The sequence below is a fragment of the Electrona antarctica genome (assembly GCF_951216825.1).
Source record: "Electrona antarctica genome assembly, chromosome: 14".
Taxonomy (NCBI): Eukaryota; Metazoa; Chordata; class Actinopteri; order Myctophiformes; family Myctophidae; genus Electrona; species Electrona antarctica.
Window position 1 is genome coordinate 30,214,734 of NC_136795.1, and position 71,830 is coordinate 30,286,563.

Sequence of the window (71,830 nt, forward strand, 5' to 3'; positions counted from 1 at the left end):
AACCCTGAAGCGAAAAGCCAAAAGGAAAAGAAGAAGACATGCAATGGCACAACTGAGTCATTCATCACATTTAGGAAGATTACAGAGATGGCTGGAGAGAGAGAGAGAGAGAGAGAGAGAGAGAGAGAGAGAGAGAGAGAGAGAGGGGGGGGGGGGGGGGGGGAGGGGGTGGAAAGACAGGTGAGCTGTAACATAAACCTTTCTGTCTTAGTTTGTTTGGCTACGTTAAACGTGGAAAGACCTGGCGTCAACAAATTGTCATTCTCCTACAGTGTGTTTGCGTGCGTGCGTGCGTGCGTGCGTACGTACGAGTGTGCGTCTGAAGACATTGTATGATGTTTGACTACATTCTATCTCCCTCTCTCTTTTCTCTTTTACAATCCATCCTGTTGTGTGTTGTTCTTTCCCTTCCTTTTGTTATATTCCTTTCTCTTATATTCTATCCCCCTCTTTCCCTTGCACGCTTTCTCCCTCTCTCTCCTCTCTCTCTCTCTCTCTCTCTCTCTCTCTCTCTCTCTCTCTCTCTCTCTCTCTCTCTCTCAACATCTTTAACATTCAGCCCCTCGGCTCATAAAATACGACATGGTTTTTATTACAAATTGGAGAGAAAAGTGCAAAGAGAAAAGTGACCCTTAATTAATTCTCTCAAAGTTATATGGTGACTCAGATTAACACATATCGATTTCCGTTTTCAAATATCTTTTGTCTTTGACAAAATGTAATTACTTTCACAGACTGGATCCTTTATCTCTAAAACCTTGAAAAACAGAGATAATTTGATGATAGAAAAAAAACTACAATAGACATAAAAAACAAAACTTAATAAATCATCAAAGGTTCTTCACTCTGTCAGACTGATGAAGGCTTCCCTTCATTCATTCACATCACAGAAGGACAGAATGTGACAGATGATTAACAGATTTTCTTTTGACACTTTCAGCCCCTCTGAAAGTGTTTTATCGTAGGTTAAAAATAACAGCCACCTTGAAGCTGGGAGGTTTGCAACAATGATCCCTGGTTGAGTCATAGAACGTAAAGCTTGTTTTTTAGGTGTTTTATGGTTGTGGAAGATTCTCTCTTTTTATTTTTTACTGTTCTCATAATTGTCCACAGCCAGGTGTTATGATGATGCTTAAAAGCAAGACCCTCTCCCCTCTTGCATATACTACTGACTGAGAGCATAACTGCTAATGAACATTAATGTTTGCACAGGTCAGAGCTCTGCACTCTGACCTGTTGCAATAGTAATAGAAGCTTTTCCATGCTGCACTCACTGTAAAGGCTCACTTTGTCTAATGACAGTAATGCCATAAAGATTAAGTATAAATTAGCTTGAAGTAACTCTGGAGAACACTAAAGAAACCATATCCCCACATCGCTGTAGTCTGTCTTTCTAATGATAATAATAATAACACAATAATAGTCATATCTTTCCTGATAAAATCACATCTCCATAATTACATTTACCTATTTGGATTTCACACAAAGCAGCAGAAATTACAGCTACAGTGGATGTTTCATGATAACATGATATGTATCAATGTCCCTTTGAGAAATGTGTGTGAGTGAGTGCACAACATGCACATGTTTGTGCGTGCGTGCGTGGGTGCGTCTGTGCGAGTGAGTACACAGCTAACACATGTGTTTATGTCTTTCTCCTTTCTTCCTTCATTTCTTCCTTCCTCGGCTGACGAATAAGAAATCAGTTCATTTACATGCTATTTGACCAATGCCATATCAAACACAATACCACATGATCGATCGGAGCATATAATATAGGCCCCAAAAAAAAGGGGAAAAAAAGGGTGGGGGGTTTGCCAACCTTGCCATGCCTCCCTTGGGAGCCTGTCTATATGCTCCCTCTGAATGATCAACATGCTAGGGGAGCCTGTCTTGTCTATATGCTCCCTCTGAATGATCAAGAATCAAACGTATTGTCACATCACAGGTTTGCAGAAGCGGGATTCTTTTTCTAACTTTGTTTATTGCATTTTTCACTGAAGCATTCATTGCGTACAAACAGACACAATGCAACCATTGAATAGCTTGGTGGTGAAATGTGTTTTTGTGCGAGCTCCATCATCATTGTTGTCGTTTTCAGAAAGGCAGTAGAAGAAAAAGGGACAGAGAGAGAGCGAGCAAGGTAACAGTAAAGAAACATGTCAAAGAGAACAAGAAAATATATATCTATACACATAAAACCAGCAGGTTAAACATAAGATGCAAAAGTGGCAACACATCAGTAGGTCCACATAGCAGCAGGTTTGTATGAGATTAGACATTGGCAGGTTCACATAGAATGGTAATCTCCATAAGGACGAAGTTTCACATCCGCAAGGAGACGCCTTTTGTTCAATAGTCTGACGTTAGCCAGCTGGAAGCTGTTTAGAACAGTGGTTCCCAAACGTGTCCATGTCAAGGACCCCCAAATTGACACTAATTAGCCCTTGGACCCCCTTTTGAAGAGATATGCAGGTTACCAGGGACCCCCATAAGAGAAGATTTCTTTACGGCTCTAGCAGAGATTCTCAACCCGTTTAATTCCAAGGACCCCCCAAGTTTGACACGCATTAGTCTACGGACCCCCATTTAATGATATTTCTATCTCTGGGACTCCCAATTTATATTGTAAAATGTTAATTTAACTCTGTACACTCTCAGAGTTACAGACTATCACTAAGGATTTCACTGTGTACATGCACTGTGAAACGGTGAAAGACACAAGGATGACATAGAAGGGCTTCATATGTAGCCTATAGAATAGAATAGAATAGAATAGAATATGGAATAGCTGCTTCCCTGAAAAGATATGCTGTGAGATGAGGAGTCAAACTAATGGTTGTACAGATGAACAAATGGGTGGAAAAAACACTTATAACATTACAGAAAAAGGAGGAATATCAAATGGAGTGAATTGCAAAGGCATTTGGAGTGGGAAGGGAGGGAGGGAGGGGGCACATTGTGCGTAAAAGGCACAACACGTCTGCCTACGTCACAGATGCTGTCTCGCCAACCAGGACCCCACCTATAGTGGCAGTTTGCACTTTGCACTCAGACCCCCCACCCCCCACCCCCCCCTCTCTCTCCCCCAACACACTCAGCGTGGTGTTAGAAGGTCATAAACTGACATGACCACCATACTCTAATTTAATCAAATCTAATATTTCTAATTTAAGACAGAGGTCATCTATACATTACATTTCTTTGGTGTGTAGGTAGACGTGTTGGTCAATTTGAACTGACCACACTCACATAAACATGATAACCTGCGAGCGACCGCAGGGTTGACAAACTTGACACACTCTACCGGAATAATGTCACTTCATTAAAGCACTGTCATAGGAGTTTCATTTTAAATTGGCTCATATAAGCATTGTGGTCCAAAAATATGACGTCTGTTAAGTGAAATAATGAAGGACCTTTTAGGACAGGTATAAATGGTAAATGGTGCATTTATATAGCGCATTTATCCAAGGCGCTTTACAGAGATTGTGCATTACATTCACCCATTCACACACACATTAATTCACACACCGATGCCGGAGGAAACCATACAAGGCACCAACCTGCACATTGGGAGCAATTAGGGGTTCAGTCTTGCTCAAGGACAATTCGACACTAACTCTGGGGGAGCCCGGGATCGAACTGGGAACCTTGCGTTTCCCATCCAGTCACTACAGTTTTTTTTGTTTTTCATTATCATCTGCGTCTGACGTAGGCCTATTCAGCCTCTCCTCCCACTTCTTTTGTTACACACGCGCGCACGCACGCACGCACACACGCACGCACGCGCACACACACACGCACGCACACACACACACACACACACACACACACACACACACACCACCCGCACACAGGCACACACACTTCCTCGTTCCTCCCTCCTCTCAAGCGGGTGGTGCAGGGTGGCGACAGCATATATAAATCACCACGTTCGGTGGTTTTGACAGCAGAACAGCGGAGGTCTGGAGATCGAGAAGAACCAGCATTAAGTTCCCTTTGACAGAACAGCGGACCACAAGCACCAGCTTCAAAGACCTGTTGCTGCACCATCATCTACCTGTGGATCTCCAACCAACTCCTCTCAAAGTAAGCGCATTTATTCGACATGAACTTCTGGGAAAATTCAACTTCATGTGAGGCTTTTAAAGGACGGGAGAAAAATGTTGTCTAATTGCAGCGGAAAACTTGACGCGACTAAAATGTTTAAATGTTTGGTGACTGAAATATATAAGCGTGCGTAATAGACGCGGCACGAAGTGACCAGCTTATGGCAGCCTGGTCTGACCTGACTGTGTTTTTATTTTATTTTGCATTAGATAATAATTAACAATGTGAAACTTTAAATGAGTGCAGTTTACGAAAATCCTGGTTGTTGGAAACGCAATTTGTAATTACCATATCCAACACTGTTTAATTAAAAGAGCGCCATTTCAGCACCAAGGCTAGCGCGCACATGGGTCCAATGAGGCTACAGTACATGTATAATACCTATTCCAGCGGTAAAATAGGAGTGCTCAGACTTATTTTATTTCAATAAGTAGCCTACAAATGTTTGAGGCATGCATTTTTTTTAAATAGGGTCCAGGAGGACTGTGAATTATTTTTCAAATGCATACAAGGTGCATGCATTGTTTTGTTTATTGCCTACAGTATAGTCTAAATCAATTAATTGAAATAGCGACATCGTTTATAAACGAGTATCATGATTAGCCTATTGCATGTGATTATGTTACGGGCAGTATTAAAAAAAGAAAGAAAGAAAAACCACATTCTCTAAAGGAACTGCATGGTTAATGCTGTAACGACCCTTCCTCACTTAAAGTGCTGTTGCTTCTTATAGAGTTGTATTGCAGTTTTATACAATAGCCTATTAGAGGGACTAATAAAAGCACTTAGAAATACAGATAAAGCCGTGCGTAATAGGCGCAACTGCGTCAAATACTAAATGTTTTGCGCTCCACAGTTGTTCCATGAATGAATGTTCCTCACTCCAATCAGTTGAAAATAAATTAACGATATATATCAGAACAAGTAACAAGATATATTTTATCAATTTATTAGCGATGCATTATCCCCGGTGGGCAATTTGCCTTTCAAGCAATCACCTGCTATTTTCATTGATCAGTTGGAGCTGAAATGACATTGTCTGCTGCTTGGACAAGTGACATTTCGATTGGTTATGAAACGGCTGTCGCTATAAAAACCCTAATTTGAAAATGTTTAACCACGTCCCTTTTTGTGTTGTGAAAACGAGGTTGGCTGGAAATTTGAATATATTCCCTCTGCTGCATGCAGACCTTGCACATAGCCCAGGGTTATGAGTATCATTTAGCCTAATTCATAACAGCTTGGCGACATCTCCTTGATGATGTGTGAAATCAGGGCTGTGTTCTTCTATCGATTTCCATCTAGACTGGATTCTTCCTCAGTCATCCCCAGGCACTCGGCAGTATAGCCTAATCGGCCAAGAGACACAAACAGTAGCAATAAGTCACTGCACTAGAGTAAAAGCCTCAGGTTCAGCCTCTGTGGATTGACTTAACACAGACCCACTGAACTGAAAAAAGTATTTTCCCTTGAAAAAAAGATACTGTAGTTCTTGGAGGAGAGGTTTGAAACCTGCCAGACGCTTTTTGGGCACATGCAAAAACTTTAGATCTGACTTATCACGTCTTTTCTTTTCGTTTAATAGTCTTTTCTTTTATAGAGTATTCCTCAATTCTCCTTCTTTCTCTCTCTTTCTCTTCCACCCCACCCTGGAACATGACAAGGTCACTTAATTGTTGAGTGTGCTACTATAAGATTCAACATTTAAGACTGTATATCATTTGTGATTTCCCTATAGATGTCTGTGATGAAGCCGTGGACAGTGTTGCTGGTGGTGGTGCTCTGTGTGCTGGTGTGCCTGAGCACGCTGACGGACGCCTACCCCCCCAAACCTGAGAACCCCGGGGAAGATGCCCCGCCCGAGGAACTGGCCAAGTACTACACCGCCCTGAGACACTACATCAACCTTATCACCAGGCAGAGGTACACGCACGCACGCACGCACGCACGCACGCACGCACGCACGCACGCACGCACGCACGACATGACCGCGGCACAATAGCAATCCACCCAAAATGCTCCCCATGTTCTAATCAATACCCCTCAATCAACTCTCCGGGCACCAATCACAACCAATCACATGTGATTGGTGCCTGAACTTTGTTGCACAAACTACAGAGCTATAGCTTCAACAGGCTGGTCCCCAATAAGCATCTTCCAGTGCAGACAAAGAAAAGGATATTAGGGATTCCACAACATAATGAGCACCTGGCTTCTGTGGGACTGGGAATACATGTTATGATTTATGAGCATAGCAAGCAATACATTTCAATATGCATGTATACTGCTGAACATAGAGAAAACTAAGAGGCCTTTAGACTTCATCTTTTCCCCTTTGCGTTTGAGGTCCCATGTGTTCTACCACCATCAATCACCTGTCACAAAGCTGTTATCTAAAGTTGGATTCACAATGGCAGAGGCAACCTTGCAAGGCACCAACCTGTTCGTCAGGACCAGAGGTTCAGTGTCTTGCTCATGGACACTTTGACACAAAGCCAGGATAAGTAGCCTATAGGGATCGAACTGGGAAAATGTTCTACCTTTGATCCACTGCCATTCAGTATAGATGCGTTATTATAACAAACAACCACTCTCTGAATATCCAGCTCATGCAGTATGTCACCCTGACTAATGCCTATAATTTAATCCACACATTGTATGACGGTGTCACTTTCCGAGAACAAATTAACGTAAAAGCTAACAAAGAGCCATGGATGCCATGCGCTGTGAGCTTGTAAATCTGCTATTTTCGGTGCATGGCACCAACGTATGACCAACTATAAATCAGGCTTCATAGTACTACGCAGTGCATGATGCATCCCTTCTGCCCCCATGCAACGGTAGCTTTGGATGATTAGATTACCAGCCATTCTCCAAAAGCTCCAGGCCTTCACATCAACGGGACCAGAGCAATAAATACGCCACAGATGGACCCGAGGAAGATTCCCAAATTGGGTTAGTGGAGGTCTGAGCCAACGTCTGCAGCTCCCAGGTATAACAAATCTGGGGCACTTACTTGACTGATGGCATATATTTTTTATTTATCAAAAGTGTGTTGCCTCATAGGGCAGAAGTGGTTGCTATTCATGATATTCAAATAGGTCATTGATATTTTGATAAAAGGAAGAACTCCTTGTGCTGTGGAAAGTATAGGGGGGGGTTAACCCAGGGGATCGACACATTTGACCATACATAAAACCATATCCATAAAATGATTATGGTCAAGAGCCATAGATCAGGAAAAATATAGCCTACATTTGTTTATGTTGATGTTGTGAGGGGGGAAAAAGGCAATTGTGTTAAAGAAAAAGAAAACACATTCAAAGATCTGAGTGAGAGCAGAGAGGCCATAGATTTGACTTCTTAGCTACATTCAACTTCGTATAGGACACAAGTAAGTACAGGGTTTAAGTGTTAACCCAGTCTGAGACAGGCTGCACTAGCAGATAACAGTCAGCAAAACAGACAATGAAAGCAAACAGGCAAAGAGAGAAAGAAAGATACAAGCCAAAGCAAATGGGGAAAATCTGTAAAGCAAAAAAAAACAAAAAACATGCAAGAGTACGACAACTGGACAGACGGACAGATAGACAGACAGACAGACAGACAGACAGGCAGACAGACAGACCTAAAAGATGAGACATGTCATTGTGGATTGGAACCATTTTGCATGTTGCTCTGTGCGACAGGTGTGACACATGTCACAGATGCGACAGGTGTGACAGAGCTGTGTGATTGCTTTTGTCCAGGGCTGGAGCACACACTTCAATAAGGAGATTGCGTGCACATATCTTGTACCTGTATTTAGGCTCCACACCGAGTTATGGCCCCCAAACAAATTTATTCCATGGTCACAGGTCTTCATCAGGTGAAATGGATTCATTTTGGCTGATGAAAAAGACCCATGGTCCAATTGTTGCCCTTGTAATACATTTGTTTGGGAGCTATAACTCAGTGTGCAGATATTTTACCTCTCTCTAGAGAGAGAGAGAGACACACACACAAGCTCACACAGACAAGCAAACACAGGTAGACACGCGTTATAGCATGCATAGCATGTGTGTGTGTGTGTGTGTGTGTGTGTGTGTGTGTGTGTGTGTGTGTGTAATGAGGCATCAGATTGGATGTCATATGGAGCAGTGGAACAGGTGGCTCATGGGAAGGCAAAGGAAGAACAGTTCACACAGGGTTCTCATCGAATCACACACACACACACACACACACACACACACACACACACACACACACACACACACACACACACACACACACACACACACACACACACACACACACACACACACACACACACACACACACACACACACACACACACACACACACACACACACCTTTGAGAAATGGTTCAGTGACTTAACGGTCCCTAACTCTGCATCCCTGGTTTGCCTATGAGTGGAATGATTACATACAATCACACTGGGGAATGAGATACACTGTCTGTATCGGACTGTGAGATGAACACATTATAAGCACGGTGGGGAAGTGACCGGATCAGGCAGACAGACACAGGTGGGGAAGAGACCGGATCAGGCAGACAGACACAGGGGCATTGTGGGTCGCCGCTGATAGAGTCTCAGTCTACAACATCTACATGGGACATGAGACACCAACCTGATGGAGTCTCAGTCCACAACATCTACATGGGACATGAGACACCAACCTGATGGAGTCTCAGTCCACAACATCTACATGGGACATGAGACACCAACCTGATGGAGTCTCAGTCCACAACATCTACATGGGACATGAGACACCAACCTGATGGAGTCTCAGTCTACAACATCTACATGGGACATGAGACACCAACCTGATGGAGTGTCAGTCCACAACATCTACATGGGACATGAGACACCAACCTCTACTTAGTGTCACACAAAAGCATCAAAAGCAGAAGATCCACAAGCTCGAAACGTGGCACAAAGCGCCACGTTTCAATTTTGTAGATCAGCTACTTTTGATACTTTTGAATTTGAATCCTGAAAAGTAACATTTTTGGACATATGAGGTTTTCACGATATTGTCACTCTAAAGCCGTCCTATAGTGATGGCATGAGACAAGATCGTGACCAAACAACTAGTGCCGCATGGTCAAATCTGTGCCCAGCTGTCACCCGTTTGTCGGCATGAGAGTGCAAATGCGTTGGAGACACACCTGTCACAGACTAGACACGTGTTTTCTTGTCTGCAGCCATCCATTCAAGAACCACTTTTAGCCAGATAAGCCAATGTCCCGATTCTGGACATTGTAGTCATTGTATACAAATAATAGATAGACATTTTTGAAACGGGGGGAAATAGGGCTTAAGTGGGCACGTTTTTGCAAAGCTCTAGTTGTTTCTGAAATGATGCTTCTGTCTAGACAGGCAGACAAATAGACAAATAGACAGACAGACAGACATACGTCTAGACAGATAGATAGATAGATAGATAGATAGATAGATAGATAGATAGATAGATAGATAGATAGATAGATAGATAGATAGATAGATAGATAGATAGATAGATAGATAGATAGATAGATAGATAGATAGATAGATAGTTAGTAATAATGAAAACAGTATGCACGTGACATCATCATCATACCCAGACGTTATGCGGGAAGGCAAACACTACTTTCTGGCCTTGACAGCCCATACATCCAAACATCTAAACTCACTTTGCCACTCGATTTGCCACTCACTTTAAGCATGCGCATACAAATAACTCTCTTTCTCTCTGTTTGTCTTTCTCTCTTAGGTATGGGAAGCGTTCAGCCCAGGAGGATGCGATGGCAGAACTGCTGTTCGGAGGAGACAGTACCAGAGATCAGAGGTCAAGGTAAACCCCCACGCACGCACGCACGCATAAAGAATACGCAAGTCAATGATGCATTATAGTGCTGTAACACGTTACATGTAACATACACAAGAGTGACTGCCTGCCTGATCACAAACACACCATTTTGCTTGTTTCCTCCAGATATGACGACTCCTACACGTGGTGACTCCGCTCCCCCTAACCCCCCCCCCCCCCCCCCCCCCCCCCCCCTCATCGGACCTTCTCTCCAGGTGACCCGTGGGGCCAACATGGGCCTCTCAACTCTCAACTCTCACCTACCACCCCCACGATCTGCCCCTCCCATCCCATCCCAGAACACCTACAAAAGCACGTCACTGACCAGGGCCGTCATTCAGGGTCTCATGCCACTCCCCCAATTCAGTTATTTTATGCATGTCTTTTTACCCCAACTCTGACAATGTTTTGCAGATTAATCTGATTTCAGATCAACGTTATAGCGACACATGTTATAGATATGTGTTTTCTTCTTGTCTGCAACCATACGTTTATCAACCACTTTCAGCCTGACATCCCTGGCATGTCATTATAGGTGAACACCCCCCCTCTTCCCCCATTATAGTGGAAAATAAAAAATATAGGATCTACAAGCTCTCAACTCTTGAGTTTATAGATCCACTATTTTCGCTATTCTGAAAACGGGGTTTATCCCCTCTCCCCCCTAATTTGTTTCTGAAATGACGCCTCTGTCACTGACCTCTTGACCTCTTAATCCCCCCTCCTCCCTCCCCCTCCCACCTGAACTCTCAAACTATACTACCCCCAACTTTCATCTCTCTCATGACCAGTAAATTGTACATAATTTATTATGGAGATGAGGGTATAATACCTACCAGATCAGTGCTGTGTAATTATACAATGATGATGATGATGATGCTGATGATGAGGATGGAGGACATGGTGTGGAGTCCTGTTAATGTGTGTGAGTGTGTGTTCCATATATCCCTTGACTCTAAAAAAAAAAGAAAACCTTGTTATAACGCTGGTACCATAAAGATCGCTGTGGGAAATTAAATCAACAAATAAATAAATACTTTTCTGTGTGATTACCTGTAGAAGTATGTGTCAGAATCAGTCTTTTCAAATTAGTTATTTAAAACTTGTGCATGGAGTCACGCACGCACGCACACACGCACACACGCACACACACACACACACACACACACACACACACACACACACACACACACACACACACACACACACACACACACACACACACACACACACACAGCTAATACCAATAAGACGCCCTGAGGGCGAGAAGCGGCGAGGTAGCGTGCACGCATCCGTCTGGGTGACGGCAGACTGCAGGGCGAGTGCTGGCGCTTTGGCATTGGGGGTCAGATCAATTATGGAATGAATTCTGTACTGGCCATATAAGGAGCATGTCTTGAGTGTACAGGGTTTGATGAAGTCAGATCAACATATGGAATGTCAGAACAGGTCAGCTCCATATATGGAGATCTAACGGTGGCAGTGGGGGCAGTGTCTTGAGTGTACAGGGTTTCATTTTCAGGCCTGTTGAGAACTCTAGTTTTCGTGGCTGCCGGGCGAGGCTGCACAAATAACTTTGGGGCGGGCCCGTCTAGAGTTTAAATGGACAGGTATCAGTCAAAAGGGAGACATGTAGGAAGGATGGATGGGGAAGGATCAACATATGTAATGTCAGAACAGGTCAACTCCATATATGGCGATCTAAGGGTTTGAGGACAGATGTAGAGCCAATATTGATGACATCAGGGATCTCCATATATGGGCATTCACATATATGGGCTTAATATTGATGACAGGGATCTCCATCCCTGATGATGCCACGTGATGTCACGAGGCATGACCATATATGAAGGCCGTGGGGTGGGTGACGGAAGGAGGGACTGACGGGAAATGCACGTTGTCATAGTAAATGTGACCTGCGGTCGCAATAACCATCAGTCTTATAAATTAAAAGGAATTAACTTTCTTTATGCTGCACTCAGGAAAAGGAACCATGGAAGAAGTGAAAGTTTGTGTGTCACTTGCACAACAGACAAAAGGAAAAGGTTTAGTATAAACTCACCTCACACAAACACCTGCTTCCACAGCATGCATGGTGGCAATTGATTTTAATTTCTATAGCCTATGGCCTTTATCCAAAAAGCTATAGGACGTTTATTTTCACCACAGTGTCAGGAGCGGGTAGGGGTTCAGTCAGTGTCTTGCTCGTGGACACTTTGTGGAAACAGGGATCAAGCCAATGTCCGGAATGAATCCCAGACAAACACTCTACCTCCTGACTTGTTGGTTAGAAAGTTGTCTGACCTGCTTTATATTTAGACACCTGTCCCTACATTCGCTCTTTAACCCTTAATGCTATTTGGGAATCGATTATTTGCTCAAAGAGCACATAGCCATGGGAGATGTAACCAGGGAGTTTTCTTTAACTTGAACAAAGCAGATGGACTCTTGTCTTTACTCACAACAATCCATGCTCCATTTGATCCATTATCCATTATGGTATAATGATTATACAGTATTCAGAAGAATCATAGGTGCATATCAGCTGCAGTATCTAACACTGTCCAGTAGATGCTGCTATTGTACTGTGTGAAGGTGAAATTATGTCTGGTTTTCAAGCTGGCTGTGGTGGTGATGACCTACTGGTATTATAGTCTACTCTATAGTTTTCTATCTATATTTTGCATTCCAAGGTCTAAATTAAGCCCTGGCTATGAGTGGATATAAATAATAACAAAAATATAAAAAAATAACATGAATATTCTTTGTTATGGCATAACATTAACACCATCTGTCTGTCTGTCTGTCTGTCTGTCTGTCTGTCTGTCTGTCTGTCTGTCTCTATAACTCGAATGCTCTTCATTCTTCTATCAACAAACAGATGTACACAAATACAATAAATAAAAAATAAATAGGCCTACATGAATACACAATTAAATAAATACACCTTTTCCTGCTGTGAGTTTGCTATTAGGCCTACTACTAGCCTACTATTTATTAACACACACACACACACACACACACACACACACACACACACACACACACACACACTGACACACTGACACACACACTGACACACACACACACACACACACACACACACACACACACACACACACACACACACACACACACACACACACACACACACCATATATCAAAGCCCCTCATCCTCGCAAGTCGCAACACGGTTACGCATAATTACAACCACTGAGTGTAGCCTACTGTACCACAGACATTTAGATGCCATTATTATTCTAAATCATTCACGTGACATCCGAATCACACCAATTTCATAAACAGAAAGCACTAGGCCTACTAAGCTACAATTTTATTCAAATTGATTGTGTTCATAAACCTGCAGCCGAATTTTCATTTTTTCAAAAATAGATAAATATAATATATAGATACAAATATATATTAATAATTAAATAAACTAAAATCTGTGAATTATTTTGAGTACCCACTGGTCATGCATTGCGGCTGGGTCCCCACTTGACCGTGGCCCATAACAACCATAGGGGGGGGGGGGGGGGATAACAACGCCCCAAAGCACAAAAAAGCGCATTGCTCCTTTAATTTTGTTGCACCGATTCGGTCGCGGTGACGTCAGCCCAGACGACAACAACGGGCGCACGAGACATCATTGAACACACGGAGGAGGATATTCTAATAATCTGCTGCGAAAATCACCCTGCTGGCTTTGCAAGAGGTACGAAAACAGCATGATTCTGTTTAACAGACGGTGTGCAGCTGGAGCGAACGATCCGATTATTCTGTTGAATATGTTTTCATTTTTGCATGCATCTGTTTTTCTCTCCCATGCATGTCTGTTCTTCCCAATGGCTGTCTAGTGTGTGTGTGTGTGTGTGCATGTGTGTGTGTGTGTGTGTGTGTGTGTGTGTGTGTGCGCACGCGCGCGCTCCTCCATTGTGTAACATATAGCTGGTTAGTGGTTAGTAGTGTATGCTGTGTGTATAGGTAGTAGGCACTGGCAGTAGCCAGCTATTTCTACATGTCGGTGTAAATTATCTTTGTGCCCCCCTTCATGGAGGGGGGGGGGGGGGGGTCATTTAAATAATTAGTTATAAGTAGCTCAATAATCTCTCTTTCTTTCTCTCTCTCTCTCTCTCTCTCTCTCTCTCTCTCTCTCTCTCTCTCTCTCTCTCTCACACACACAGACAGACAGACAGACAGACAGAAACACACACGTTTAAAACTACTTCACTGCAGATGAGTCATCATACAGCTAGCATAATTAATTAATGCATATTAATTAATTAATTAATTATTAAAATAACTTTCAAATACACATTACAGAGATAGAGAGACAGAGAGAGAGAGACAGCGAGAGATGGAAAGGTTAAACATAGGCCTAACCTATGTATGTATGTATGTATGTATGTATGTATGTATGTATGTATGTATGTATGTATGTATGTATGTATGTATGTGTGTATGTATGTATGTATGTATGTATGTGTGTATGTATGGAGGCAGAGGTGCATGGATAAAGGAGAGAGGGAGGAGAAATTGAAGAGGAGGAGGGAGGAGGGAGAGACTGAGGTAGCTGCGTGATGGTGTGATGGTGAGGCAGGGAGGGTAGCAGATGGAGTTCACGGCAGCAGCCTGCAATCTCATTAGGGACACTGTGTGTGTGTGTGTGTGTGTGTGTGTGTGTGTGTGTGTGTGTGTGTGTGTGTGTGTGTGTGTGTGTGAGTGTGTGAGAGAGAAGGATACTGAACTTAAAATGTAATAATGTATTCATTTAAGTGAAAGTTAGAAAATGAATTGAGCCAATGAAACCTGACTATTATCTGTTTAAATAATTTAAAGAAAACCATTCTTGAGCAAAGTATAATTGCGTGACTGAGATGAGTTAAAAAGGGATGTCGGTACCGACGAAAAGGTAACCAAGGGTCCCGAAAGGGGCTACTCTTACCTACACTACATGCATGCGTGTGAACCGGTTTTACCCCCCGGCTTTTTTGGTTTGGTTAAGTTTAAAAGTAATAACACAGAGCCATCTAGAGACTGAGACACAATAAAGTCCAGGACGTTATATGTAACATAATGTATGTAATAGCCAGTCATGATGAACCAATAAAGCCATAGTCCTCACAACTTATACGTTTCAACAACAGCCACAACAGACACACTGTAGATCCACATCATCGTCTTCAATTCAAAATGAACATGTGTTCCTCCTTGTTACAACTCACTAACTTCAACGGCAGACAACTCAACATACAGTGAGTACACACAGTAGATTCACTTCAGCCTTCAAAATAACAGCAATTCCAACACCTTGAATCACATTAGTTAATAGTATAGGCCTACACACAGCTTACAAGTTACAACAAGCAGCAGCAGCAGCAAAGAATGAAAGAAAATGTCAAAAAACAAAAACAAACAAACAAACAAAAAAGGTTCTTACTTTGAGCTGTCTTCTACAGTTGTGTAAGTGATGGCCAGGGTACAACTTTGGAACACATGTATAGAGAGACATGCCCCCTCTCTCTAGTTCTATATCCCCATCCTCCATACATCTGGCATATACTGTATCCTGTCAAAACATACAGTACGCAGCTTAGAATTCTAGAGACGGGTACAGTACAGTCACTGAACATATTTGTTTAAAAATACTCAACTTCATCTGTAATTTGCATTTTCAATGATATGGCTCAACAAACTGCATTGGTATTCCACTGGTTAATGTACAATGGAGTCAGAGTGTAACCTAGCCACAAACATGGTGCATGGTTTCCATGGCAGCAAGCATTATAGGGAGATGGCGATGGATTGATTGATTGTATTGTTACACTTTTGCATTGGCAATGTATTTTCTCATAAATAAATTGTAGATAGGCACAAATTCAGTGAAAACCAGGAGAATTGGCAAAACTGGACCAGGAGGAAGGTTTGCAGAAAAACAAAGATTTTTTTAATTGGTTCCAGGCCAGGACAGAAAGAATGTGCAACTGAAAAAGCTATAACTCAAAAATCAAACAACATAACTGGAGCAGCAAAGCATTAACCTCTCCTCAGCTTTATATTCTGCAGACTCCACCCTTCCATTTCTAACCAACCAACCACAGTACAATAGCAATCCACCCAAGATGCTCCCCATGTTCTAATTAATCAGCTAACAGGCACCAATCACACAAACTAGGCTTAAACAGGCCACTGCCCAATAACAGCATCTTCTCTTTCACATGATCAATGGATAGTTTTTGGTTTGCAATTTTCTTTTAGTTGTAGTTGACTATAAAAGCGAATGGTTAGCAAATCACTAACGCACACACACACACACACACACACACACACACACACACACACACACACACACACACACACACACACACACACACACACACACACACACACACACACACACACACACACACACACAATATGAAGTCTCCCCCCACCTTCTTTCCACTCTGGTTGTGCATTGTGGCCATTGTCATGACAATGTAGCCTACAGATTAGATACGCCCACACAAGCCCCTCCCCCTTTGCGCTGTCTACTCTCTCTTTCTCTCTGGTCTTCATCATTGACTGTGTTGAAAATCATTCATTCATTCACTACTCCCCTACTCACTGGGAGGGTAAAGGTACTTTTTGACACAACTCTGATTGCCATTGCCATGTCATTGCTCTTGCTAAATGAAAACATCTTTATAGTGCATAGAAGTGACCACTGCCACTAACCATGGCTAGTGATCATTATCACCAAGGCATAATTCATTATGTTTGAAAGGTTGGTTGGTGGTTTAAATCCTGATGATCTGAGCATGGAAACTACACGACTACACTCTGCCGTCCAACAGCAACACCACATCGATGCCCTTGAGCAAGGCCCATGACAACTGCTGCATTAGAACTGGTCAATCGTGTGTGTGTGTGTGTGTGTGTGTGTGTGTGTGTGTGTGTGTGTGTGTGTGTGTGTGTGTGTGTGTGTGTGTGTGTGTGTGTGTGTGTGTGTGTGTGTGTGTGTGTGTGTGTGTGTGTGTGTGTGTGTGTGTGTGTGTGTGTGTGTGTGTGTGTGTGTGTGTGTGTGTGTGTGTCCAGAGCTATAACTAACGGAGTGTTTAGTAACAGGGCTTTGTCTCTCTCTCTCTCTGTCTCTCTCTCTCTCTCATTCTCTCTCATTCTCTCTCTCTCTCTCTCTCTCTCTCTCTCTCTCTCTCTCTCTCTCTCTCTCTCTCTCTCTCTCTCTCTCTCCAGGTGCAGACTGACTGAGGCTCCACCATGCCTGTGGCCTCCACTAGAACAGAGCCTGGTAAGACATGTTTCTTTCTCATGGGTCCATTCTCTAATGTTTCTGTCTCTCTCTCTCTTCCCTCTGCAAGTCATAATTTCATCCCTTTCTTTTCTCTTTTCCTCTGGGACTGGCCTCAATTTCAATTAAATTAAATGTTATTAAAGTGTCAAATCACAGTCTCAAGACACTTTACATGTAGAGCAGAGATCAAGGCTACACACACTGACACAGCTGGAGCATCAGCTCCAGATTATTATTCTTATTTGAGAATAACAGTGATAGAACAACATCACTGCATTAAAACAACATTTGTCGGCCCTTCCTTGGGTAGACTCTTTTGTTTTTCAGTATGATTTGAAAGTACAATGCTGAAACTGAAACATGTAGTTCTGACATATACTGTAAGTTGTTTTTGGTACGTGCATATTAATATTTATGTTTCTGTGCGTGCGTGCGTGCGTGTGTGCAGCAGCGCCCCAGGTGACAGACACTCTGAGTGACAGCACGGCTAGCTCCACCACAGCCAACGACCTGGACCTCATTTATCTCAAAGGCATCATGGAGAGCCCTGTGGTGAGACACATGCACACACTATACTTGGCTGCAAAAGTAGCTGATCTACCAGCTCACAATGCGTCATAGAATATGCGTTGTGAGCTAATAGATCGGATATTGTCGTGCACAACTGTATGTATGTTTATGTGTGTGTAGATAGATAGATAGATAGATAGATAGATAGATAGATAGATAAGTCCCCACTCCTTGGGCTTTGGGTGTTTTTCTTTTGCACATATACGTGAAATTTGCAGACGGACTCGCTAACCACTCTGTGTGTGTGTGTGTGTGTGTGTGTGTGTGTGTGCGTGCGTGCGTGCGTGCGTGCGTGCGTGCATGCGTGCGTGCGTGCGTGCGTGCGTGCGTGCGTGCGTGCGTGCGTGCGTGCGTGCGTGCGTGCACACTACACTGTCTCTGCATTCTATCTCTGCAGCATTTTATGTGATTATTTATCTTGCTTATTGTAAGCACTCATAAGAGCATTTGCTGCGTGTGCGTGTGCGTGCGTGTGTGTTAGGAGCCTGAGGAGAGCCCTGTGGAGCCGCTGCGTCTCTCTGCAGTGAGGGAGAACAACGTGGAGCTGCTGCAGGAGATCCTCAGTGAGCTCAACCCCTTCACACAGGAGTCTGACATCGCTGCAGAGCTCACAGGCATCCTCACACAGCCACACTTCCAGGTACCAATATTCCAATATACAAAGAGTAGCTACTGCTCTCAAAGCATCACACAGTGTTTCAAACATGAAAATATGTATGTATTTTTAATATGAACCATTTAATCTTTAATATTGGTTGTTTTACCAAATCCTAACATGAAAGGGAAATCTCTGTTACTTAAAGGAAAAACAAAGATAACATTGTTCTTTTCAACATGCTAGAAAACAAAATCCAGAAATGTAAAACTTGAAAAAGAGAAATTCATATCTTAGCTGTCAGTCAAACATGTCCTCCTCCCCTCCTAACTGGGTTTTCCCAGTCCCTCCTGGAGACACATGACTCAGTTGCATCCCAGACATGTGAGAGCCCGCCCCTCAGCCCATGTGACTTTGTGGACCATGACCTAGGGGAGGACAACGGCCAGAACCTGCCCCCTCCTCCTGACGCCATCCGCATGGTGGGCATCCGCAAGGTGGCCGGGGAGCACCTGGTGAGAAGCACCACGTACATATAGAGCCATAGAGTAAGAGTTACGACATTGGGGGGGCAGAAAACTGAGCACTCGAGCGCTGTTCATGCAGAGGGACAAGCTGGAGTTTGAAATACATTGTTTTCAACGAGGGCGGCGCAAATATCAGCAATTTTAGGCATATGTGCAACATGACAATTGTTTTAAAGTATTGTACAGTGACAACTAAAGTCTCTGTAATGTTTATGTTGTACTATTACTAAAAAACGATCTAAAATAAAGTGATTTAAGATCATTAAAGCTGGGCTGTTGCCTGAGTCCAGTGCATTCTGCCAACTTCCGGTCCAGGACATTGTCACTCTTCGCAATGCTCTTCGCCAATAAAAGTCTATGTATAAGAGCCGCCATTGGACTGGCCCCATGAAGTGAACAGAGTTGTCGTAACTCTGTCTTACTCTATGGCTCTGCACGTACAATACATACCATTGCTGTCGGGCAGAAATGTCCTTTCTCCATATTCAAACTTTTTGTGTTTTTCTTTTGTATTTCAACCCGTGCGTGCGTACGTGCCTGTGTGCGTGTGTGTTACAGGGCGTTACATTCCGTGTGGAGAAAGGAGAGTTGGTAATAGCTCGTATCCTCCATGGAGGGATGATTGACCAGCAAGGCCTGCTACATGTTGGTGACATCATCAAAGAGGTGCTACTACTACTGTTAATTAATAATACAATTACACTGACGACATTCACATTCAGCACACGCTCTTATCCAGTATGATTCATGATACTTCTATTGTGTTATTATTTGTACTGGACTATTACAAACCACTTTGGCTTTTTAATCGATATTACATGAGGATTTGTCTTGGAGTATGCAGTCGGCCTAGGGCCTTGTGCTAAAGAAAATCAATGCCGTACTGATATACAGTACAACAGCGCTGCCTCGTTCTATCGTACACAGACGGACACACACACAAACCCGGAGACAGCTGCGAAAACAACATCATCTCTGCCAATCAATCGCAGCCTGGCGGAGATAATAGTTCAGGTGTGTGAATGGAGATGAACAATACTAATTGTCATTCTTGCGTTAGGTGAATGGACGAGAGGTGGGGAAAGATCCCAGGGTTATTCAGGAGGAACTACAGGCAACAAGTGGCAGTATAGTTCTGAAGATCCTACCCAGCTACCATGCAACCATAGCGTCCGGACAGGTAGGACCAAACACACACACACACACACACACACACACACACACACACCACACACACACACACACACACACACACACACACACACACACACACACACACACACACACACACACACACACCAGACTATTCTCAGTCAGTCAATCACTCTTCTTCTCTGTTTCTTTAAGGTTTTCTATAAGTGTCACTATGACTACGATCCAGCCAATGACAACCTGATTCCCTGCAAGGAGGCAGGGCTGAGGTTTGAGACGGGAGACATCTTGCAGATTGTTAACCAAGATGACCTCAACTGGTGGCAGGTAGAGAAGAGTGTGTGTGTGTGTGTGTGTGTGTGTGTGTGTGTGTGTGTGTGTGTGTGTGTGTGTGTGTGTGTGTGTGTGTGTGTGTGTGTGTGTGTGTGTGTGTGTGTGTGTGTGTGTGTGTGTGTGTGTGTGTGTGTGTGTGTGTGTGTGTGTGTGTGTGTGTGTGTGTGTGTGTGTGTGTGTGTGTGCGCGTGTGCGTGCGTGCGTGCCATCTCAGTGCTGGGTTTATAGGTGCAGATTGTTTTATATTCGGCCACCAGGACATAAACGTAAACAAATGCTGGTTGTTAGATGTTTCAGCAAAAGAGTGTTGCACCTGTCACAGACATGCGCAAAGCAAGTTCAATCAGGAAACTCAGTGCAGTTGCCAGCGACCGGTCATTGGGCCGTCTCAGCATCATGTTGTCATTCACATGATTCACTCATCCAATCACACACTCATTCCAGCTTCATACCGGCTATTTAAACTGGACGTTTGCACTGCTCATCCTGCTTGCTTGCTGCTGCACACTGATTCTGCTGTGTTGCTGTCTGCTAAACTTTTGCTGCTCACTTTTGCTGTTTAGGTACAGGGGATTCGGAGTCCCTATGGTTGGGAGCATTGTATGCTCTACCTTATGTGGACATGAATACATTATTAAAGTGTGCATGTGTTCTACTACAGGCTCGTCATGTGGAAGGGGGCAGCGCTGGCCTGATCCCCAGTCAGATGTTGGAGGAGAAGAGGAAAGCATTCGTCAAGATAGACATGGAACTGGCCCCAGCAGGTACAGAGAGAGGCAGGGAGACATGAGAGAGCGTTCCCAAAGGAAAGCAGAAAGGGCACTCGGGTGGCACAGGAGTAATGTACCGGTCTATACAAACACAATTGACCCGTGTTCGGGAAAGAAGGGAAGCCGGGCGGGGAGTGTGATATACTGTATGTCCTCCTTGTTGGGGCTCCTTACTGGCAGGATGGAGGGCGGGGCTATACTGTATGTCCTCCTGGTTGGGGCTCCTTACTGGCAGGATGGAGGGCAGGGCTATACTGTATGTCCTCCTGGTTGGGGCTCCTTACTGGCAGGATGGAGGGCGGGGCTATACTGTATGTCCTCCTGGTTGGGGCTCCTTACTGGCAGGATGGAGGGCGGGGCTATACTGTATGTCCTCCTGGTTGGGGCTCCTTACTGGCAGGATGGAGGGCGGGGCTATACTGTATGTCCTCCTGGTTGGGGCTCCTTACTGGCAGGATGGAGGGCGGGGCTATACTGTATGTCCTCCTGGTTGGGGCTCCTTACTGGCAGGATGGAGGGCGGGGCTATACTGTATGTCCTCCTGGTTGGGGCTCCTTACTGGCAGGATGGAGGGCGTGGCTATACTGTATGTCCTTCTGGTTGGGGCTCCTTACTGGTGAGCCAGTACGGTGCAGCAGCAGAGGCATCACAGTATGAGGAGGAATTGACTGGCTAATTTGTGGGAGTAAAAGAGTAAAAAACTTTTTTGCTACTCTAAGTAATATAGAATGTTGATTGTAAAAGAAACAAGGCCAGAGAAGAAGGCAAAGCATAGACGTACATCTAGATTTGGGAGAAAAAGGAGAGAAATAAATAATTGGCTTCTCTAAGTAAAACAAAAAAGGAAAAGAAAAAAGAGAAGTAGACGAACACACATAAATACTCAGTCAGTTTTTGTATGTCTATCATCTGCACTGCTATAGAAAACATTGTGTATATGCCCTGTACTGCTCTCTGGTGGTGGTTCAGTAGAACTCTGTTTAATCCTCAAACCAGCATCCTGTGTACTTTCTTATTTCTACTTTCTAATAATAACACATTTTGTTCAAAGCTATTTTACATACATCTAACTGACAATCCTGCACACGAGAAGCTCATCTTCTGGTTTTGATCGTTTGACAGGAAATCTGTGCACTGGAGTTGGCGGGAAAAAGAAGAAGAAGATGATGTACCTGACCACAAAGAATGCTGGTAACTGAACCTCTGTTAATGGACTGCTATACAGTTACTGATCTGTAACCGTCTGTTACTGGACTGTAACCGTCAGTTAATGGACTGTTACTGGTCTGTTACTGGTCTGTAACCGTCTGATACTGGACTGTTACTGGTCTGTAACCGTCAGTTACTGGACTGTAACCGTCAGTTAATGGACTGTTACTGGTATGTTACTGGTCTGTAACCGTCTGATACTGGACTGTTACTGGTCTGTAACCGTCTGATACTGGACTGTTACTGGTCTGTAACCGTCTGATACTGGACTGTTACTGGACTGTAACCGTCTGATACTGGACTGTTACTGGTCTGTAACCGTCTGATACTGGACTGTTACTGGTCTGTAACCGTCTGATACTGGACTGTTACTGGACTGTTACTGGTCTGTAACCGTCTGATACTGGACTGTTACTGGTCTGTAACCGTCTGATACTGGACTGTTACTGGTCTGTAACCGTCAGTTAATGGACTGTTACTGGTCTGTAACCGTCTGATACTGGACTGTTACTGGTCTGTAACTGTAACTGAACCTCTGCTACTGGTCTGTTTCATATAGTCAGGCAGAAACCTCGTATCCCCACATTCCATAGATATTTTTCGACCTTGTCGTTTTCGTTCATGTCATGCAAACGTACCGAAAACACAGTGTGAGCTCGTAGATCTGCTATTTTAGCTTATTTTTTTATTGTGAAACGTAAAGTGGAAAGTCTGTGTGGGATCTATGAATATGCAACCAATTTGAAGTATAAGAGCTTGTGAGTAAATAATAACGACATTGTATCCATGTTATTTTTCCATTTCCGAAAATGTATTTGTTTACTTGTTTACTCTTTTTTTGTTCTGTAGGCTATGCCTCTGCTTTATATTTCTTAAGTCTCTCTCTCTCTCTCTCTCTCTCCCTCCATCCCCCCTCAGAGTTTGACAGACATGAGATTCTCATCTATGAGGAGGTGGCCAAAGTCCCGCCTTTCAAGAGGAAGACGCTGGTTCTGATTGGTGCGCAGGGCGCGGGGAGGCGGACCCTAAAGAACAAGCTGCTGTTGGGAGATCCTCAGCACTTTGGGACCACCATTCCCCGTAAGAACCAATGAACTGCCCCCGTTAATTAACCCAGTGGTTCCCAAACCTTTTCATGTCTCGGACCCCCATTTGAAAAGATATGCCAGGGATAAGAGCTCTAGCACTGATTCTCAACCCTGATTTCAAGGACCCCCAGTTTGACATGGATTAGTCTACGGACCCCCATTCAATGGCATTTCTCTCTCTGGGACCCCCAGTTTATATTGTAAAATCAAAGTTAATTTAACTCTGAGAGTGTACAAATGTTGGTTCCAAACTATCATTTAGCTGGGTACCCCCTGGAGCTATTGAAAAATAACAGATACAAGCTCACAGCTTGTAGATCTGTTATTTTTTTGAAAAATCGTGAAAATGTGGCGCAAATCTTGGAATATATATTCTTTCACAGCGAACGTTTATAACTCAAATCTTTACTTCTGGGTGTGTCCCTGAAACAACATGACGTGAACATGTTTGAGAACGACTGACATAGAAAACTGTGGTGATTTTAGAAGACATTTGTATAATCTGGTCTCAGGTCTAAATGGGTAATAATGCTACATGTTAATTACCTTCAACCAACCTCTACGCTACAGTATCTATTGGGTTGTTATAGTAGTTATGTTCTAGATCTTTTTACCATGGAGACCCCCTTCTAAATAATAATTAGACCTATTTGATCGCATGATGGGGATATTTAATTTTCAGTTTCACCCAGCTGATTGCTGACCAAGTGGTCAGGCTTGAGCGCTGACCAAAGCTGAGACACCCCACACATGACACACGGACGCACTGACACACACACACACGCCCACTCACAATGCGTCCCCCCAATGCGACGCGTTGTGATCTTGTAGATTGGCTAATTCGCTATTTTTGAATATTTGTTACTATATTATGATAAACATTTTGACTATCCAAACAGAAACCCACACAGAACCCCATAAAACATAGTTTTATCAGAAAACTGTCTTAGATTTAGAAGACATTTGTCTGATCTGGTCTCAGGTCTAACTGTGCTAGATACTGAGACTGTGCGTGTGCGTGTGTGTGTGCGTGTGTGTGTGTGCGCGCGCGTGTGCCCCCAGACACCTCCAGGAAGCCCAAATCCGGAGAGCGTGAGAGCCGAACGTTCGCCTTCACCAGCCGCAGCAAGATGGAGGCGGACATGAAGAACGGACGTTACTTAGAGCACGGAGAATACGACGGCAGTCTGTACGGAACCAAGATAGACTCCATCCACGAGGTGGTGGAGGCCGGAAGGATATGCATTCTGGACGTCAACCCACAGGTACTGCTGTGTGTGTGTGTGTGTGTGTGCGCGTGTAGGAGGGGGTACACACACACACACACACACACTTCTCACAGTATACAGTATTGCAGAGTGCACAACAACAGCTAGTTTCAACTCCCTTCCGAATTCTAAATTAAGCAATATAGTACCACATAGCATAGCACCAGACAACATGGAGCACAATCAATGAAAATCCATTCGACTAAAATTACAATTCTGACCTTGTCATTGATGTCTTCAATCACATAGTAATCCAGTTTGCCAGCCCAATAAAAGTGAACTCAGGACTCAGTTAACAGTTGTAACTCAGGATACAACTGTTGTAGCTCCTCCAGGGACTGCTTTGCTGACTTCCTTCCAAAAATGGCAAAAACTTTGCAATAGACGTTTGGCATTGTGAGGCTAACATTTAGGCTACTCTCAGAGAGGCTTCTCGTTTGTACTCAATCAATACAAAGAATACAATCTATGCAGGCACAGAGGGACAAACTAGGCAGTGCCAGTGGCTATAGCCGGTGAATCATTAAGAATTTATCTAACAATCATACACACTATTCACCCAATGCCATATTTCGCTAAACTGAATGTAGTGATTGCATCCACATTATGTTATGTTATACTGTTATAAAAATCGGTTAACATGGTTAATATGATGTAAAAAAAATCTACTGTATAACCTATCCCTCTATTAAAATAAATAAATAAATGCGAAAGCCACAAAAAGAAAAAAGAGAGATGTGCTTTTTGTTTTTTTGTGCGTGTGTGTGTGTGTGTGTGTGTGTGTGTGTGTGCGCATGTTCACTCTGCAGGCGGTGAAGCTCCTGAGGACGTCAGAGTTCCTGCCCTACGTGGTCTTCCTCCAGGCTCCAGAGTTTGACGTGCTAAAGGCTTTGAACCAATCAGCTGTAGACGCTGGGGTGGTCACCACCACACTGACGGTACAGGACCATGCACGCACGCACACACACACACACACAGTTCTAACCCTGCCCAGTAAGGCAAAACCCTGCCAGGTAGGGGAGGGGTTGGGGGAGGGCTCCCGCCTCCCCTCCCATATACCTCAGAGATATAACTGAGGGGTGATTTCACCCAACACCACGTTTAAAGTGAGTTTGGTTGCAGTGTCCAGGCTGTTCCACTGGGTGGCACCAATGTACAGTATGTGAAAGTTCCCATACAGTCCTGAACCTACAGTATGTGCATTGTGCACACACATTGGCAATGCTAGTTTACACTTTGAGTGAGTGGTCAGAGCAAAGAAATGTTTTTAAAACAGAGACCACTCCATGAAGAATCCTATGAATCATGGTCAATCTCCAACTTGACATCTAGGACCTAACCCTAGTATGATTCTCATTAGTCTGTGACCTTGTTGAGCTGGTAAATGGTAAATGGTGCATTTATATAGCGCCTTTATCAAAGGCACTTTACATAGATTGTGCATTACATTCACCCATTCACACACACATTCATACACCGATGACAGCGGAAACCATGCAAGGTACCAACCAGCACATCAGTGTCTTGCTCGAGGACACTTCGACGCTAGCTCTAGCCCTGAGCCACCGCCGCCCCCCCGTTTATTTAAACTCTCATACCACACAAGCAATATCTATTGCTTATAAGTGACTCAAATTTCAGTTCCCTTTTTAGTTCCCTGCGGTCTGCGGTTCAAAACATAGTCAGACATGAAACCTTAAGGTTGTCTCTCAATGTCTTTTGCGTTTTCCCTCCCTCTTCCTCCATCGTCATCATGGTCAGGATGAAGAGCTGCGGAGAACGTGCAACGAGAGCTTGCGCATCCAGGCCGCCTACGGACACTACTTTGACCTCACCATCGTCAACGACAACCTGGACGAAACCTTCCGCACCATCAAGGCCGCCCTGGAGACGGTCTCCAAGAACCCCCAGTGGGTACCAGTCACCTGGGTGTTCTAGATTAGAGAAGGGGTCTTCAACCCTAGGGGGGGGGGTCCTCTGAGATACTGCAGGGGGGACCCGCCAAATCTTTGTGTGGTAGGGACTTTATTCATTTTTTAATTTTTACATTAACTAAACCCTCGCATCCCTATTCTGGGTGGAACATTTGCAGAAAATAGCAGATCTGCAAGCTCAGAGATACTTTGGTGTACAGGGAGCAGACCAAGTACCGAGCCAAAGGTCAAGTTTACAAAGTATTGAGGGTTTAAGTCGTTAAATGTCTGGAAATACACATTTGACATGAATCCAATATGTAGTGGAGGACCCCTGCTTCATCTCTTTCTCAGATAAGGCGTCCTTGGCCTGAGAAACGTTGAAGACCCCTGTTCTAGAGCAATGCTTCTCAAACTTATTTCAAGTGTACAAACCAACCTGTGAGGGTCCATTCGATTCCTTTTGTACGTTGAGTTAAAGACCTGTAATGGTCCATTTGGAAACCCCTCAAGGAAGGGCCCTGGACCCCACTTTGAGTTAAAGACCTGTAATGGTCCATTTGGAAACCCCTCAAGGAAGGGCCCTGGACCCCACTTTGAGTTAAAGACCTGTAATGGTCCATTTGGAAACCCCTCAAGGAAGGGCCCTGGACCCCACTTTGAGTTAAAGACCTGTAATGGTCCATTTGGAAACCCCTCAAGGAAGGGCCATGGACCCCACTTTGAGAATCATTGTTCAAGAGGGGAGACGAGAGGAGACAGTCTGTGTGCTGAATGTCTGTGTTTACTAGCTCATACTTGTTGGTCGTTGAGCCGCATCATGTGTGTCTGCGTGCATGTGCGTGTGTGTGTGTGCGTGCGTGTGCATGCGTGCATGAGGATCTTATAATGAAAGAACATGTACAGCTATAAAGTATCAGTGCCATATTGATCATCAGCAGATCAGCATCATTGTTTACAAACCATTAGCGAGCATCAATATCAGTCCCTTTAGACTCATGACAGTGTTTACACGCACACGCCAACACACATGCATAATACAAACAGTTAGTCATGCTACAAATGGATGTGTGGTTCAGGTTACCTTTTTTTTTTTTTTTTTCAAGAAATTGTATTTTACTACTACATTCTATTTTGTGAAGATGGTTCATTCCATTTGAGATACCGACATCTTTAAGCTCTGGTTTTCTTTTGTATTCTGTGAAAACCTCTTTGTCATATACAGTATGTGTATTAAGGTAACCAGGAGACGTTTGTAGATAGCATAGAGATACTTATGGATCTGATAGTAATATGTTAGATATGAGATGCTTCGTATTTCATTTACGTATAGGTTCGACTCATATACCTTTAATGATGTCCTGCAATTATAACACGTAACTTTGTCAGTGTTGCCAAATGCAGAAAGGTCTTTTGAACATTTTAAATATATAGAACTGTAAGTAAAACAGATCATTTTCATGGCAGCTACAGAATAGATCTGCATCTTTTTTCTTTCTTTTTATCTTGCATTCAAACATTTGTGGCATTTCAGATGAACAGCCTCACTTTTGGACTTTTTATAAAATCACATTTTTAATCAATGGTGAGACAATGTGTGTTACAAACAACATGCATAATATTGTTCGGCAGCTATATTTACCGTAGATCTGTGTGGTTTAGGGAGATCTGTAACAGGCATTAGTGTATCTTATCATCACTGTCGGGTGGAAACCTTGTATGTCCAAACGGTTACTTTTCAGGAAATGGGAAAAATAACCTATAGTTCCAGTGGATCCCATGTAGTAAGCTCTTGTTAATACTTTTCATTATTTCAATATTTATAAAACTCACACATACAGACACCATTAATTTAACCACTTTCACTTTTGCTTATATATATTTTTCAAACACAGAAACTGCATGGCGGAAGTAATTAAAACAAAGTTTAAAGGAGGAGATACAAGGTTTCTGTCCGACAGCAACGTTGGTGGGGAAGGGGTGAGGACATTCCAAAAAGCACAGTATCATGTATTCTGTGAAAGTCCATAATTGCAATAAAATCATTTATTTGCTGGACAAAATATTTACCTTGCCAGGACGTATAGCCTACAAGAGCTAATTACTATTTTCAGGGACAGCCAGGCCGTTTACAAATGCACCATTTACAGTTTTTCTTTTCCTGCTGCATTTCGTATTTTAATTTTACCGGTATTTGTTTGTTTGTATTGCATGTGCTCTGCTCATGTGCAGGGGTTCTTCAGTACACTGCCAATATCCTGTTTGAATGAATGCTGTCCAAAGTGATTTGATGCTGAAGCCGTCATCCATAGAATAGAATCAGTAGCATTCAAGAAGGCAGGCTCAGTTCATAGAATTCAGCAAGGTTAAGTACTGTATGTGTATCAAAAAAGAAATACAAAACAAAAACTACACAAAAACTTGTGCCAAATGATTTGTTGTGAAATGTTTTTGATATCCTTGCAACAATTCTCTGCGTGACTTACATTTTACAGAAGACATATCATATCTCAAAAGGACTATAAACCAAAAGGAGTCATTTAACTAATTAATCAGACACAATGAAATTCTACATTGTCCAAATGTTCAAAGTCTACGTGAGAAAATAAATAACATCTACAAGCTCACTGAGTTTGTAGCCATTTCAATATTCATAGTACAATGAAGTAGTTAAGATGTGCCCTTGATCAAAAAATATAAGGATGTGTTTCATCCCCCATCCCCCTCACACAGACACACACACATAAAACAAAAAACATGCATGGATGCACCTGGGACCTCAGTGATGTCCTCAGGCGACCCAGCCGGGATGATCAAGTCCCGACTTACGTCCCAGTAGCTACCCTCAATCAGTCCCATTAGGGAAAAACCAGGGCCACATAATCCATTGGAACTACTCCAGAACTACTCTGCGGTACGCTCCAGCCTGTTAAATATTGTAGGGACGATAGAGAATCAGACGTAGATGTAGAATCAGACACTGGCAATGCTTCTGTCTGTGCTGTACATTCATTGAACTGAATAAATGATTGATTTACAAAATAATTGTGATTGTGTGTCTTTGTGTAGTAGGACATCAGAATCTTTATTGTCACATCACATTACAACTTGGTTTTGCAGGCTCATCATTGCAGTGAAAGATAGAGAAAATAGGAGCATAAAGTTTAAAGTCTTTATTTGACAGAGTGCAGGTAAATTAGTAAAAAATAAAAAAAACACAACATCCTGATGAAGATGTTATAGTTGTATCAAAACGTATTTTTACTTGCACCCTTTCTATTACCTTATACCAGTTCTGATAATATCAGTTGTGCAACATTGCACATGTATAACATCATGTTATTATATACGCAAATCAGTAGGACTATTTAAAACTAGAAAGAAGCAATTCTGGGAAATTGCAAAGTGTGGTTGCCTCACTCGCTGATATAGGCCCCTCCCAGTAATTTTGCTAGCCAATGACAATGTCAAGTCACCCTTGTGATCATGTGTAAGTAATTCAGAGTGTTTTTTCCCCCCTGAAATCATGTTTTTGCAATAAACGGGTAATTGTTTTTGCAATTGTAGCGCCCCCTATGGATGAAAATGGAATTGCTTTTGGCTCTGCGTTGATTAAGCCACCCTCGACATGTGATTTGGATTTGGGATGGATCGGACATTCCGTGCGTGAATTGTGGAATTTTTTGTAAAATAGGCCCCTCCCACTAACTTTGAAGGCTGATTACGGACGAACGATATGGACTATCAAAATTCTGACTCTGCTGTTTTAATCGGATAGGTCCGGAGATCATGTGTACCGATTATTGTGAGATTTGGCCAAAATCTGTAGCTGGAGGATCCAAAAGTGTGTTTTGAAGAAAATTCAAAATGGTGGAAAATCTATCCTGACGCAAATAGGCGTGGCCTATATAGGGAGATGCGTCATGACTCAAGGAATCCAGGAAAAAAATATTTTGATTTTACGACCTACGGTTCAAGAGTTATACGCCAAAACGTAAAGTGGGCTGTTATAGCGCCACCATGAGGCCGACCGATATAATCATATGTTAATTAATTTTCATAATTATTATGAACCTCCCCTCCAAGTGTTGTAACTACAGCCCTTACGGTCTCAGAGAAACAAATAGTTGAATGTGAGTTTTTCCATTTTCCCATTCAAGTGAATGGGGAAAATGTATTCACTAATTAATTAATATCAATTAAACTATACAACATTTCTCTTATCAATCAACAAGCACACGATTCCCGATGAAGCCGGTCGATTTGACATATGGCTCGAGTATTTTTGACAAAAACTGTGGGAGGAGTAGCACGGCAAAATAAAGTTTATACAGAATAATAAAGAAACATAGAAAGAAAGAAATAAAAGGTAAGGGGAACAATAGTATGGTTGCCCATAGGCAACCACACTAATGAGGGTCTGTCAGTCAAACTAGTTCAATCTCCCCTCCCCGAGGGCCCTGTGAAGAAAGGGCCTATATGAGATACCCTCCATTTCCTCACTATCATTCTAATATATACATTATAGATATATAGGCCTATTATATAAATACTAAAATAACTTGCCAGGTTTTTAATATAGTACAAAATGTCAATATCTAACAGTGCACATGCCTATTAAACAACAAATAAAATAAAGGAAATGTGCAATACACAACAAATTAACAGCTTAAGGTAAAACTTTGACCGCATGAAGAAATTAAGAATGTATCATAAATTAAAAGAAAGTATGAAAATTACAAAAAGAATAGTCAACTCCAGTGCAAACAAATTAAGGTAAACAATAAAGACTTTAGCCTAAATAAAAACAAAAACAAATATTAAATGTGCAATAAAAAAGAAAATACACAACTTCAGTGCAAACAAATATGAAATGAAATGTGAAAAAATGTGCATCAAAGAAATTAAGAATGTAGCATAAATGAAAAGAAAATATGAAATACAATTACAAATATCCTGACTGTTCTCTGTGGACACTGTGGTATTTGGAAACTGTGGACTGGATTCTGGGTGTGGGCTGGAGTCTCTAATACACGCAATCAAACTCAGTTCTTCTGTGTCTGTGTACATTTACTGATTTACTGTTGTATTGAGTGAAGGTTTTCTTTTAACTGTGGTGGTGGTGGTGAAGAAGCACATCTCCTCCAGGTTCTTTGCCTACATGAATGGCAAGCTGACCAACCCTCCCCCGGGAACTGTTGTTGACACAGATGTCGCCAAAGTTCTCTCTACTCAGCAGTAGTATGTCTCTTAACAATGTACAGTGGGGAACTAAACGGACCACAACAGAAAGCAGCGGGCATTTCCCCAAACCCACCAGCTACATATATTAAAATGTAACGGTCAGTGTTTCTTTATAATCGTTTTAATTGATTGACATTGCAGCATCCATACATTTAAGTTCTTCTCACATGATCAACATTTGTCAGTCCTTTCATAGTTGATCCCTGTTCTTGTGCTAATGGCAAAAATAGCAGATCTATAAGCTTGATCACGTATTGTGACGTAGGTCTGAAGACGAATATATATGTAATGCGAAAAGGGGGGGACCTTAAGATGTATACTGTAGGGTTTAAGTGTTAAAATATGTATTGGTGGTTTTTAATTTTCCATCTCCCTCCACCCTGAACACTGTTAAACAAAATAATGTGTCTTCCTCCCAGGTACGACTTCTACATTGTGAGCCAGGCAGTTCGCATGGGAAGTGTGTCTCCTACCCACTACAACGTGGTGTACGACACCAGTGGACTGAAGCCTGACCACATGCAGCGACTAACCTACAAACTCTGCCACATGTACTACAACTGGCAGGTAACTGCAACTTCCTGCCTTGGCTGCTTGAAATGCAAGACATTCTGCTGATGAGCCACAATGTTTGATTTTGTTGGCCCAAAATATGCTGTCTGCATTTCTACCAATTCTAATTTAAGCTTACCACATCAATTTCTTCGGTGCATGACGACAATTCGTTTATTATGGAAATGAATTGGATAATACCTAGAAAGGTAAAGCAAGTCTGGACAAGTCTGTTGACTGAGCTCTATGTCAAACCTAATCCAACGCTCTAATTTGGCAAATGAGAATATATGAGATAACCTGTATTTTGCTTTCAGGGCATCATTGGGGTTCCAGCTCCCTGCCAGTACGCACACGAGATGGCGTTCCTGGTCGGTCAGCATCCACAGGCAGCCCAACATTCACCTGGATGATTACCTATTCTCCATGTGAGGAAGGCAGGGCCGTGCAGAGAGCACTGAGGGGGCAAGGGCTCAAACTCCAGAAAAGGGCACATGTGTGCGCGCGCATACTGTATGTGGTCTTTTTGTGGAGTCCGTCCCTTGTGCCATTTCATGTCATTGGACAGTAAAATAAGCAATATGTTCTCATTAGTCTGAAACTAAAACTGACTGATGGCAGATTAAAAGATAATTCATTATGATAGTGGAATTATCATTACTTGTCAAATGTTTGTCTTGAAGGGCCAATGGCACTTATTGGCCCCCCACACAAGCCCGTATTGGCCCCCCACACATAAGCCCTTATTTGCCCCCCACACAAGCCCTTATTTGCCCCCCACACAAGCCCTTATTGGCACCCCACACAAGCCCTTATTGGCCCCCCACACAAGCCCTTATTGCCCCCCCCACACAAGCCCTTATTGGCCCCCCACCACAAGCCCGTATTGCCCCCCCACACAAGCCCTTATTGGCCCCCCACACAAGCCCTTATTGGCCCCCCATATAAGCCCTTATTTGCCCCCCAAATAAGCCCTTGTTTGCCCCCCACACAAGCCCTTGTTTGCCCCACCACACAAGCCCTTATTGGCCCCCCATATAAGCCCTTGTTTGCCCCCCACCACAAGCCCTTATTGCCCCCCACACAAGCCCTTATTGGCCCCACACATAAGCCCTTATTTGCCCCCCACACAAGCCCTAATTGGCCCCCCACACAAGCCCTTATTGGCCCCACACATAAGCCTCCCCCACAAGCCCTTATTGCCCTCCCCCACAAGCCCTTATTGCCCCCCCACACAAGCCCTTATTGGCCCCCCAACACAAGCCCTTATTGCCCCCCCACACAAGCCCTTATTGGCCCCCCACACCAGCCCTTATTGCCCCCCCACACAAGCCCTTATTGGCCCCCCCACACCAGCCCTTATTGCCCCCCAACACAAGCCCTTATTGCCCCCCCACACAAGCCCTTATTGGCCCCCCACACCAGCCCTTATTGCCCCCCCCCCCACACAAGCCCTTATTGGGCCCCAAACAAGCCCTTATTGGCCCCCCATATAAGCCCTTATTTGCCCCCCCAAATAAGCCCTTGTTTGCCCCCCACACAAGCCCTTATTGGCCCCCCACACAAACCCTTATTGCCCCCCCCACACAAACCCTTATTGGCCCCCCATATAAGCCCTTATTTGCCCCCCAAATAAGCCCTTGTTTGCCCCCCACTCAAGCCCTTATTGGCCCCACACACAAACCCTTATTGGCCCCCCATATAAGCCCTTATTTGCCCCCCAAATAAACCCTTGTTTGCCCCCCACACAAGCCCTTATTGGCCCCCCACATAAGCCTCCCCCCACATAAGCCCTTTGCCCCCACACAAGCCCTTATTGGCCCCCCACATAAGCCCTTATTGGCCCCCCACACAAGCCCTTATTTGCCCCCCACACAAGCCCTTGTTTGCCCCCCACACAAGCCCTTGTTTGCCCCCCACACAAGCCCTTGTTTGCCCCCCACATCACAAGTGGGGGGCTCAAGCCCCCCTAGCCCCCGCTCTGCACGTGCCTGGAGGAAGGACACATGAAGAGGCCATTGAGCCCACACAGTTTATTTTATTAGGTGCTTAAAAATGTTTTGTTGACAATTGGAGGTTTATACCTCAACAACCGGGAAGCAAGAAGGGAACTGGACGTGTATGTTGGCAACAACCGCTTGGAGTTCCAGCAAGCCCCCAAGTACCTCGGTGTACGCTTGGACCGGACAATGTCCTACAAGAAAGGGGTGCCCTTTCTGCAAAAGGGCAGGTGCTCAAGCCCCCCTAGCCCCCCCTCTGCACATGCCTGGAGGAAGGACACATGAAGAGGCCATTGAGCCCACACCGTTTATTTTATTAGGTGCTTAAAATGTTTTGTTGACAATTGGAGGTTTATACCTCAACAACCGGGAAGCAAGAAGGGAACTGGACGTGTATGTTGGCAACAACCGCTTGGAGTTCCAGCAAGCCCCCAAGTACCTCGGTGTACGCTTGGACCGGACAATGTCCTACAAGAAAGGGGTGCCCTTTCTGCAAAAGGGCAGGTGCTCAAGCCCCCCCTCTGCACGTGCCTGGAGGAAGGACACATGAAGAGGCCATTGAGCCCACACAGTTTATTTTATTAGGTGCTTAAAAATGTTTTGTTGACAATTGGAGGTTTATACCTCAACAACCGGGAAGCAAGAAGGGAACTGGACGTGCATGTTGGCAACAACCGCTTGGAGTTCCAGCAAGCCCCCAAGTACCTCGGTGTACGCTTGGACCGGACAATGTCCTACAAGCAACATCTGGATGAAGTGAAGGCCAAGACAACAGCAAGGGTCTCGCTCATCCATCGCCTGGCGGGCTCAACTTGGGGAGCTTCCCCCCAGACCCTACGCGTATCCACACAATCCCTGGTCCTACCCGTAGCAGAATACTGCGCCCCTGCCTGGAGCAGAAGCCCACATGTGAACAAGGTAGATACTGTCATTAACAGCGCCCTCCGGATAGTAACTGGTTGTCTGAAACCAACACCGGTGTCCTACCTGCCAGTCCTGGCTGTGAGAAGAAAAAATTGCTGCTTTGTTACGTTTGACTAAGCTAAAAGTTGATAAAAAGTTCTCTATAGACTGTTCTGTCAGACAACAGAAGTCAATACAGTCAAACCGCTTTCCTGATAGTGGTGGTGGTAAATGTAGACAAATTGGAGAAAAAGTATATTTAATTTAGAGTGTAAGGGTGGCTCACCTGTTATGTGCCATGTTCACTTAGTGAGCATGAGGACCTGGGTTCGATTCTGACATGTTTTGAATACTGTACATGTACACGAATACAAATAAATCTTGTGGCACCTCCACTAGTGTCTAGTCATTTTTTCTTTTTCATTGGACATTATTAGAAATGTATGTTAAATTGTAGCGTAGTCTGGCATATAACATGACAAATGAGCCTGATTTGATACTTCATGGTATGAACTATGAAGAATAAATAGGCTTAACCCTGTAAGACCCACCGTTGCAATAATACATATTTACAACATTTTAATTTAATTAATACGTTATTTCACCTAAACGTCGTTGATGATCATTGCAATGCCATTGGTCATGATATTTGCATATAAATACCCCCGCAGAGGCTGACATTCTCACAAATAAGAATTCTCTTTTTTTTTTAACCTATGACCCTGATGTAAGTAAAATAGTTTTGATCATTAGAATGTCTAGAACATGTTTTATTTATTATTGTGAAAGATATCCCCCAGGTTTAGGGGCGATACCATGTTTGAAACTAGTATAGACACATTACAATCATTCATCACAGTGGTAGTTTCCCTCCGGAATTGATGCCAATTGTATGGTGGGCTGGAGGTGGTACATTACACATCCAACCTTGCTAGTTATCATTGAAGTAGGTAACCTACTTCAATAACTAGCAAGGTTGGATGTTGTGCTTAAGTTTCATTTGAAATTTTGCATACTGTAGGTATTAACAGTATTCAGATTTTCAAACAAAACTTAAGCACAACTCAATACAATACAAAAACTTACTGTGGACTACAACATAAAGCATAACACTTGTTTACAATAGGGTCCACCAATTTAAATTAATCACTTTTCCTTTTGGTTGTATTAGGAATGACGAACAGCCTAGCCCTAGTCTACTAGCACTGCAAACTCATTTAAACATTCATTATAACAGCACATTTTGTTGAGTTTAATAATCCTGTATTTTCTATTTACACACCCTGCCAAAAGGGGGGAGGGGGGGGGGGAGGCACCCGGGGGGTGGGGGGGGCAGCCAAACACTCCGGGGGGAGACCTGGAGAGCCCTGGGGGGGGGGGGTCGTCACCCACGGGGGGAGACCTGGGGGGTCACCTACTGGGGAGAGACCTGCTGCCGCTGGTCCTGTCCAACAGCCAGTACAGCATGGAGCGAGGCCAGGAGACGGTGCACGAGTACGACCTGCCAGAGACAGAACCTCATCTCCCTCAACGTGAGTGCTTAAGCCCTCATAAGATCAGGGCTTTGCGATGCCTTACTAGTATGCATGTATGTATGTATGTGTAACACCCAGGAATCGAACCCGGGTCTCCCACGTGGAAAGGCAACATCTTCACCACTAAGCCAAATAGATATTAGAATTTTGAGGCCATCAGGCTGAGGCTGAGCCACTCTGCTACATATGTACTGTATGCATGTTGGAGCAGTGTATATGCTTACATATTGGTTTGACCTGACCAATTAATACTGAATTGAACCTCTTGGTGTCACACTTGACCCAGAAATTACAGTATTTTTGTAATTATTTTCAAATTTGATATATATTTTCAACAATTTAATTACGTTTCAGTTATTTTATGTGAAGGTGACATGACGACCTTGAAGTAGAGGTCGGTACAGAAAAAGGATGGAGGGGCTGATGCTTGTTGCCAGAAGGACACAGATATGATCAGTAAAGTGAATGAGAAACATTATCTTTGTCCCTCAGCATTTATCACTGGCATTTATTTTGAACTATAGTCAATACAAATCACATAGAGGGCAGCAATAACCGTAGAGTGCTTCAAAGAGACTAGCATACCAGGTAATCGGTGAACCTGTCATCTATCTAAATGACATGCTATCTAATACATTTGTGGTCGAGAAAAACAAAATGGAAGGAAAAAAAAACAATTGACCAAGATTATGTCAACGTGTGTGTTTGTCTGTGTCTGGGATCCCTCAAAAGTCAGGAGCCACTGACCTTGTTGGCCCTGCAGTCGTACAGCGAGGCGTGCGAGGCTCTGTCTACGGTGGAGGTGGCCCTGGGCTTCTTGGCCATGACCGGCGGAGAGCCCTGCATGCAGCTGTCCAGCTACCTGGAGGAGGTGCTGCAGATGGGAGACCAGACACCTCCGCACATCCTCAAGGTCTGAGAGCCAGACGAGAGACGCCAGGCCTTATCTCAGCCTTGTGCACTCAACCTCTCAGAGTTGCGACTTAGGGCCACTGTTTGTCTGTCTTCAAGACGTTTTCTTCACCCGAATCCTCCCATACTGCGTATCGTTGTTGCTGTCGGGCGTAAAATGTGGGGGGTGGGGGCCTGTGTTCCAATGTATCCAATGTACAGTAGTTATGATTTAGTCACACCCTCTTTGTTAATACTGTCCCCTGGCACAAAATATTTGGTGTCCTTGAAATGGAAAAAGTTTGAGAGCCTGATTGATTGATTGAAAATTGTATTAACAGTTTGCAGAATTACAGTACATTTCAAGCACAAACTCAATACAAAGGCTGTTAACTGTGAGTGGACGACCCAATTAAGCATTACACTTGTTTACAACAGGGTCCACCATGTTCAATTCATCAAAACATTTAGAGACGTACAAATAGACACTTCTATATAGACAAAGAACAGTACAGGAATTCATCATAATGGAGGTAAAAAGGGAAAAGAAACATATAGTGAGGGGAAAAAGGGGGGGGCACTGTATAGAGGACAAGAGGATGGTCACACAGTACAATCGTTAATACAGGACAGTGTTAATTTAACTCTGAGCATGTACACATGTAAGTAACGGGTCCATTTGGTTACATGTTGTAACTTGTACACTCCTGGAGTTACATTACAAATGCATAATATCAAAATAATATTCATTGACAGGCAGAAGAAACCTTGCATCTGCAAATTGTATCGTCTCCGACAGGCCGAACGTGTGGCCGAGATGTTTTACCCCGTTTGTTCGTCCGTCCGTCCGTCCGTGTAACAGCTAATCTCACTCACTCACCTCTCTCTCCCTTTCTCGAGCACCCCAGGCCCACATGTTTCAGGTCTGACTGTTATAGCTCCACCAGGAGGCAGAGTTTTGCAAAACATATATTTAACTCCTCATACAAATCAGTACACACAGTATCTCTATGGTCATGTGATCAAGACAGATCTATCAGATTTTACATCCTGATTGGCGAATTCCGAACATTGCTAGCCCACAATAACCTACCTGATCTGGCGGAGACAGGTCAGGTACTATCCCTGGTGCTATCCCTGGTGCTATCCCTTTTGAACTGAGGGTTTGACTGTACTCCGTTGCTGTTTTTACATTTCTGTTCTATTCCAATCAATCAAACAAACACAGGTTATGTTTTACATTTCTTGTTTTGGAACAGCGACGACATGCAACATGTGGTGTAAATGAACATGATGTTGCGAGAGAAGGTTGCGTACAGAGTGGTGGGGTGTAGTATTTGGAGAAGACCTCATCCTTGGGTCTGTCAGCCGTCAGGGTACAGGAACAGTAGGTGGTTGAGGTCGCTGATACGGTCCGCCACAGAACAAATGGAGAAGTCTTTGGTTGTGTACGGCATGAGATTCCAAACCACTCTCTCCCCTGATGATGATTCAGGAAAATTAAAAAAGGAAAAAAGACTCATTGTTTATTGTACATTGACCCATTAAGACCTGGAGCTTTTAAACAATTTAATCTTAATCTTGTATCTTTGTGTAACACCCATCCCAGGTAGCTATGAGGTTTCTTGTGTAGTAGTACTCTGGGTGGGGCCTGAGTTCGTTTTAATGAACTGGCGCAACTACCTGTAGTCTAACTTATCACCTTTTTAACTCTGTACTTATGTAATTTTAATTCAGTAGACGGTGCCTCTAAATAAAGTTAGAGAATATAATTACCTTATACACCTTTAAGTATGCTTTTACCTTCTTACTTGCTTTTAACTACTTTTTAAACAAGCTTTACCCAACATGAATTATATCATTACCATACATGAATTGTTTCATTACCGAACATGAATTATCTGTGAGCTATGATACAACAAGATCACATCTTAGGCACTGAATGTGTTAAATACCTAGCATAGACAGGGGTATTTATTAACACCAAACACAATGAATGTTTCTCAATGCAGTATGAAATAGAAAATAAAACCAAAAAGGATTCAGAATGTGAATAATTGCAAACAACAGATCACATACAGTTATGGGCCCCACTCGCACACTCACACTGTGTGTGGGGGTCGAGTGGAGTGGGGGTCACTTAATACAAAGCCATGCAATGGTGTGAAAATGCTAATTGCTAGTCACAAATCACAATATACATACACATTAACTGTTACACTCCAACATTAAGTTACAGCACAGAAACATTACACAGGCATATATTTACCTCTTGCAGATCAATAAAGTTCACACCAAACAGGATAACTGGTCGTCAACCAAGGTTACAAACGTATTTCTCTTCACACAGGATCAACTGAACAAACTGTGACTTCTCACTCTGCCTGTCTCTGTTAGAATGACTGATTAGAGGCTTTTGGGCTGATTTAGAACACCTGTTCCCTAGCTGGCTCTGAGCAGAGCCATATAATAAGGCTCTGGCTCTGAGAACCCACCTCCACCTGAGACTGGACTCCCGATTGGCAAAAACAAAAGAAAAATATAGCTGCAAGCAGCGATAAAGCGGGACCAAGATAGAAGAAGAACAATGCGCAATGAGAACAACATGCAGAAATGAGGCCGACGAGCCGAGTTGTCGGTACCGGGATTTGAACTCGCAACCTTGTGGACCGAAGGCGGGAGCTCTACTGACTGACCTACACAGAGACAATCAGTGACTATATTGTAAACAGTAAAACCATGCAGTGATTTGGTAACAAGAAGGTGTGTCCTCATTTTAGGCATGTCTTGTGTGTGTGTGTGTGTGCGTGTGTGCCTGCCTGCCTGCCTGCCTGCCTGCCTGCCTGCCTGCCTGCCTGCCTGCCTGCCTGCCCCTGCCTGCCTGCCTGCCTGCCTGCCTGCCTGCCTGCCTGCCCCTGCCTGCCTGCCTGCGTGCGTGCGTGCGTGCGTGCGTGCGTGCAAACTTCTCTTTGTGTGTGTGTGTGTGTGTGCGTGCGTGCGTGCGTGCGTGCGTGAGTGCGTGCGTGCGTGCGTGCGTGGCTGCATGCGTGTGTGTGTTAGGCAGACATTCGTTCATAACCATGGATTTGGATTGAAGATCATCTCTTTAGTTTTTGTGGAGTTTAACATAAGGTGGCTATTATCACACCAGTCTTTAAAGTTATTGATCTCACTGATATGGCCCACAGGGCGTTCAACAATATGCACAAATGAGACTCACAGGCTGAGTTGTTGGTACCTGGATTTGAACCAACAACCTTGCGGTCCAAGGGCAAGAGCTCGACTGACTGAGCTACACGGAGACAATCAGTTACTCCATTGTTAACAGGAAAATCATTCAGTGTTAGTTCAGCATAAGTACTCAGACTTTTAGAAATTAGCAGATCTACATGCTCATAACATGTCCCGGTACGGTACGGTACGGTACAGTACGGTACAGTATGGTACAGTATGGTACAGTACAGTACAGTACAGTACAGTACAGTATGGTGCAGTACAGTACAGTACGGTGCAGTACAGTACAGTACAGTACAGTACAGTACAGTACAGTACAGTACAGTACCATATGGTACAATACGGTACAGCACAGTATGGTACAGTACAGTACGGTATTACACATTGCACTTATTACACTATTACACTACTATTACACTATTACACTAAATACACTTATTACACTATTAAAAAATTTGACTCAATACACTATTTCAATATTACACAAATTACACTATGAGACTTATTACACTATTTCAGTTACTAGTATCTCTATTATTGTGATGCCATGTCCTAGTGCCTGATGGGTCAAATGTAATCTACTTCAATATTTATATAGTTGAGTCATCACAAATCTTGCAGCACACAATGGATACACTGAGTTGTCTTTACCGGGATTTGAACACACAACCTTGTGGTCCAACGGCGAGAGCTCTACCAACTGAGCTATGCAGACACAGTCAGTTGACTCATTCTAAACAGTAACATCATTCAGTATAAACTTTAGTGTGTGTGTGTGTGTGCGTGCGCGCGCAATTTTCATTGGCTCATAAAAACTTCATTTTTTTCACTTAGAAAAAATGTGCTACGATTATTTGTCCGTATAGGTCCAACGTTCACGTGTAGAAGTTTTCGTGCATTTTGAGCAAAGATTCTGGGAGGAGTTACATTTTAACTGTTTTTCATATAATTCAAAATGGCGGGTGATCTAAAGGTCAGAGGTCAAAAGTCAGAACACGAAAGTCGTTCGGCATGAGGAGACACATATGTGTACCAAAGTGTTATTGCCAACAGTCAAACGGTTCATGAGATATGCACGTTCAAAGTTTGCAAGTTTGCAAGTTTTGCATCAATTGAGTGCTATAGCGCCACCATTAGGCCAATCGTGATGGGCTTCGCATAGTTAAGTGACATAAGCATATGTGTGTATTAGAGGCAGAAGAAAAAAATTCACAAAACAGCAATTTTCATTGCTTCATAAAAACTGAATCTTTTCACTTAGAAAAAATGTGTTACGATTATTTGTCCGTATAGGTCCAAAGTTCACGTGTAGAAGTTTTCGTGCATTTTGAGCAAAGATTCTGGGAGGAGTTACATTTGAACTGTTTTTCATATAATTCAAAATGGCGGGTGATCTAAAGGTCAGAGGTCAAAAGTCAGAACACAAGAGTTGTTCGGCATGAGGTGACACATATGTGTATCAAAGTGTCATAGCTAACGGTCAAACGGTTCATGAGATATGCACGTTCAAAGTTTGCAAGTTTTGCACGTTTTGCATCAATTGAGTGCTATAGCGCCACCATTTGGCCAATCGTCATGGGCTTCGCATAGTCACCGTTTGGCATGGTCCTCTATCATGTTGACAAGTTTTGCGCAAACCGACTGCACGGTTCAGTCAGAACAGCTATTTTTGGCAGAAGGAGAATAAAATAAAGTACTGATCATATAATTCAAAATGGCGGGTGATCTAAAGGTCAGAGGTCAAAAGTCAGAACACGAAAGTTGTTCAGCACGAGGAGACGCATATGGGTATCAAAGTTTCATTGCCAACGGTCAAACGGTTCATGAGCTATGCACGTTCAAAGTTAGCATTTTAAATTGAGCGCTATAGCGCCACCATTTGGCCAATCGTCTTGGGCTTCGCATATTCACCGTTTGGCATGGCCCTCTACCAGATTACAGCGTTTCGCGAAAACCGACTGCACCATTCAGTCAGAACAGCTATTTTTGGCGGAAGAAGAAGGAGAAGAAGAAGGAGAAGAAGAAGAAAAATAAACACAATAACAAAGAGTGACCAAAGTCACTGCGTGACTTCTTGGTCCCTAAATATAGCTGCAAGCAGCGATAAAGCGGGACCAAGATGGAAGAAGAACAATGCGCAATAAGAACAATATGCAAAAATGAGACTGACGAGCTGAGTTGTCTGTACCCGGGTTTGAAACAACAACCTTGCGGTCCAAGGGCAAGAGCTCTACTGACTATAGGCTACACGGAGACAATCAGTTACTCCATTGTTAACAGGAAAATCATTCAGTGTTAGTTCAGCAGTACTCAAACTTTTAGAAATTAGCAGATCTACATGCTCATAACATGTCCCGGTACAGTACAGTACAGTACAGTACAGTACAGTACAGTACAGTACAGTACAGTACAGTACAGTACAGTACAGTACCATATGGTACAGTACGGTACAGCACAGTGTGGTACAGTACAGTACGGTATTACACATTGCACTTATTAAACTATTACACTACTATTACACTATTACACTTATTACACCTATTATACTATTACACTACTATTACACTAATACACTAAATACACTTATTACACTATTACAACATTTGACTCAATACACTATTTCAATATTACACTATTACACTTATTACACTATTACACTATTACACTACTATTACACTACTATTATACTATTACACTACTATTACACTATTACACTTATTACACTATTACACTATTACACTATTACACTAAACACACTTATTACACTATTACACTACTATTACACTATTACACTATTACACTAAACACACTTATTACACTATTACAAAATTAGACTTATTACACTATTTCAGTTACTAGTATCTCTATTATTGTGATGCCATGTCCGAGTGCCTGATGGGTCAAATGTAATCTACTTCAATATTTCTATAGTTGAGTCATCACAAATCTTGCAGCACACAATGCATACACTGAGTTGTCTTTACCCGGATTTGAACACACAACCTTGTGGTCCAACGGCGAGAGCTCTACCAACTGAGCTATGCAGACACAGTCAGTTGACTCATTCTAAACAGTAACATCATTCAGTATAAACTTTAGTGTGTGTGTGTGTGCGTGCGTGCGCAATTTTCATTGGCTCATAAAAACTTCATTTTTTCACTTAGAAAAAATCTGCCACGATTATTTGTCCGTATCGGTCCAAAGTTCACGTGTAGAAGTTTTCGTGCATTTTGAGCAAAGATTCTGGGAGGAGTTACATTTTAACTGTTTTTCATATAATTCAAAATGGCGGGTGATCTAAAGGTCAGAGGTCAAAAGTCAGAACAGGAAAGTTGTTGGGCATGAGGAGACACATATGTGTATCAAAGTGTCATTGCCAACGGTCAAACGGTTCATGAGATATGCACGTTCAAAGTTTGCAAGTTTGCAAGTTTTGCATCAATTGAGTGCTATAGCGCCACCATTTGGCCAATCGTGATGGGCTTCGCATAGTAAAGTGACATAAGCATGTGTGTGTATTAGAGGCAGAAGAATAATTTTCACAAAACAGCAATTTTCATTGGCTCATAAAAACTTCATTTTTTCACTTAACAAAAATGTGCTACGATTATTTGTCCGTATAGGTCCAAAGTTCACGTGTAGAAGTTTTCGTGCATTTTGAGCAAAGATTCTGGGAGGAGTTACATTTGAACTGTTTTTCAAATAATTCAAAATGGCGGGTGATCTAAAGGTCAGAGGTCAAAAGTCAGAACTCGGAAGTCGTTCGGCATGAGGAGACACATATGTGTATCAAAGTGTCATTGCCAACGGTCAAACGGTTCATGAGATATGCACGTTCAAAGTTTGCAAGTTTTGCAAGTTTTGCATCAATTGAGTGCTATAGCGCCACCATTTGGCCAATCATGATGGGCTTCACATAGTCACCGTTTGGCATGGTCCTCTATCATGTTGACAAGTTTTGCGCAAACCGACTGCACGGTTCAGTCAGAACAGCTATTTTTGGCAGAAGGAGAATAAAATAAAGTACTGATCATATAATTCAAAATGGCGGGTGATCTAAAGGTCAGAGGTCAAAAGTCAGAACACGAAAGTTGTTCAGCACGAGGAGACGCATATGGGTATCAAAGTGTCATTGCCAACGGTCAAACGGTTCATGAGCTATGCACGTTCAAAGTTAGCATTTTAAATTGAGCGCTATAGCGCCACCATTTGGCCAATCGTCTTGGGCTTCGCATATTCACCGTTTGGCATGGCCCTCTACCAGATTACAGCGTTTCGCGAAAACCGACTGCACCATTCAGTCAGAACAGCTATTTTTGGCGGAAGGAGAAGAAGGAGAAGAAGAAGAAGAAGAAGAAAAATAAACACAAAAACAAAGAGTGACCAAAGTCACTGCGTGACTTCTTGGTCCCTAACAAGATTGACACAACTTCAGCTAACAAGGTAGGTTGTGTGCCTGCACACCACGTGCTGGGCAATGCACAATGCAAACAAACTATGCATTAAAGGCCTAATGCACTAATTTCAAGGTTTCAACTCAAAGCACTGTGAATTAGTTTCCTATTTTAATATGTGGCTTATTCCATATATTTGACCCTATTTAAACCATATGCATTCAGGTTTTTTTTTAGAATAATGTTTAAATGTTTTAACCTATTTATATATTACATGAATTTTAGCCAGTAGTCTAAATGAATTAAGGGATGAATTTTAGACGGGGCTACATTTGCTTCTGGGGGTCCCTAGTACAAAACATTTTCAAATGGGGGTCGGTGGCCAATTACAGTAGTCCTTGACATGACATAGTTTGAGAACCACTAGCTAATATAGAAACATAGGTTCTGATATAGGTATTTTCAGAAAACTGTCATGATTTAGAATGCATTTGTAGAATCTGGTCTCGAGTCTTAATGGGTTTAATTATTTTCAGGCCTGGCGAACTGTCAAAAACATCGACAACAACGCTCAGTGAGCGTGCCGTGCACTGTACCTACCTGCTTTGTTGGGGTTTTCCGCCACCCAGGCGATGGTGATGCCACCGATCTCAGAGTCGCTGAAGCGCAGAAGGAACGTACAGTTGGGTTTAGACATCAGCATGTCCTGAGCCTGCTGCTAGTGTATCAGTGTGGCTCAGAGCCCCTGCCTGATGGCCTCAAAGGTCTAATATCTCCCCCGGTCCATAGGGATATCCCTTTGGTCTAGTGGTTAAGATGTAGGTCTTTCACGCGGGAGGTCCGAGTTCGAATCCCGGGCATTACACTAATAGCAGAGAGAGAGAGAGAGAGAGAGAACAAATTACCTCCAGGTTTCCATGGAAAATTCAAGTGTGGACTATTGGCTTATATGGAGGTTGAAAAAGAGGGGGGGGGGGTGACATCCAGTCTGTACTGGTTGAGTGTAGCTATTTTACCACACAGATGAAGGCTGTTTGGTTTGCCAATACAATGAATACGTTCTTTCTTAGCAGTCATTTGATGGAAGAGTGAAAGAGTGAAACTGATGGTGGGTGACCTCTGTCACTCTCCTTACTTACCCATCATTCCAGTGTGGCTTGAGATGCTTTTTCGTCAACTCCATTACGCCATCGAACCACTGCCAAAATGTGAAGTTCCTCCCTGGCAGGTTTTTCCTATAAGGAGGGAGGAGGGAGCTTAAGCTGTAAATAACTTGTCTTTGCATGCAGCCTTAGTAGTGAGGAAAATTAACATGTCCTAGGCTCACCCTGTCCTCTGCTGGTGGCGGAGAGAGAGAGAGAGAGAATTCAATTGCCACTTGTTGTCTCTCACCCCGCTTGTTTCATCCCAATGCTCCACATTTGCAGGTAGGGGGATACCTCCAGGCTGCCATGGAAAATTCAACAAGTGTGGACTATTGGCTGTTATGGAGGTTGAAAAAGAGGGGGGGTGACATCCAGTCCTGTTATGATGAGGGGGGGGGGGGGGGGGGGGGGGGGGGACTGGGTCTAAATTTAAAAATATTTCTATGCACAGCAGTGTTTCCTTTTGAGAAAACAAATCTGTGTGTGTGTGTGTGTGTGTGTGTGTGTGTGTGTGTGTGTGTGTGTGTGTGTGTGTGTGTGTGTGTGTGTGTGTGTGTGTGTGTGTGTGTGTGTGTGTGTGTGTGTGTGTGTGTGTGTGTGTGTGTGTGTGTGTGTGTGTGTGTGTGTGTGATTGAGTGGTGGCAAGGAATGACTGATGGACCAGCTGGTGTGAATGGTGGCTGAATGGTGCCTGAGTGTGAGTGGCAAATGTTTTAGGAGGAACCAGGCTGGTGACAGTGGTGAGTGGTTTTTACTCTTTAGTGTTGTTTGATAGTTGATTATTATTATTATTATTATTTTTATTTTATTTTATTGTTTTAATAGAGCGGTCCCTCTTGTGTCTCAAAATGTAAGAAACGTCATAATTCATACTGTTATGCAATGATGTTTTTCAAATAAACTTGAATTTGAACTTGGTGATTCTCAGCTCTCAGCTCTACACATTTTCTGCAGTAAGGCAACTAAACATTACCCTTGTAGGCTAGTTTTTTTTTTGTCGTCCAACAGTTTCTAAACCACTCAGTGGGAGGAGAAAAATAGCACTGGGGGCGCAAACGCAAAAACTGTTGTACGTGATTGTGTTACGCGCAGTCGCGCACACGAATCACGTGCACGTAGATGGGGCCTTTTGATTTGGTGTAGCGCCAGGGTCCTCAGAGTTTTGTTGATTTTTTTTCTATTTCCGTTGTTTTCATTCATTTTTAAAGTGGGCTTGCTTATTTTGGCTTGGTATTTGTTAACATATAGATATTTTCAATATTGTAATAAAGAAAATTTCAACAAGGTCAGAGAAATAGAAACTAGTAACTCTCTGTGTTTATCACCACATGGACCCGAGGGAGTGCGACGCCCGGCGTGAACTCTGTCAGATCGGCGGTTGGCCCAGAACTGACGATCAGACCGATATATAGGCATAATGGAGTTGTGGTTCAGGCTTGCCTGGGTGCGGCCATTACTGAGGTGTACCATTAAGAGCAGCAGCACTGATTAGCTACACCTGGCCTACGGAGCACCTGCTCCATGGATTACACCTCAGTAATGGCCGCGCCCAGGGCACCCCTCTGTGAATTAATCTATACAGGTGTGCCCCTTGCCACTTTCAACTGGCCCCGGCCCATTGTTCATTTCATCCTGGAGCTGAGCCAGGTTTGTCCAGAACCTTTTAGCCATAACCTTTGACCTGCTTGTCATAGAGACAAAAGATGAGTCTCCTCACTGGACTCAAAGGCGTCAAAGTACTTGTCCTTCATTGCTATATCTGACAGGAGAGATGATCATAGGAGCATAGTTTCTACCATTACGGTTTATATCTGGACTGAAGTATGGGTAGAGTCTCTCAGTGAAGGTGCAGCCAGTGAAAGAGTACAGATGAACTCTGGTCTCCACCTCATAAAAGGAGACCAGACCCAACTCATAATCCACAAACACTCCTATTTTATTGAGCTCCTCTCTTAAAGGGAGGAGCGCAGGAGGGTCAGCACAAGCCATGTACTCGTTTCCATTCCTAAACCATATAGTCCAGAAACCGTTCCAGGGTCCCATATGGATCGTTCCTTTCCTTTTGATGGACTCTCTGGCCACTCCTACATCCCAGTGAGTGTTCCCTCCAACCTGAACCTCATAGTAAAACCTTCCTGAGGAAAAGCTTTGTTTTCCTAACACACAGTGATATAGAGAGAATCTCTTTATGTTGTCTGGCAGTTTCTTCCATACGTTTCCATGACGCACTTGTTTTCCATCGTCAGACAGGATGAATGTGGGATGTGCTGTATCAGGATCAAGAGTTACATTCACTACATATTGCTTTATCCTCCTCATCAACATCCCACAGCTTATTCATCTCTTGACTGAGTGTCTTCTCCAGCTGAACCACAGCTGTCCTTACAGTTCCCAAATATGAAATCGGCTGGACATTGACATTGGTCCAGTCCTTGGTGGGTGGAGGGGTGTTGATGGAGGTGAAGTTCTGGAGAAGGAGGAGGTGGTCTTCAGTGTGTGAGAGCTGCTTCAGCTCACAGCTTCTCTTCTCCAACTGAGTGATTTCCTGTTGCAGCTCTCTGATGAAGCCTTCAGCCTGTTTCTCTGTTGTTTTCTGCTTCTGTTCAATGACATCAATGAGTTCAGCCTGGCTTTTCTGAATACAGTTGATCAAAGCGGTGAAGACCTGCACACTGTTCTCTATCTCTGTGTCTGCATCCTTCTTGCTGAGCTCTACTGAGTGTTTGACCTCCTGAATCTTCACTCGTCTGTCCTGGATCATCTGCTGGATTTCAGCCTCTGTCTTTCCGTCATATTCTTCGCTGGCAGAGGACATTTCTAAGAACTAAGAACGACTGGAAGTATACAAACAACACTTCAGATATGATTAACAATTAACTGCTGCGAAGTCTTAGCCACTCTCACTGTGGGAATCATCCTTTAAATCCAGCTCCTCAAATCTCCATGTCATATATGACGTCAGCTTTGCCCAAATATGAAGTTCCACGTGGAAACATACCTGGTCTCCGGAGACGACATAGGGACAGTCAATACAATAGGAGTACATTATAAATGCGGGATGTATTGTATAATAGGCTATAAAATGCACCCCGGGGCCCAGGCCTGCTGTGTGACGTCATCATAAAATGTATTTAATCAGATAGCCGGATTACCCCCTTTTTGCATGTCATAAGGTCTTTAAGGAGAAAATGACCCAAGGTCGTGAACCGGAAGTTAACAAACGACGACCAGACCGTCCCGCAATCTTTTTTATAATTCACCCCAAACTTATTTTTTTGTAACCGCGACCAGCGACGCTTTACTTGTGAGCCGTGACTAAAGATTGCTTTATCAAAAACGCAATCTGAGAAAAGAATCCGAGATGAATGGGTTTTAAAAATCACACCTGTGTGAAGTGAGGGGCGCTCTTATCATTATACATCATCATACATCCTCTCAAGAACAACTGAATTTATGTGATTGGTTGGTTAAATTTACGTCATATTTGGCGGACTTTGACCTAATTTCTCCTTTCTTTGTCAATGGCAAATATGAGACGCGTGGGGACAAGATTTCCGTCATATTTGGCGGACATTTGACCTAATTTCTCCTTTCATTGTCAAATATTGAGATGTGTGGGGACAAAAGCTGGCGCCCCTCAAAAATCCAGTTAACATAAATTACATCTACAAGCTCACTGAGTTTGTAGCCATTTCAATATTCATCGTACAATGAAGTAGTTAAGATGTGCCCTTGATCTAAAAAAAATCCCCCCCCCCCCACACACACACACACACACAGACACACACAAATGTCCTAGTTCTCACTGCCTGTTAAATATTGTAGGGACGATAGATTGTAGAATCAGACACTGGCAATGCTTCTGTCTGTGCTGTACATTCATTGAACTGAATAAATGATTAATTTACAAAATAATTGTGATTGTGTGTCTTTGTGTAGTAGGACATTGGAGGCAGGAGGGTCGCCCCTATACATATTGCAACGTTAACATCATGTTCTTCCTATAGTGATAAATATGCCACACTCCTTTTACATGTGTTCACTGATTTGTCTTATATATCCTGTAACTATCATGCCAGGCCTGTATTATCCTCCTTTCCCCTATTGTCCTGTGCCTTTTCATGTCATGTGCACAATAACGCCAAAAGGGTGCAGATTTCATTACAACTCAGGGGTGGGCAACTTTTTAACTGCCAGCAAAGATATACGGTAATAACGGTATGTACATATATTATTATAAAGATATACGGTAATAACGGTATGTACATATATTATTATAAAGATATACGGTAATAACGGTATGTACATATATTTATATAAGATATACGGTAATAACGGTATGTACATATATTTATATAAGATATACGGTAATAACGGTATGTACATATATTTATATAAGATATACGGTAATAACGGTATGTACATATATTTCTAATACAAATGTCTTCATTAATTGAAGCTATTTTGTGTCATGTCTTCTTGTACTGATTAATGTGTTCTCCTTATCATTCTATAGTCAATAACGATTAGGAAGATTTTTGTGTTGCCTCATTTCAACATTTGAAGCCCTTAGGTCTACATGGGGATTGTCTGTACTCTCTTGTCTCTCTATACTAGCCTACTGGAGTGTATACAAATAAAAAAATACAAATTCAACCTCCCTGATAGAATTTACCTGAATACATTGTGACTGATATTCTATTTCGTATTTAATCATCTTCTTGATTTATTTCCGAGGACAAAGCCAGTTCTCAAATGATGTGTTGTCGACACCCATTCTACTTGCGTAGCAGGGCTATATTTTGAATTTGAAAGGACTACAGTACCCTCGCTCCTGTGTAGTACACAGGAGCGAGGGATCATACTAACCACCACATTAACCATATACTGTATATACTGGACAATGTAACTGAACAATTTGGTACAGGTTCAGAATGAACAGAACTAGATGCTGATGTAACAAAATTGTCAAGTTTATTCACCAAGTAGAAACATATAGGCTATATTCAAGATCAAATTCAGAAGGGAAGAGGGGTTATTATAGCTGTGAAATCATGATCCTAAAAGTGGGGCTGAGCCCGGCAGGTGATATACAGTATGGTGAAAGTTTCAGGGCCTACTGTGTACATTCTGATAAGTGTTTTGAAACATGCCCATTTCTCTAGGTATAGACTGCTGCTGTTTGTTTGCTGAAAATAAACAAGTTCATGAGAAACTAATATTTTCCCAAATCATTTCTCACATGTGAACAGGGACAAATCACACATAGGCCTACTGTACATTGGTAAACTGTGTCTAAACGTTTAATTCAACCATATGCAAAGCTTTTTAAGTGGTGCAACCACTTCCTTAAGTGACAATATGTGTCTGGCTGGGTGGGTGGGTGGCTGGCTGGGTGGCTGGGTGCGTCTGAGCACGAAAACAGCATGGTTGTTTTTCACCAGTACAGTACAGTGATAGTATAGTACAGTAGAGGGACCCCCACACGGTAACTGTCATTTCTTGTGGCAGCGGTGGCCGAACGGATTGCAGAGCGGTCTTGATACCGGAAGGTGCCAGTTCGAATCAGCGGTCCGACACGTTAAAATTACCACCGCTGAAGTGCCCTTGAACAAGGCATTGAACCACTACGATGAAATGTTCTATGAGCAGGGCCTGGCTGGAAACAAGTTCTTGAGCTTAGCCCAGATACCCTGGGTAAATATAGTAATCATTTCATTTCATTTAATTTCTCAACCTTTCGGACGTGGGGCGGTTCGCCGAAATCGGGCCGGCACCCTGGGTGCGTTCCTGTGGGTCTGAAACTCCCCCACCGGGGACCCCCACACGGAGTTGCACCACTTACTTCACACGGGTGTGATTTTTTTAAAAACTTTTTACCTTAAAAATTGCAAAACCTGATTACTGAGCCAGTCTTGCTGCATCATTTATTTGGAGTGCTGCTTTTGATTTAAGGTCCTGATTACTTGTTTGTTTGCTTGTTATGTTGTAAGGAATGTAGGCTATAGTAGTACTAGTTCCCATTGTTCCCACATGGGATGCCTGACTACCAACGTAGCAGTTTACTAAGGGTAGGGTCCTGCTTACGAACCATGCCAATCATTACTGAACTGGACTCATCGCCCTTTGCCCACACAATGTCTATACATTTCCGTGCTTTTCCTGCCCTGCTATTGACCTCTGCGACAGCCTCCATTTCTTCATCAAGGATAAACTTCTGAACGTGAAGCTTGTCCACTAGAGAATTCAGGAGCGGCTCAGAGACTCTTTTAACGAACTCATCCCTCACAGAAGTCAACTTCTCCTCTGCTCCGTCCACATCCACATCCTGGGAGTTTTGAGGAGTTGCAGCAGCACCTTTAAGACAAGATGGAGGATAATTTTTTATGACATCAAACTGTACTTATGCAAGATTCAAAGCTTAAAATTGTCTGTGCAACCACACAGAATTACGCCTCATATTATGATATTATTATATTGCATATAATAGGGGTGCATATCTTGCAAATGCCATCCTTATCCTTCCTTCTAAATCAATGAACAACATTTTATTTGGCTAACCTTGTGCTGCAAGGACAACAACTGAATCCACACTTCTGATCATTCTTGTTGTGAGATTTTTCACGTTGTGTGACACTGTTTTTGGGCATTGATTTGAAATATGGAGATATAAGGTTTCTGCCTGACAGTGACGATATAATATATTATGATATGATGTGATATTAATACTTTAAGTAGGCCTACCTTTGCATCCTGAAAGTCTCCCCGCACTAGATCTTTCCTCTTGATCTTCTCCAGGAGGGGTTTTGTAACCGCCATAGCTTCATCAGCATATGTCTGTGTCATCACGTCCACTGTTTCCAACCTGGTTTTATTTTCCAGCTTGGATTTTGGAATGGAGCCATTGGAGTCCTTTTGCAGGTACCATTGGAATCGCTTGAAGTCATCAAGGATCCTCAAGGATCCCTAACAGACATTCGTGTGCCATCACTGATTAAGGGGTGCGATGAAGATGCAGGATCTGAAAAGAGTAAAGATGTCAGAAAAAGTCAAGTATGATATCAAACCATTTATATGGACACACAGCAGCAGGCATGTGTCATCAAATCTGTCAATAGGTGGTAAAAAGCAGGTGTTTCTTCATTATTTTTATATATAGCCTATGTAGGCTATACCTATTAAATATTGTATCACCAACATTATCTGTGAATTGAAGACTGTCACAAGACCCTGAAACACTCTCACACTCTATTAAACACTAACATTTAAACACAGGGCTTCATCTTATGCCATGCTTTATCCTCAAGTAATAAACATTTTCCGTGAATTACGCATTTAGGAGCTTCCACTATGCGTAAACGTTATCTTGCGGCCACACAACCCACTATTAATTTTGCCGACTCCTATATTTGCGGGTGGAGGTGTGTCTGTAGGCGTGTTGATGCGCTTTCCCTATATTTGCTATCTTATGCACACACTTTAGGACAATGGAAAGTGCCTCTTCAAACCACCCATAATGCGAATTCCGTTTGATAAAAGAATGCACTCCTGACTCCTGAGATGGTGAGACCTGAGTTGGAGTTGCCTCGGCTTGAGTCATGTTGCACAACATTCGCAGCTCAGAGGTCTCGTTCTGTCTTAATTCTCCACAAATCTCTGTGATTGGAATTTTACTATAATCAGCAGTGTCAATTCCTTGTGCTTATTGTGTTTAATTGTCTAGTCAAAGAAGTTATTAGATTTGCACGAGTGAGGCTGTGTTGGAGCTACTGGACACAAAACAACCCGGCCTCTGTATCAAATATAAATAGGCTATATTTCAATGTCGCTCTTCCATGGCCATGGGCCATAGTGTAAATCACTGGGCATAATGTTAAATGGATAATGGATCTCTTAAAGGCAATGGCAGGTGGCATGGTGATTGGTTTAATCATTGTAACGCGCAAACCACACCTATGCATAATGTAAGGGGTAATGGAGGTGTTTTAGGGACTTAGGCTGTGGCACAATAACAAATTCTACGGGGGCCACACCTCTCACACAATACTAAATCCCCAAATTAAGGAAAAAGGGCCCCTGCCGCAAGATGGAGCCCATAATTTTCAATATTACCACTACAAATCTATTCAGCTTGTAAAGAAATCCTCCAATGTTCCCAGTAGACAGTGTTTTACACATAATTTACGCATGTTTAAAACGTGTGTAAACCGTGCCGTTGTGTGCATAAAAGGTGACGTTATATGTTAATAAAACGTTATAGCACAGGGCACAGATGGGGCAGCAGAGAGTACACTGGGTTCCCCCCCTCCTGGGGGAACCAGGGCCGCGGGAAGATGTTTACACTAGCAGGTGCTGAACGTTCAGTAGGGGGTGCGCGCGCGTTAGCGCGCGCCGCAAAATGCGCGTGCACGCGCCTCGCGCACGCGCATTTTCGCGCAATTTCACGCAGAAAAGTGGCTTTTACTTTCCCTCTCCACACGCATGAGAAAACTGACACAGGCAATTAACCAGGATAAGGTGCTGATACTGTGATACAGCATATTTATTAAGCCTAGTAACAGAAATCTGTTTTAATTAAAATGATGGGTGCTCCAGCCCCCCCAGCACCCCTACTTCCCTCAGCCATGGGGGGAACCCAGTGTACTGTCTGCTGCCCCATCTGGCGGAGTCAGGTTACAGGCTATTAGGGCTAGCCGAATATTGCAAGGCTGAATCGCTGATGATTGACTGCTGTTTTGTGGCGTCTGCGAGCCCGCACTCATAGAATAGTCTAATCAATGCCTTGTGCTCTACAATAATTAGGCCTATAACGCGCAACGTGCCTGCTTTGTTTTCAACAGTTAACTCCGTACAGTTCGTACAGATCAGAATGCACTTTGAATCATCTCTGAAACTCGCAGCGTAATACTGAGGACTGGAGAAAGGTGCACCAGCCTGCATCCCACAACCTAGCCCTGTTCCAGTGCGTATAGACTCGCTGACGCACTGGACCAGGGCTACGCACAACCATGCATTTATTTTTTAGTTAAATAACTAAATAATAATAATAATAATAATAATAACTAGAACTGCACTCTGTCGAGTGCCCACTTGCTTGTTGCACACAAGTAGGTCATAAATGGCCTACTAGTGCGCAAGCAAAGCGTGCAAGTACTGTCGACCGCTACAAACTGTCAAATCTCAGCTTCTCTTTGAAAGAACGATTGAAATATTGAATTATTAGGTTTAGCTATTTGCTACGTACCTACTTTTTGCACGTAAAAAAATAGTATTATGAAGTATATCGTAATAAAGATGTGGATTAAAGGACCCAATGCCTTCGATGGTGACGTATATCTCGATCAGTGTCGGGAGGATTAGAGGTAATGTTCCTATGTAATTTGTAAATTGATTAGCGGTATACTGTGGTTACTTTTTATGCGTATGCACCGTCCCAGCATATGACGTCAGGGTATAACTGGTATAACTAGCTCTCAATGATCACTAGCTCTCAATGATGACGTAATAAAGATGTGGATTAAAGGACCCAATGCCTTCGATGGTGACGTATATCTCGATCAATGTCGGGTGGATTAAGGGAAATGCCTTGATATGTATATGTAATTTGTAAATTGATTAGCGGTATTAGCGGTATACTGTGGTTACTTTTGATGCGTATTCACCGTCCCAGCATATGACGTCAGGGTATAACTGATATAGCTAGCTCAGTAGTCAGTAGTCATTACGATTACGTCATTTGCTGGGACGGTGCATACGCACTCCTGGGCGAAAGTAGCCTGGCTATTTGAGTCTGGAGATGCTGTGTATGGATCTTGTTTCCCGGGGGGCGGGTTCAAACATTTTCTCTTTGACGCAATTGGTTAGAGCTACTGTCAGTCAAAGGTCTCAAGCATTGAACGTCAGCGTACCAAAGCCCGCCCATATTGCATACCGTGTCCCGATTGGCCACACCAGTTCTCTGGTGTAGGAAATGGGCATACAATTGAGCCTCTCCAGACCGTAATCCGCCGCCAGGCATTTTTGTTTGCCAACGGCGGATTCGGTCTGGCTTATTAGCCAGGCTAGGGCGAAAGTACTTGCACGCTCTGCTTGCGCAAGTAATAATAATAATAGCTTTATGCAAAGCAGCCAAGAGTTTTTTCATCGATGCCTCGGAGGCACAATTCTCCATTAAACTATACAAGTAGGCTATAATAAGCTTATACCGCGGTAAACAATGGTTTTGATTAACACCTCAAATAAAATGTAACCTAAAGGTGGAAAGTCATATTTTCATTGTCTTATCTTAAATGGCATTAACAAAGTCCTTTTCTATCGCCTCGAGCCAAATGAAAACGAAAATGAAAGTTGAAGTATGTCAAAACAAAGTCACAATACAATAAGGAAGGGCACAAATACATTTGACGTATATCATAGCCTTAGCCTGTGTTTTTCTTACCACAGAGTTTCAGTTTGCGTTAAGAGAGAGAGAGAGAGAGGGGGGGGGGGGGGGGGGGGGATGGACCAAAAAAGGGGTCTCTAATCAAATACTACATACATAAAAAGGCAGTCATTTGAAATCATTTTGGCTAGATACTTTCCTAACAATGGATAAATAGGTATAGGTTATAAATCTACATTCTACAACCTGCACTTAAAAGCAAAAACTATATGGTGCCCATGTCCCTAGTGCCCACCTATTTTTACTATTTTGAAAAACCTTTTTTTTTTAAGTTCAAATACCTGATCTACATTGTAAGCTTGTATAAGATTGTCTATTTGAACTATTCAAAAATGTTCAAAATATAAAAAATGTAATGGATACATTTTAAAAAGAAAGAAAAGGCAAAGAAATGTATAGGGATAAAATAAAATAGGGCCCATATAGACCATTTTCATATGTGGGTCCGTGCATGGGACAAAAATAAATATCTAAATATTTAGGGATCCTTGAGATGAAGAGGTTTGAGAACCACTGCTAAGTTGAAAACACCCTCTTATGGATCAGGCCATGCATTCAGTGTTGATTAACAACTTAATGGGATGCTCTGTTTTAACTTTCTGCACATTAATATAATACCATTGTTGTTTATTATGACATGTTATTTCTTGCTATACTAATGTTTGTGTATATCTATTTCCCTGTACTATTGCTTTTAATAGGACTTTAGTATTATTAGTATAGGCTAGTATATATTTTTTGTCTATTCCAGCCTTTCATAAAGTATATTTTTGCTATTCCATTTTCAAATTTCTTTATATATTACTAATAATAATGTCCTGATTGTGGTTATTTGAGCAGTTGAGACGAAGAACCATCTGAAGTCCACTCCATACTAATTATCCATAATGTCTTCTTGGACCAACCTCAGGACTGATTCATATATTTCTACATGAAAATTCATGTTTAACATTTGAAGCCCATATAGGTCTACATGAGGATTGACTGTACTACTTAATAATGATAGTAGGCCTACTACTTAATGGTGATATATATTGGAGTGTAGATGTTCAGTTTCTCTAATTTACACTTTACTCTTTAGTATTTACCACATGTATGACTATAATATCTGATTTTGTATTCAGTCACCTTCATGTTTTATTATTTCTGAAGAGACCTGTCAAGCCAGTTCTCCAATGAGGTGGCCCTCATTCTCATACAAAACATAATATAGCAAGCAAGCAAACAAACAAAAAACCAACATTATTACAAAGTTTTATTACATGCATGTTAAGAAAACAAATTACTGTGCAGTGACCAAGACTATATGGCAGCAAAGTCAGAGAACAGGACATTTGCATTGTATGATATAGAAACTAAAGATTTTACAGTATCAGACAGACAGACAAAATGTGTCTGTCTGTCTGTCTGTCTGTCTGTCTGTCTGTCTGTCTGTCTGTCTGTCTGTCTGTCTGTCTGTCTGTCTGTCTGTCTGTCTGTCTGTGTCTCTCTCTCTCTCTCTCTCTCTCTCTCTCTCTGTATCTATATCACCTATATTCAAATGGTCAGAATTACTTGTTTGTTTGGTTGCTATGTTGTAGTTCCCTTTTCTTCCACATGGTTATACAAACTACAAACCTATCGTTTCACAAAGGTTTGGGTCCAGCTGACGAACTATGGCAATCATATCTGAACTCGGCCCGTCTCCCTTTGCCCGCACCGTGTCGATACTCCTCCGTGCTTTATCTGCATTTAGCCTTTCCATTCTAATGTCATCCATTTCAGCATCATTGATTACACCCCTATCCAGAAGCTTGTCCAGTAGACCATGCAGGTTGGCCTGTGAGATTCCTGCAATGAAGTCACTCCTCACGGACTTCAGCTTCATGGCGCTCTCGGTTGGCACTGACACTTTTTGCAGAGTCGCAGCAGGGCCTGAAGACAATATGGGGGGTTCATTTTTATGAGTACATCTATATATGACAAAACATTATTATTATTATTATTATTATTATTATTATTATTTAATTTTTTTGCTGCATGGACAGCACCTAATTGAAACAGTTCCATTCCTCAATCATGAGCACTAATAAGTACAATCTATATGTGCATGCAGAACATCATTTCATGCAATCAGATAGGACTTTTGTGTTTGGATGTATGGGCTGTCAAAGCCAGAAAGTAGTTTTAGGCCGTGCACTCAGTAGGCGTTCCTGCATGACTTCCGGGTATGATGATGATGTCACGCGCATATGTGGGTATTAGTGTTGAAATCACAATAGATACGAAATAAAAAATACACTTGAAAGATTGATGCTATAGAGGGTATGCGCGTGACATCATCACCAAACCCGGACGTTATGCAGCCTTGCAGGAACGCCTACTGAGTGGCAAAAAACTACTTTTCTGGCTTTCATAGCCCATACATCCAAACAGAAAAGTCCTATCTGATTGCATTAACCGACTTTAAACGACATTAAACTGACTTTGCCATGCACTCGATTTCCCATTCACTTCATGCATGTGCATACCCTCTATAAGCATATGATTGAGCACAGCTCACAGCTGAGGAGAATGACATGACATAATAAAACTCTATTATTTCATTTCATTACCGTTGTATCCTGAACCTGACCCTGGGATTTTCTTGGCTAGATCACTCCTTCGGATCTTCTCCAGAATCATTCTGGTGACCTCCAGAACTTCATCGTTGTATGATCCCATCATTGCATCTATTGTTTTCATCCTGTCGGCATTGTCCAGCATGGCTTTTTTAACTCTGCCCTCGTTGCGCAGTTGCCATTGGAAGCTGCCAAATTCTGAATTATCCAAATCCTCAAAGATATCCAATAGACAATCTCTGTGGCCTGCCATCACTGGTTAAGGTGTTGGAGTAAAGATTCAGGATCTGAAAAGAAGTCAGAAGAAAATGTTAGATTAAATTCCTCAGACCATTTTTATTATAGGCCCTATAATATTTTAATAACCACTTGAACCCAATCAATCAAGAACCACTGATGCTGCAGGGCCAGAGTGTAGGGAGGAGTTTCACTCAGAACAGGTTATCCATCATTTCTGGCGTTATTGGAGGCTTTCTGGCATTCTTGAATTGCTGATGGTTGGGCGGGGAAAAGTAACTAGTCCAGCTGGTTTGCCAACTATTTTCTCATTGTAGTTTGTAGCGAGTTGTGTGTGTTGTTGTTGTATAGCCTATACCATAAATGGCTTTTAATATATAGGCCGCCGCCAAATATTTAAGCAAGAAATAAGTCATTATTAAGCCTGTTCATCAGTGATGATTCACGATCCTATCGCAACTATCGCATCAGTCAATCGCGGTGCGTGTCAGACTCTGAGACTCAGACTGTATTTAAAAGATTTTATTACATGGCTTGGTTGAATGCTTGATTCTGATTGGTCAATCGCTTAATTCAGCGGTGAGTTATCTCATGATAATGACCGCTCCGCTGTATAATGACCGCTGCCTAATCAAACCCTCTGAGCACCACCAGCTGCGCGGCTGCGCCCGCTTGATTTACTGCCGTTTCCAACATAACGGCCATGTAAACACACACACTACTGACACACAATGTAATTTACAGCTAAACATTGCTCTTAAAAATGTTTTTGAAAACATTTGAGCGAGAAATAGACGAAGCAGCTGGACCCGAAAATGGATTCTATTTGATCAACTCACTTCCTTGTTTTCCGACAGTGCTTCAGCCCTGCAGCTGGGCAGACTCAGCCAGCGCGAAGTTATGGAATACTTTTTTTGTTGTGTTTTGGATCAATGGATTAATTTATGTTAGTTAGCCATGTAATAAGCGGGATAATATCTGGCTAGGTGGTCATTGTCGGGATATAATTCACCTTCAGGGAGTGTAACCACCTCGGCTTCGCCTCGGTGGTTAAACTCCCTGTCGGTGAATTATCTCCCGACAATGACCACCTAGCCAGATATTATCCCTTACATAGACCTACAGCTGTCTTATGCTGTGTTCTCTGTTATGCAGTCTATTTTAGGTGTGAAACATTCAGAATGAACTGAATATATTTGCGCTGCTTCTGAATTGTAAAAAAATAAAATAAGAATTCCTTTATGTTTTTATACCCACTGACGTGTTTTAATTTAAACGTTATTGGTCTCTTAAGAAATTGAGTGCCCTCCAACCCCACAAGGCCACTGGCCATGACAATATTCCCTCCAAATTTCTCAGAGACCCAGCCATCTCTATAGCTCCAATCATCACCCACATAGTAAACCTCTCCATCAAACAGGGACAGGTCCCCCAAGATTTCAAACTGGCCAAAGTAACCCCCTTGCACAAGAAAGGGAGTAAATTAGACCCCGGCAACTACCGCCCTTATCTAAGCTCCATCTCGAAAGTGATGGAAAAAATAGTCTATATTGAAAAGTATCTTGCCACTAATAAATGAATGTACGAGTTCCAATCTGGCTTCAGAACGTCCCACTCCACTGACACATGCCTTCTCTATTTGAGCGACCATGAGGTGGAAGCTGGCAAATACTGTGGCATGGTCATGCTGGACCTCCAAAAGGCTTTTGACACCGTGAACCACTCCATACTGGTTAACAAGCTAAAAGCAATTGGTTTCGATAGCACATCAGTGAGCTGGATGCAATCCTACCTGGAGGGGAGAGAACAGATGGTGGAGGTGAATGGAACCCCCCCCCCCCAGTGAGCTGTGGCGTTCCACAAGGAAGCATACTAGGGCCTTTACTGTTCCTAACAGTGGCGGGCCGTGCCGAAATGAACTAGGCCTTCAACCCCCCCCCCCCCCCCCCCCCCCCCCCCCCAACAACCTGTCATATGTTCTTATACAACATTAAACCACGCAAAAATTGGTGGAACTGAACCATCAGGCTCTGTAATATCCCAGCTATGCTGCACCGGCGGGGACTAAACACACGCAGCGCGCGAGCGTGCACACACACACACACACACACACACACACACTCACACTCAAGTGGCTCCGCAGCGCACAGCCAAATGAGACTCGGCCACACACACAGTCAGCACGGACAACCACAAGTCCTGAAGTCCACAACCATAGCCTATAAAACGATCAATCATCAATAAGCTGCGTCGCATCGCGATCGCATGTACTGTATATAAATATTATATAAAGATCCTTACCATGGCTGCCTGCATCATACCAATGGTCGACCCTGCAAGCTTTTCTTGAAGTCCTTCATTCTCGAAAAATGCTGTAAATCCACCACTAAATCTGTTTATTCTCCTCCTTCAGCCGTTTTCCGCGTTTGTTTGTGAGTTAAATCTATTTAGCTCCTCAATCAACCCACATATGGGAACTCGCGCAGAAAGTTTGAAATACCCAGTTCTCTTTTCTCATTTGACAATATTCCCCCCAGTGATGGGATCCAAGCAAGACGTTAACGTCACCAAAGGCCAGCTAGCTGGCGCTGGTACATGAAAGAAAACGCCCAGCAGGGCAAACTCGAAATCTGATTGGCTAAGGAACCTGTCAATCTCTATATTGCTCCCATTCATTTCAATGGCAAGGGGATTCACTGGAGTTTCTGCAGGCCTCCCGGTAGAGAATTTTACCCGGAGACAACACAATGAAATAATCTCATTGGTTAAAAAAAAACAAGGGCTGTTGTACCTGCACAGAATGGAAGCAGAGCATCCAGACTGTCTGAGTGAGAAACAGTGCAGTGGCAGCGAAATAAATATAATATTATATATAATATTATAGATATAATATTTGTTAAAAATAAAAACTTATTATAAAATATAAATTTTAATTTCTGCATCAGGCAAGTGGGCCAGCAGAGAAGGCCTTGCTGGCCCTGACGGCCATGTAAACGACATGTCATCAGCTTGTGACTGCAACTTGTTCCTGTTCGCAGATGACTCGGCACTGCTAGTCTCGGACAGGAACAAACTGCAGGTTGAAAAGGCCCTCAGCTCTGAACTCAGTAGAATCTGCACCTGGCTCGCTGATAACAAACTATCTTTACACCTGGGAAAAACTGAATCCATTCTCTTTGGATCTAATAGTAATCTCAGCAAGGCAAATGGCTTCTTGGTTAGAGTGGGTGACAATGTTATCACACGTAAAGATTAAATTACCTACCTAGGTTCCATCCTGGAGGCTAATCTTTCCGGTGATAAAATGGCCACCAACGTAATCAAAAAAGTCAACCAAAGAACAAGATTCCTTTACAGGATCTCCTCACTGGTCAACAAAAACACCTTGAAGACCTTAACAGGAGCCCTCGTACAAGGTTTCTTTGACTATGCATGCACCTCCTGGTACCACAGCACCTCAAAGGCCCTTAAAACTAGGCTCCAGACCTCCCAAAACTAACTGGTCAGGCTCCTACTTGGCCTCACCCCCCGAACCCACCTCACCCCTGCCCACTTTGACAGGCTGGAATGGCTTAGGGTCGACGACAGAGTACAGCATCTTGCAATGGGTCTGGTCCACAAGATTCGATACACCACCACCAAAATGTGGAACGCCCTACCAACAGTCATTAAGACATGCGAATCCCTTGACTCCTTCAAAACCGCTCTCAAAGGGCACCTACGGACGGCTGCAATTCGAAACTGGCCTCCGTAAAATCTGAATCCCCCCCCGCACCGCCCACCCCCTTTTCCCCTCACTGTATATTTTTCTTTTCCCTTTTTACCTCCCTTATGATGAATTCCTGTTTTGTTCTTATATATAGAAGTGTATATTTGTACGTCTCTAAATGTTTTGATGAATTGAACAAGGTGGACCCTCTTGTAAACATGTGTAATGCTTAATTGGGTCGTCCACTCACAGTTAACAGTCTTTGTATTGAGTTTGTGCTTGAAATGTACTGTAATTCTGCAAATTATGCACTATGGTGTACCAAGTGCTTTCACTTTCACAGACAATAATGATCTCATCATACGTTATGCGTAGTAGGCCCTATACAAGGCATCATTATTCATAAATAACGCAATTGGGGCAAAGGGGAAGTGTAAATATCTGCATGAATGCAGATATTTACACTTCCGCCCTCTTAATTTTAAACCTTAGACTGTGCCATTCTGAAAATGCGCATAATGGCCTGCAGACTGAGAAGGAATTATAAAATAGGCCTACAAGAGGTGGACCCTCTTGTAAACAAGTGTAATGCTTAATTGGGTCGTCCACTCACAGTTAACAGTCTTTGTATTGAGTTTGTGCTTGAAATGTACTGTAATTCTGCAAACTGTTAATAAATATTTCAATCAATCAATCAATCTCACTATCAGGCCTATAGGCTATATAGCCTACTATGGTGTGCCAAGTGCTTTCACTTTCACAGACAATAATGATCTCATCATACGTTATGCGTAGTAGGCCCCATACAAGGTATCATTATTCATAAATAACGCAATTGGGGCAAAGGGGAAGTGTAAATATCTGCATGAATGCAGATATTTACACTTCCGCCCTCTTCATTTTAAACCTTAGACTGTGCCATTCTGAAAATGCGCATAATGGCCTGCAGACTGAGAAGGAATTATAAAATAGGCCTACATTGATATTAAGCCATAATATTAGACTATATATTTTGGGAAGTCTTTAGACAAATCAGTGATAAAATAAAATACATAATGCGTCATGCATTCTGCAAAATGTAATTGTCCTCTTACCTTTAGCAAGGAATCACGTCGTCGTCGTTGTGCAGACACAAAGTTCACAAGGGGAAGGGAAAATGAAAGTATTTATAACCAAGTAGGACTACCAACAACAAGACGGTAGCCTATTGCTTTGTGAAGGCCGGGTTGGGTTGGTCAAATATGACGTAGGCCTACAGTAGGCAGTTCTCATCTGGAGCATGCCTTCCTTGTGGTAAATACTATCAGAGTTGGTTCTCATGCCAATAACGCACGTGTGTGTGTGTGTGTGTGTGTGTGTGTGTGTGTGTGTGTGTGTGCGCGTGCGTGTGTGTGTGTGTGTGTGTGTGTGTGTGTGTGGGGGGGGTCCAGACCAAAACACACATATGAATCAGCAATAAATAGGTGTCCACATGTTCTCCACACCCCCCCCCCCCCCCCCCCCCCGCCCCCACATACAGTATAAAATGCAGCTATAGCTAATTGTCTTAATTCTAATACAGGACTTTTAGTAGCAGTCTGACTGAGTCCACAATGCAAGTCCTTGCAACAAACCCGTTTTAAGGCCAAACCGCGCCAATGATTCGCCGTGCATGCAACTCCTTGCAACATGGAACTATACTTGTAACATGCAAGTTGCAACCATTATTATCCCCAACAGCAGTTGCAGCCATTATCCCCCCCCCCCTGCACGTGCCTGCCTGACAGCGTCTCACGGGTTCGACTATACCGATCCCGACGACGACGTTTGCTGCGTGTGTGTGTCCCCCATCTCTCTCCCCGTGCCAAATGTCAATCTACTGTCAATAAAGGCAAAATTTAGAGGGGTAGGTGCTCAAGTGAAGAAAAAAAAGGGCACCTTGTGCACCGGTTGCCTTAATAGTGTGTGAGATTTATAGATTTTGGGGCATAACTAATATATTATAAGCTTTTAATCCAGAATTAATCAATGTCACCATGGGCCACATACTGTACACTGTACAAAACAAACATTCAAAAGGGCAGGTGCTCTAGCACCACCTAGTGTCTATGTACACGCCACTTCCTGTCGGTTAACATGGCACTTGGCAAACAGTGTTCAGATGGGTTCAATTTCTCTAAAAATGCTGCCCACCCAATCAGAACTGATAAATGGTACTGATATTTTGTGGTATGTTTTATATTGGCTACAAATAAATATTCTCCATCATTTTTGATTGGGTGGGCAGGAAACACCGTCACGCACATTTCGTCGCACTCTGTCCCCCTAGAACCAGCCCTGGTGGAGGTGGAGAGACTGGGAGGCCCCTGCTACTGAAACAAACACACTATGGCAATGATTACCGGAATATTGGAATACAGAGATATTTAGCATTGATTAAAAGTAAGAAATCATAAATGAATGGAGAAAAAAGAAGAAAAAGGAAAGAATATACTGTGTATGAATTGAATTGTGAGTCTGTCCAGCGCCTCAGTGAGGTGCATAAAGTTAATGTGAGGCCAAAACAAATTTATTATGGAATACTGTAATCAAGTAATTGTTCATTTTTATTGACTGTCCACGTCAAACAGTGAATATCAGCCGGCTTTTATTGCAGATGATTAAAGTACAGTGTCCTTTGTCCTTTTGATAATGATGCTTTTATATTGTTTATGCAGTATTAATCTGTCCAACAGCAACACAGTTCCCTAAAAGATGACCGTCCGTGCCAACTTCATTCCATTCACTGCAGTAAAAGTCTTGCTTCACTGCCGTCCTTTGACCATGCACTGATATTCACAGTTTGACGTAGGACAGTTAATACAATTAACAATTACTTCATTACAGTAGTTTGGCAATATATATATATATATATATATATATATATATGTGTGTGTGTGTGTGTGTGTGTGTGTGTGTGTGTGTGTGTGTGTCTCCATAACCTTTGATTGGGTGGGCAGGACGCATGTTTCAGAGGGAGTGCAACAAACCATGTACAACCCAGATTCGGCACAAACAAGGGACTAAATTATTTTCGCTCCTATGCCACCAAAATGTGGAACGCCCTACCAACAGTCATTAAGACATGCAAATCCCTTGACTCCTTTGTATTGAGTTTGTGCTTGAAATGTACTGTAATTCTGCAAACTGTTAATAAATATTTCAATCAATCAATCAAAATGGGTGCCCCCCCTTAGAACCGGCCCTGCGCAACGCAAGTAGAAGTTGCAAGGTGTTGCAAAGAGCTACAGTTGCAATAAGGAGTTGCATTTCAAATCATTGGTGTGGACTTGCCTTTAGGTTCAAAATGTGTGTGTGTGTGTGTGTGTGTGTGTGTGTGTGTGTGTGTGTGTGTGTGTGTGTGTGTGTGTGTGTGTGTGTGTGTGTGTGTGTGTGTGTGTGTGTGTGTGTGTGTGTGTGTGTGTGTGACACAGACTAAGATATATTATACTCATGCTTACTGTCTACGGAGCTATACAATTATTCTAAAAAGGCTAGCCTGCCCTGTGGTGCATCATTGCATGCAGGAGAAAGAGTAATCTAGCCTAAATATTATTATTGGCTTCCATTTAGATCAGCAATAAAGTGTTACTATGACATGCTGGCTCCCAATAAGCCTACACGTACACTCAGGTCCTCAGACAACGCCCTCCTTGAGACCCCCACAGCCCAGCTCATCAGGGTGGCAGGGCATTTGTAATTCAGGCTCCCAAACTCTGGAACGCCCTACCTATCCTAATATTAATCTAAGACTTGCACAATCTGTGTCATGTTTTAAATCCCTTCTGAAAACCCACCTTTAAAAGGCCTTCTCTTAATTTCCTTTTGCATTCATTCTATTCTATTTTTTGATTATATGTGTATGCTTTCATTTTGTGCTGGCTGTTATTCACTGATATCTTGTTGTTGCGTTGTTGTTGCTTTTTGTTGTTTTTTACCCTGTTATGTAAAGCACTTTGTGACTATGTCTTGAATCATCATTATCATTATCACTATGTATAAGAAAAAAATGACACAAGTGACTGTCTTAAATTGACGAAGGTTTTGATCTAATTTGATCTCATTTTAATTAAACTTAGATCATATAACGGCAAGGTCAACTTCTTCAGACCAACATGTTTAGAAGAACATTTCTAATGATTATTAGGCTAGTTACATTGATTGTCCTAAAACGGCACAAACAAGGGACTAAATTCATTTCGCTCCTATGCCACCAAAATGTGGAACTTTACCAACAGTCATTAAGACATGTGAATCCCTTGACTCCTTCAAAACTGCTCTCAAAGGGCACCTACGGACGGCTGCAATTCAAAACTGGCCCCCGTAAAATCTGAATCCCCCACCCACCCCTTTTCCCACTCACTGTGTATGTTTCTTTTCCCTTTTTACCTCCTCTATGATGATTTCCTGTTTTGACTATATATTCGTACGTCTCTAAATGTTTTGATGAATTAAAAATGGTGGGCCCTATAGAGGGTATGCGCATGCATAAAGTGAATGGCAGATCGAGTGGCAAATCGAGTGGCAAAGTGAGTGACAAAGTTAATTTAATGTTGTTTAAAGTCATTTAATGCAAACATATAGGACTTTTCTGTTTGGATGTATGGGCTGTCAAGGCCAGAAAGTAGTTTTGTGCCACTCAGTAGGAGTCCCGCATAATTAACTTCCGCATTACACTTGTAAACAAGTGTAATGCTTTATTAGTCTCCAGTGGAGTTGAAGGCACCAAATATAATGGTAACCTCTAGTCTAAAATGTAGTTACTATATGGGCAGGGTTTGGATGACAAACTAGCCTTTGCAACAGATTTTATGTAGGCCTATTATCAATTAATTATTAACCAACAATATAGTATAATATAGCGTGTGCAGCTCAGCACGGTGGGGGCACTGCTCCACGGCTCCACTATATCCCTGGCGGTTGTACATAAAACTATTAAATACAATTAAACAGGGGCATAACTGAGGATAAGAGTTGGGTAATGATAATGACGTAATGTTCAGGGTCTTTACTTCTTCTTTGAGGTTGCCTTCCTTGGTTTCACTGCCTTGTGCTTAGCTGGGGGTTTTCTTGCTGGGGCATTTTTGGAAACTGTGGATTTCTTTGGGGCTTTCTTAGGAATCTTGGTCACTTTCTTGCTGGTCTTGGCTGCAGATTTATTGACTGCCGGTTTGTTGGCTACAGGTTTGTTGGCTGCTGGTTTCCTGACTGCTGGTTTCTTGACTGCTGGTTTCTTCACCCTTTTGGGAGACTTCTTTCCCTTTGCTACGTTATAGCTTGGCGTAGAGTACCTTGGCGTACCATACCAGTTCGAACCGCTACGTTCGTTGGAGGCAGACACGGTGTTGTGGATGTGTACATTAACGACTGTTAGGGATAAGATAACAAACATAATGTAATGTAATCAGTGTTTTTCCATCTAACATTCAGTCATTACACAGCTGTACTCCTATTTTATTTATTTATTCCGACTCCATAGTATACAATACATACAACTAGAAAGTCTGAAATCTTATGAAAAGGATACAGTCACACCAAACGTTGGTTCTGCCGATAAGGGTGGATTCTGACGATGCTTTTCAATGGGAACAAGTTTGCTTGATACCGTTTCGTAGAGACTGCCTACATGCACGATCTATATACCAAATTTAGCCCTAATTTCGTAGTTTAAAAACGAGCGTGATCTGAGTGAGTTGTGACTCAATGAAAAGACGAGTGTTCTTTTGTCTCTGTGCGGGGTGGGAAAAAAAAGAGAAACGGCACTGGGTGCTGCACCACAATTTTGGTTGTCGCTGCACCACAAGTTTGGTGCAGCGACCGAGAACGCAGTTTGTTGCCATTTGCGGATTTCCCCAAAACAATCTCAGTTAAGTTCATAAGTGTTACTATGACATGCTGGCTCCCAATAAGCCTACACGTACACTCAGGTCCTCAGACAACGCCCTCCTTGAGACCCCCACAGCCCAGCTCATCAGGGTGGCAGGGCATTTGTAATTCATGCTCCCAAACTCTGGAACGCCCTACCTATCCTATATTAATCTAAGACTTGCACAATCTGTGTCATGTTTTAAATCCCTTCTGAAAACCCACCTTTAAAAGGCCTTCTCTTAATTTCCTTTTGCATTCATTCTATTCTATTTTTTGATTATATGTGTATGCTTTCATTTTGTGCTGGCTGTTATTCACTGATATCTTGTTGTTGCGTTGTTGTTGCTTTTTGTTGTTTTTTACCCTGTTATGTAAAGCACTTTGTGACTATGTCTTGAATCATCATTATCATTATCACTATGTATAAGAAAAAAATGACACAAGTGACTGAGAACGCAGTTTGTTGCCATTTGCGGATTTCCCCAAAACAATCTCAGTTCCCATTGAAAAGCAAAATCCGCCATCATATGCAGAATAAAAGTAATGCATATGATGAAACCACACCCTAAGACCATTTTTATCTTCTCAGTACCTACCTTTGGATTCCGATTCATTCATCCGATTCATTTCTGGAGGTTTCTGAGTTGAGCCAGCACCTTTAAGAAAACATTGGGGGAGAAAGTTATATCTAGTAGTATTTCAACTATATCATAATTACATTATCTTATGTTTATGACAACCTTTTGTGTTGCCATTGATTCGATTACTTCATGAGCACTATTTAGTACAATCTAGGTGTAGGCCTAATTAATTAAGTGGCTGCGTATAAATTACTCCCATAGTGTTAAAATGGCAATAGATTAAGTTTCCTGACTGCTGGTTTCTTTGCTGCTGGTTTCTTGACCCTTTTGGCCGTCTGCATCATCTCCCTCCTCATCGTCATCATCATCATCATCTCCATCCTCATCATCATCATCATCATCTCCATCCTGATCATCATAAATGAATACATGAATAAACAAACAATGATACAATAAACTGATATAGATCGCTCCGAACTATATTGTAGGATTCTATGATAATGGTTGTCTTTACGCACACATGCACGCACTCGCGCACGCGCGCGCACACGCGCGCGCACACACACACACACACACACACACACACACACACACACACACACACACACACACACACACACGTGCTTGAGTCATCGGCTCGACCACGATGACTGTTAGAACACTCTTTCACTCAACCATCTCTTTTTCTCTTCTACGTCAAAGTTTCACTTGGCTACACAGGACGGTCTCTCTCTGGCTGCAATCAATACTCAATGTCAACTCATCGGAACAGCACGTTATAACTAACACTTAAACAGACCTACTACAGCACAAAATACATGCAGCAACTACATTGAAAAAAAATCTATTATTGTGTTAGCTATTCTATCAAGACAGACAAACTTCATTACCTTTACTTTATAGTCTGTTTTTCGCTTAGCTGAACCAGGGCCTGCAAGACAACATGAGCGGACATGTGTATTTTATCTTGGATTTTGTACATCTCAGTCAATTATATATGATATAAATACACAGAGACTGAGAGAGAGAGTCAGCTTGTAGATCCTCTCAGTACACAACGTTTGTGTGACACCGTCATACAATGGAAGAAATGTGAACCTTCATTCATGAAAAGAATATAAAAAGATTAAATATAGATACAAGGTTTCTGCCCGACAGCGACAATATATTAAATGTGTATTATTGTATTATATTAGCAAACAAGTACATACAGTATGAAACTCTGGTACAGTCTATCTACACTATGACAAAACATTTTATTTTGTGAACCCTTATGCTGCAAGGTTAGCACTTAAATTAATCCATGCCTCAAATCTATAGGTGATATGATATGATATGATATATGATATATGATATATGATATGATAGATATATGATACATGATATAGCCTACATGATAAACCATACAATATGCCATGACCTGACATGACATGACATGACATGACAACAATTACATTTATTGGCTTCAATTAGATTACCTTTGGTTGTGTCTGGCCGTTTCCTCGCTAGATCATTCCTACTGATCTTCTTCAGAAGCCTTTTTGTGATCTTCACAGCTCCATTAGCTGTATAGGTTTGTATCATCACATCTACTGTTTTCAGCCTGTTTGCACCGTCCAGCTGGGCTTTCTTAATTTTGCCATCTGAGTTGGTGCGCAGTGACCACTGGAAATTCTCAAATTCTGCATTATCAAGCTCCTGAAGAAGCTCTAATAGAAAATGGTGTGGCATCATGGATTAAGGAGGTGCAATAAAGATTTGGGATCTGAAAAGAAGTCAGAAAAAAAAGGTTAGAT

General features: G+C 42.7%; 3 protein-coding genes across 3 annotated transcripts; 2 read left to right on the top strand and 1 right to left on the bottom strand.

Moving 5' to 3' along the window:
• Positions 1–5,851: 5,851 nt before the first annotated feature.
• Positions 5,852–10,117, top strand: pyya (peptide YYa; the record flags this gene model as incomplete). Its single annotated transcript, XM_079520811.1, has 3 exons — positions 5,852–6,036; positions 9,871–9,951; positions 10,093–10,117. 3 exons carry the CDS (start codon positions 5,852–5,854, stop codon positions 10,115–10,117), a joined length of 291 nt encoding a protein of 96 aa, XP_079376937.1.
• Positions 10,118–13,591: 3,474 nt separating this feature from the next.
• Positions 13,592–29,549, top strand: LOC306936496 (MAGUK p55 subfamily member 2-like). The gene is made up of 14 exons (XM_079520032.1): positions 13,592–13,681; positions 17,200–17,254; positions 17,706–17,809; positions 18,309–18,467; positions 18,767–18,937; positions 19,508–19,615; positions 20,010–20,129; positions 20,297–20,428; positions 21,096–21,198; positions 22,327–22,395; positions 23,332–23,493; positions 24,564–24,766; positions 25,579–25,707; positions 26,531–29,549. The coding sequence occupies exons 2-14, from the start codon at positions 17,224–17,226 to the stop codon at positions 26,705–26,707; spliced, it is 1,668 nt and encodes a 555-aa protein (XP_079376158.1). The 5' UTR covers positions 13,592–13,681; positions 17,200–17,223; the 3' UTR covers positions 26,708–29,549.
• A 28,876-nt stretch (positions 29,550–58,425) lies between these two features.
• Positions 58,426–59,903, bottom strand: LOC306937380 (uncharacterized protein). The gene is made up of 2 exons (XM_079521096.1): positions 59,616–59,903; positions 58,426–58,935 (listed from the first exon to the last, which is right to left on the bottom strand). The coding sequence occupies exons 1-2, from the start codon at positions 59,872–59,874 to the stop codon at positions 58,631–58,633; spliced, it is 564 nt and encodes a 187-aa protein (XP_079377222.1). The 5' UTR covers positions 59,875–59,903; the 3' UTR covers positions 58,426–58,630.
• Between the last annotated feature and the right edge of the window lie 11,927 nt (positions 59,904–71,830).

Bases quoted from the DNA above. Each gene is read 5' to 3' on its own strand.
- LOC306937380 (XM_079521096.1), bottom strand. From the start codon at position 59,874: ATGGCAGGCCACAGAGATTGTCTATTGGATATCTTTGAGGATTTGGAT. The intron at 58,936-59,615 runs GTAATGAAATGA...TATTGTCTTCAG, and splicing joins GTCAGGTTCAGGATACAACG to GCCCTGCTGCGACTCTGCAA.
- LOC306936496 (XM_079520032.1), top strand. From the start codon at position 17,224: ATGCCTGTGGCCTCCACTAGAACAGAGCCTG. The intron at 20,130-20,296 runs GTAGGACCAAAC...TGTTTCTTTAAG, and splicing joins CAACCATAGCGTCCGGACAG to GTTTTCTATAAGTGTCACTA. The intron at 25,708-26,530 runs GTACAGGACCAT...CATCATGGTCAG, and splicing joins TGGTCACCACCACACTGACG to GATGAAGAGCTGCGGAGAAC.